This window comes from Haliaeetus leucocephalus, unplaced genomic scaffold (assembly GCF_000737465.1).
Source record: "Haliaeetus leucocephalus isolate CR32 unplaced genomic scaffold, Haliaeetus_leucocephalus-4.0 Scaffold880, whole genome shotgun sequence".
NCBI lineage: Eukaryota > Metazoa > Chordata > Aves > Accipitriformes > Accipitridae > Haliaeetus > Haliaeetus leucocephalus.
The window spans coordinates 4,775,630-4,847,436 of NW_010973316.1; the positions used below are offsets into that span (position 1 = coordinate 4,775,630).

The window sequence follows — 71,807 nt, forward strand, 5'->3', positions numbered from 1 at the left end:
TTCAGATCGAGTCTGATTAGGTAAGTGTAAATTATTCACTTGGGGTGAGGGAAGGCGGATGGAAGCGTTTTACTCGGAGACTTACCTACGATCCTGGCCTCTCTCATGATGAGAAATGATGAGAAAGTTCAGCGGTAAACTAATTCTGAGCTGAGCAGCATTTGTTTACTTGTTGAAATCTGTGCGTGCAAGCCGTCTGCAGTCTGTCTGATTTCCAGGATTGCTGCCGAGCCGAGTGCTTGTGAGTTGCTGTGGGACATTTCAGATGCTGTAGCAAAATATAGTGGTCTTATTTATCATCTTTGGAGAACTTTTTTTTTTTTTATAATTTGGAGAGCTTGCTCATCAAACTTCAACAAATTCTCTCCATTGTTTCACATTTCCTCAGATACTAACCTCTTCATTTGCTTCTGCTTTTTTTTTTTCCCCCTTAAATGCCCACCAATCTGCAATGTTGCAACCTACCTGTAGCATTTAGGTGGGCAAGATTCTTTGCTCTGTAGATACGTAAAGCAGCCGTATCTGCATGAATCACTAGATTTCCAAACAACATGTTACAATAGCTATCGCTGATAGTAGTAACAGGGTGCATAGTCCTTATGATGGAAATGTAGCTAGTAGTTCGATTAAGAAGATAGCTTTTGAATTTGATAAAGCTTGTGTAATATCCGGTGTCTCCCTCTGTTGTGGCTTTGGAAAAACTGCTTTGTCAACAGGATCCCGTAGCTGCTTCTCTAGGATTAAAGCTTTCTCCTCCTCCTGCTGCTTTTTTACTTCGATTAAGGGAGAATTAATTGCCGAACATCTGCAGTCCGCCAAAAATCCCGACACACAAAAAATAGCTCCCAGAGGGGCGGAGGGGGAGTACGTGTTTGCCTCTGTGCGTAGGTTAATGCATGTTTGTATATACTGTGTGTGTACCTGTGTGTGCACGCTATGGGAACGGAGGAAGAGAAGGAATGACACCCACATCCAAACAGTCCATTTTTGGTTTGTGCCAGCAACTGCCTCCATTGTTCCTCAAGCCATATAATGCTAATACTTCATCTCATTTAAAAGTTTCCTGTAATACTTTGCCCAGTTCTCTTAGGAGAGGTCAGAAACCATTTTGCTGCTGGGGTTGCACCGGCTGTTGGCCAGTGTGCAGGCAGGACGGTGCGTTGGTGGCAGTGATGTGGCACTGCGGGCAGCCAAAAGTGCACCCAAAACACACAGAAGGAGCCTTCGCCCGGAGCTGACTCTCCCCAGGGGCAGTGCGAAGCTCCTCTCCCTCTCTGGGTCAGTCCTCGCCTCGACCACTTCAGCAGAGCTCTCCAAAGGTCGGGCCATGCTGCGTCGCTCCCAGAGTTTTAGAAATGCTCCAGCTTAATCAGGCAAACACATTTCAGCGGCTCCATGCATTACACAGACATTTAACATCCTGCTCTCTGCGTTCCTCTCTGGGAATTACTGAAATGCTGAATAATGGAGAAGGTGAATTACATCTTTGCTTCTGTCGGGATTATATGTCCCTGCCGCAGGCTGGACTGTGTTGGTAGCCCAGGCAGTCCTTCTTCCTCTTCAGAAATGGTGTATATAAAATTCTGTGCTATTCCACCTCTCGCAGACCAGATATAACCCAGCACTATCTTTCATATTGGACACAGATCTACCTACAGATTATGCTTATCTCATTTTCCAACTTGGGTTTCCCACCACAGTTTAATGAAGTGGGCTGTGCACCACACATAGCACGGAGGGACAGTGGCCACAGCAGGAGGTTAAGACCATGCTTAAACTTGGGTTCAAATCCCTCTGAGCTGCCCATCACCATGCAATTTCAGGCAGCTAATTTAATTTCTGGTGCATCAGAAAACTCAGCTGCACAAATGAGGAAAGTAAAAATGAGATCGATTCTGTGAGCCACCATTTCTATAAAGGTATTTTGTCGGTATATGCTTACAGGCATGTGTTTCTAATTTCTGTATTTCATATGCTTTATTCTCTTCAACAGTAATTGAGAAGAGGCTTGATTCAAATGAAATGGTAATAGTTATCTGTGCAGTTTGAAAGCACTGATTTTTTTCTTGGGTGCTGGTTGAAACTATGGCCTTTATAAGTCAATATTAGTTAGAATTCTGAGTTTGTTCTCACTTTAAAATATTTGTTTTCAGACCACAACACTGGTCTCCCTATGGAAGCAGCTGTTTCTATCTGGCACTGAGATCCCATGGAGAAGCAGAGGAGGGGGATGGCTCTTCATATCCATGAAGCCTGGATACTTCTGTTTGTAATCCCTGCTTTGGTCACTCCAGCTGCCATCAATCATGAAGACTACCCTGCCGATGAAGGGGACCAGACCTCCAGCAATGACAATCTGATCTTTGATGACTACCGAGGAAAGGGCTGCGTGGATGACAGTGGCTTTGTGTACAAACTGGGAGAACGTTTTTTCCCGGGACATTCCAACTGTCCCTGTGTCTGTACTGAGGATGGACCTGTTTGCGATCAACCGGAATGCCCTAAAATCCACCCAAAGTGTACAAAAGTGGAACACAATGGATGCTGTCCAGAATGCAAGGAAGTGAAAAACTTTTGTGAATATCACGGGAAAAATTACAAAATCCTGGAGGAATTTAAGGTATGAAGCCCCTTCTTCAGTATTTAATATTAGTATGCTATAGGAATTGTATTTCTGTCGGGGACTCACAAAGGCACTCAGTAGTTGCTTACGGCTATTAATTGATGCTAAAGCTCAAGTCATTTTTAGTTGTGATGCAGGTCTGGCTAAGGTAAAAGCTGCCACCTCCCCTCTTATGTACAATCACTGAGAGCCAATGGTCAGTCAAAAGCCCCCGTGTGAAATGCCAGCCCTCTGAATCTGCTACGCCAGACAACCTCCTTCTTTGTTCATAGCATGAATCAGGTTGGACTACCAATGGTGTCTGCAAAAATGGTGGTAAACCACTACTGAGTGCTTTTTAAGAACTCTTTTTCCAATTTGGATAGCAAAAATTGATGGCATGTTACTGAGAGTTGTTACTCCTAACTGTATGAAAATGCAAGCAAGTAGATTGCAAGCTATATTTAATATTTTCATTTCAGCTGTGATAAGGCTGTCTAGAATGGCAGAAGGTGAATTCCTAGGCAGGTGACCATCTCAAGTAATGAGAAGTATGGGGTTTAATTATAGTGGTTGAGTTCCTATTAGGAATGTTGTAAAGAAATCCTTCTGGAATATATCCTAAAAATAAACCAGATTTTCAAAAACCATTACCCTTTACACAACCTGCATCTCTCATTCTAATGAGTTTGACTGCATGTTTTCAATTCTGCTAAGGAAAATAACATTTCACAATGAAGAACCAGGTCTGTAAAGGCACTAGGTACATACACGAGTTTGTTCTCCCAGGTCGCATGGCTTTAAGATTCGTACCTCCATAATTAATGACAGCCTATAACTCTTCATGGCTGTATGGCCAATCTCATTATACACTTGCCAATTTATTTTCTTTTCTGACAATGAAAATGCTTCCATATAGGTCTGTGTACTTCACGAGTTCTCAGTAACAAAGATCACAATTCCCTTTTTCCCAGATATTTTCATTTTCAGTGGAGGTAGTGTTTAGTTCCTTTCTTCTATCATGTATGGTTTATGTTCATCTTTTTCTGTCCATCTGTAACTGCAATCACTCGGTATGGGCAAGACAGTTTAATGGCATAGACACAAGGCAAAACAAATACATGAGGAACATCTCCTTGAGGGCCATCCTCATCCACTGTTCGCTGCTTTGCTGAGGAATGTGAAGATGCTGATCTTGTAAACTGCTTAAATAACAGTTTCTTCTTGCCCTAGGAAGGCCCAGCCCAACTTCATCCCACAGTCATGCTTCAGTGGTCCCATTTTGACTGCTGTGTTGTCAGGTGGTGAAGTGTCCCACCTAGCTCTAAGTCTGACATATGGTCAGGTTCTTGTGTGAGAGTTATAAGGACTCTTTTTGGAGAGATTTCAGTGGGAGAATAATGAGATGGATCTTCTCATTAAAGTGTCTTTTGCATATGAATGAAGTACAAAAGTACTAATCACTTTTCCTGAAAGAAATAATTGCACCCTGATAACGGATTAAAAGATAGAGAAAGAGAATTTAGGGGAGAAAGGCTATTAGAGAGAGTTAGAGCAATCTGGCTCATTGTTTGCTGTGTCCAAAAGCTGTTGGGTGTTGCATGGAAAGCAAAGTTCCAGTACCCTCTGAGAAACACAAAGTAGATGGTGGCACGCCACGCTCGCACATGGTAACGTTCAGTCCAGGACTCATTTGAGATCCTTCAGACTTAATTTAGTTGACAGCTGAGCTTTTGACCTGGGCCTGTGTTTTGCTGAGAGCTCGATACCCTGTGGAGTAGGGCAGAAACTGATTTTTTTGAAACCTATGTGTTTACCTAGAATAAATAGTGAAATTCTTTTTTTCCTCTAAGTAGTGGAAGAGATTCAGGCAATGGAAGATTACTGTGCACTTCCAGGGGTGTTTGGGGGGGAAAAAAGGAGCACCTGTTAACTATGACCTTATAAATGCTATAGGAAACACAGAACTTCAAGATTCAGGACAGAACTTCAAGATTCAGGAAACTGCTGCTATGAAGTGAAATCTTGACTTCATTGAAGCATCCAAGCATTTTGCTGTTTACTTCAACGGAACAAAGATTTTACCTGCTATCTCCACAGATGAAATTCTGAGCAGTTCGTAGGTTTTACAGGCTCTGAACTCTGCTCTTCCCTTGTCCTGTTGAATTTATAAGGTCTGCAAGCTTTCTGAAGTCCATTCCACACACACTCAAGTCAAAGAGGAGAGGCTTTTTCCAGTCGTTCTGACCCAATAACAGACTGCTTTCAGTGGAAATAGAGGTACTGTTTTAGGTGGGCTTGTAACCCTTTCACCCACTTGATTTACTTTCGCTAATATGTAGGTTCCAAATCATCATCCACAGAAGTGCTTGTCACTGCTTAGTTACAGCTGAAACTAGCCTCCATTTAAAAATTTTTTATAAGTGTGTGTCTGTGTGTGTGCACCGGGACTGACTTATCTTGTAGAAATTTCAACTGCCTGATCTTTCACAAATTAGGATTTTTTTTTTCTCTAGGAAATTTTTTTCTCTAGGATATCAAAATCTGAGAGAGGTTTCCATTTGGGAGAATCTTCCTGCCTTGTTTCTAGATTTCTGTTTAGGTTTGGGGTGAGAAATCCAAATGCGATTTAACCTTTTTTTTTTCTTACCACTGACAGTAACTGTGACTATCTCAGGGTAAAGGAGTGGTTATAAAGGCCCATTTCTTGCATATTTAGCTTTCTTCTAGTGAACTGATCTTCTTCCTCTGATTTTTTTTTGACTTACAACAGTCATAAGAGCAAAATATAAACATGACAACAAGCCATCTAGCTTAGACAGCTGTCCAAATGTTTATGCCTGTGCCCCTAAATTGTTAACATGTACAGACAAAATGCCAAACTGAAGTTCAATTGTAAATCTAAACTTATTAGTAGCTTTTCTTGTATCCTTTTGTAAAACCTTGTCTCCCTGACAGATGGTTTAGTAACCCCACATAACATCTTCATAGCTCTGTTATGGGTCCTGGGAGACCTTTTTGGGTTTTGAGTTCCAGCTGCCCATACGGAGCCTGCCTCATCCCTTTGGTTTGCCTAGGACTTATCCCCAACTTCGGCTGAGGCTGCGGTTCCACCTGGAAACCCTTGTAGAAAAGGTCAGCACAGTCTCCCTAATGTGAATCAAGATCTGACTCAAACATGTATAATATGTAGATTGCTGCCTGGTGTTCAGGATTTTGACTCCTGTGGAGCAGTGCACAGGACAAAGGGGAGGTCTGGTGGCTCTTACTGGGATCCCTATATATCTTGCCCAACATCATTGTCCAGTTCTGTCCTTGTCAGCCTCGAATATGGTCTCTCGGGGCTCCTCCAGTCCCTCTCAGAGGCAAACACAGAGTGGCAGGCAGCTGCGGTGGCTGCAGGGAAGGTGTGAAGGATGCTGCAAGTCTCGGGCAGTTTCTCCATTTTCTCCAGAGAGATCTGGCAGGGACTCTCGGGGTCACTTAGCAGCTTGCTTTTTCTCCCACACATCAGCCGTGTTTTGATTTCAGTCCTGGAGGTTAAGGTCCAAGTCCCAAGTGCTCTGAGCTTGCCTCTACTAGCAGAGATCTTTCAGGGAGGTTGTTAGCCTTCCCCTTTCTTCCCAGAGAGAGAAAACAAGCAAGTAACAGCTCAGCGGTCTCAGTTATTGTAAGTACACATCGTTGTCTTTTAAATTAATGTTCCCAGATAGCAGCTTATATAAACTTAAGGAGACAGTGTACTGCCAGCGTGATGGATGTTCATTGGCAGCTTATGGAGGAATTGTGCAAATGTCAGTGAGACAACAGTTTTCCTAAGTGCTGATTAGTTTTTACTCTCCTGCATAACATACTGACAGGAGACCACATGCCTACCCAGATTTGAGAAATGCAATTTATGGCATGGTTTAAGGTACATTTGTAGCCACAGTTAGGAGCCATTTGAAAAGGATGAGGTTGTCAGATTGAAAAGTCCATAATCACTTCTGAACTTCCTAGATCTCTCATCACTTGATACAGACATATCCATAAACTTCTTTCTATGGACCTATATGAATTTGTAGCAAAATACCGTCGCTGGAAAATGAATGATCGGATCACAAGAGACTGTCAAGCTGACATCTTGAAACATTCTCTTCATTTTAGACCCTACAGGTGGGAACTGCTCCCTGTCCCTACAGGAGAGTGAGTCCCGGTAACATGGGTTTTGGTAGCACGGTGCCATCCTTCTCAAAGTCAATGGCAGAAATTTTCTAGCCACGGACATTAAAATATCTCCATTTGCCTGGCAGGACATTGGGTGAGTTAGTTACTCTTTGGGTGGGAACACGAGAGGTTTTGGCATCACAAGCTGGCCTTCCTGGTAATATTCAGGTCAGAAGAGCAGCTTCAACCTGCAGTTGTGAACTTGAACATCAGGGATATTTTTTGGGTGCTCTTCAGTGGCTGCCGTGCTTTCTGCCAAGCACAGAGCTGCAATTTCTTCTAGCCATTGGCTCTGCCAATCCTTAACTGCTGCCTTCATCTGCTTGCCTTTTCCAGTGACTCCTCCACCTTCTTGTCCTCTCCCCTTCCACCTTCACTGCTCCCAAACCCACCCTCGCTCAGAAAGCCCCTAGATGATGCCCAAATATTTGTCCCTTGCATCAAGCATAAGTGTGGAGGGATGCCAGGAAAACCCTTGCCCCTTCGCAGGCCTCTGCACTGTGAAACAAAAAATCCAGGAAAGGGGAAATTGTAGCTTCATTCTAGGGCAAAACCTCTACTGACTTGAAAAGAGCCAGGATTTCACTGCTGGAGTTCTTCTTTATTTTTCTTTCCCATGTTTCCTGCCACTATATCTTAAGTTCATTGCTTTGTTTTGTCCACAAATCATCTGTAGTCCTTCAGCTAGGGCTTCTGTATCTCACTGACTTTATGTCTTCTTGAGCAGCACTTTGCACAGTAGAGATCACAGTTCTAACAGGGATCTTCGGGGTATAATCAGAATCCAAAATAAATGAGGGACTATATAAGCATAGCATTATCATATACTAATTCTCAGCTCATTATGGAAACCTTTACTTCAGAACAGTGACACCTCCTTCTCCTTTGTTAATGCTCTTTAAAAATGTTTTATTAATGCAATTATCTCAATATAACTTAACAAAATAAGACTTCTCATCAAAAGGCATTAGCACATGTAAGAGTGTATTCAGCTGCTATTCCAGCATCTCTCAGTCCCTGAAATGTAGTGTGTCCATTCTGCCACTGGAGAAAAGGCGGCAATGAAACCAAAAAGTGATTCTCCACCCCCAGAACCATGCCAGAAATAGAAATTAAGTGGTGCAAACTACAGCCTTGCTCTGACCACTAGTTACCCAGCCTGGGAGTGCAACCTTATCAAATATGAATGAAACCCTTGGGACGTTCCCGGAGCAGTACTGATGGGATGATGCTCTTAGGTGAAAACCAAGAGTTTGTTGCAGCCCTGGGTTGAAAGGGGAAGGTGAGGGGGAGAAGTGTACAACCACCTGGTGCCTGGGGTGGTGCAGGGGGCTGCTCTGAGAGTCCCTCAGCCCTGCCCAGGGGTATTGAACTGTCCAGCTGCAGGTTTGGACTGTGGATGCTGTGGTTTATATCAGCGTGAGAGAATAGAGATACGACACCTTAAATCTGAGGAGCTTCGTTAGGCCACTAGAAAAACAAAGTAGGGAGAAAAGGAAGGTTCTTTGCTGAGTTTTCTCCACTATTACATGAGTGTTCAGTTTCCTGGTGAATCTTGGAAAGTGCTCAAATCATGGCAGGCTAATCATTGCAAGAACTAGCGTTATTAAAACCTTTTGGTAGTATACTAAACCAGTCATCCAAATCAGTAGTAGTTTTTAGATCTTCACTCGTGAATTCCACGAAACTGATTACTAATCCAAGCCAGCATGGGGCCCCGATTTTAATATTGGCATTTTTCTCTCCAAGATGCGTGCAGCAGGGTTTTTTTCTGCTATGACTCAAACAAATGGGGCTTGTTTTTTCTTCTTGTGTGTTCTGCAATTTCATGTACGGCTAGAAAATCATAATACAAAAGAAATTTCAATAACGCGCCTCTGCTTTAATAAAAGGAGCCATGAACAATGCCAGTTCTGAAGATAGCATACAGCCATTGAAATCAGACAGGGGAAACAGAACATCAGTCAGATGGAAAAGTACGATTTATTATCTCCCTCCTGGCAAAATTACAGTGACAATGTCTATGCAAAGGAATCTGAAATTACTGACTTACTGTATTTCTGTCATAATTTGTACCAAGAAAACATACTAAAATAGATAGGCATGTCACACTGATCTATAGTGATACCTATGTTTTAAATTATGTTATGTACTTAGCTACTGATTTTATAACGTATGTATTACATTATGCACAAGTATATTATTACAATAGGTGAAAGAAGAGGGGCCTGTATTCAGAATTTGGCTACAAAAAAATCCATGCTGTTGTTTTACCCAGATCACAGTAATACATGGAGGCCCCAAAAGCTCAAAGCTCAGTGGTGCCAACTGCGCTACATACATACTCTCTCAAAGCTCCTCATTGAAATAGATGAGACCCAAAACTTGAGCATCAGCACAATTCAAAATCAGCAGGAATTAAGCACAAGCCCCTGAGTTTTAGTCACAGTGCACTGGTGCAGGAGCGCAGTGCAGAGTTTGGCCTCTACATGCAAGCCCAAGGGATTGGTATTTTTCCAGTAAATATGACACAGGAATTAACATGTGCCCAACAGTTGTACCGCCAAAGCTGTGACTGGGCTTTCAGATGTTCGCTCCAGGAAATAGCCCATCGGCTCTGCTTGCTTCCAGAATTGGGGGCTGTCCAGAGAGCTACTGAAAGAGAGGAGATATCTCTGCACAGCTGGAGAAGAAGCTCTGGCACTTCCTCTCCCCTCCATTGCTGCTGGAGCCATGCTGTTAAGAAAATGGGATGTGTAGTACATGCAACTGTTACCATCTCCTTCCAAGAGTGGTGGAATCAAGTCTGAGGCTTTATTATTGTGCCAGGCAATGCTCAGTGGGGTCAAAGAGAGAAGCGCTCATCCCTTGGCTCTCCCAAGCTGTGTCCATCTCTGTCACCCAAGACGTTTCTGTAGGGCTGGTGAGTGTGAGGTTCTTAGGTCATCAACTTGTGAAGAAGCATGTCATCCATAGAAATGTTAACAGATCGTTGGCAAGAACTCCTTTAGACAACCGAGGGGAAGTGCAGGTGTGTGTTTGTTGCTTCTGGAATGTGCTTTATGCAGAATTGCGTTCATTAAAAATAATGCTCAATTAGCTACTTATCCTAGTTATTGTTTTTAAGACTATAATTAGATAAGTCATGTAGTGACAACGCTTGGTCTAGTTGCAAAATAAAAATACTTGTAGCGTTAGGCTTCCTTACTCTTTGTTCTGTGGTACAGTTCAGAGGTAATTCTTTGGGAATTATAATAAAATCAGTATGATTGGAGGAGCATTAGGGTTTCAAGCGGCTCCTCAAAGCAGGGAATCTCTCAGTTTGTTAACTGTGGTCATCCCAGGCAGGAAAACCTTTCTGACTAAGGGTTAACCGAGTATCCTCCCTGTGTTAGCAGACCCCAGCATATTCTCTCATTGCAGATAACCTGTTCACCCCCATTTTCATTTCACATCCTTCCCAGCTTGTGCTCATAACCAAATGTGATAATGTCCTCTGAGTGACAGAAACCTCCCGGACCCTGCTGGCTTCTCTCCTGAGGGTTTAAGCAATGGCAGCTGGATACAAAGGGCAGATGGGAGAATTTGGAAAATGCCTTCTCCATAGTGCCAGCTAGTAAAAAGCTGCTTTGTTCTTTGGGGCAGGTGGGGCAGGTTCTACGCTGCTGTCAACCACTGCAGCTCCATGGATCACAAGTGGCCCTTTGGGATGTTACACTGGTATAAAGTTGGGTACCAGTTAGATACTCCTCTGTGGAGTATGCGTGATGCTGACCCAAGATAAGGATTTGCCCAAGGGAGCTCCCATGAAGCCTAATCCTCCTTGCCAGCTGCCAGAAAGTAAAAAGTTAGGCTAGGCTATCAAAAAAGTACAGATAATGGAGAACAAGAGAGAAAAGCAACCAGGAACAAGTCAGTATTTGATATGATGTGTTTGCCCCTCTCCCACCTCTCAACATGCAAAGAAAATAGGACTGGTGTCAAAGCCCAGGAGCAAAGGAAACCAAAACCACAGCAAACCCAGGCAGACTCGTGATGTTAACCCACTGGTGCAACCACAGCTCACTTCTTGGCAGGACACGGCTGGAGACAGTGAACGAGAAGGGGAAGTGTGAGTAGATGTAATCGTGGGTGCTCGGCACCCTTGAACTCCTGTACCCTCAGCACTGTTAAGAAGAAAGGCAAGGCAGCTCCTAAACGCTCCTCAGCCATAGACTTCGGTTCAGCCAACACGTCTTTCCTTGGGAGGAGAAAAGGGCAGTACAGCAACGGAGCGTGTTAATGGAGATCAGTAATGAGGTCTTGTCTCCAGCTCTGATGCTGGAGGGAATCCTGAGCTCGGCAGAGGTGAACAAGAGCAAAGTATTCAGGAAGGAGCTGCTCTTTCAGGGGGAAGGAGGGAGCATAGTTGTGTGCTGGTGGGATGCAGGAGCTCCTGCTGCAGTACCGAGGGGGTGGGACCGTCTTCCCTTACGGCACAAGAGGTGCAAAACTGTGCGAAATGCTGAGGCTGAGGGTGATACAGCACTGAAATCTGCAGCGTGGAGCCTACAGGAAGAGGAGCTCACACTTTCCCTTGACTGCCACGACCCAGCCAGGAGTCACCTGCCAGGGTGATTATTTCCAGCTGCCTGAGCTGCACAGAGACACGGAGCTTGTCTTCAGACAAAGAAGACCGACTCCAAAGATTGCATTCAGTACAAACAGCCATCATATGGGTATCTTGTGAGTAAAAGAGTCATGGGGCCAAATCCATCACTGGTGTAAATCTGCCTGGCCTGTACTGTGGCTGTGGAAAGCGCATCTGATGATCCAGACAGAAAACTGCAGGAGTAGGGATGGGACCAACATCCAATCTCTTCCTCAGTGATGGCTGGTTATGTTATGCCTACCTCCTTAATACAAATTCAGTATTTTATCAGTATGTAGAGCTGATCTCGCTACCACCTCCCATCTTTCGGCGTGGATGAAGAGGGAAACAGCAGATTCAGGTATAGGGAAAACACATGTGAAAGGTATCACCTTTCTGACCAGGTTCTCGGTTCCTTTCTCCCTGCCCCAGGAGGCTTTCTCCTAGACAAAGCTCCTTCATTGCAAGGGCTGACAGGGAGGGAATGGAGAGCGGGAAGCTGCCAGCTGGGCTTGCTTTCTCTGTTGGTATTAAAAGGAGCTTAACAAATGTGAATGTCCTGGTTTCAGCTGGGAAAGAGTTAACTGTCTTCCTAGTAGCTGGTACAGTGCTATGTTTTGAGTTCAGTATGTGAAGAATGTTGATAACACTGATGTTTTCAGTTGTTGCTCAGTAGTGTTTAGACTATAGTCAAGGATTTTTCAGCTTCTCATGCCCAGCCAGGGCACCTGACCCAAACTGGCCAACAGTGTATTCCATACCATGGGACGTCCCATCTAGTTTAGGAACTGGGAAGTGGGGGGGGCAGGGATTTGCCGCTCGGGGACTGGCTGGGTGTTGGTCGGCGGGTGGTGAGCAATTGCCCTGGGCATCATTTGTCCATTCCAATCCTTTTATTACTACTGTTGTCATTTTATTAGTGTTATCATTATCATTATTAGTTTCTTCTTTTTGTGTTCTATTAAATCATTCTTATCTCAGCCCAGGAGTTTTACTTCTTTTCCTGATTTTCTCCCCCATCCCACTGGATGGGGGGGAGTGAGTGAGCGGCTGTGTGGTGCTTAGTTGCTGGCTGGGGTTAAACCACGACAGTGAAGCACACACAAACATTTTGTCTGTGTCCCAACAGGGCTGTGCATCACACGTTTGAGTCACAGTCCCACCTGTCGTATCTGTAACCTTTCAAAAGGAGTCCTGTTCCCTGTGCACTGGGCATGTCTGAACTAAAAAAGTATTGTAATAGAGTCATAAAAATTATCACCAAAGTAATAGAGAACGCCAGTCCCCTCAGCCCCAGGGTAGGTGAGGTGCAACTATTGTAAGGAATAAAATGAGACATATATCAAAACACAGCGTTCTTATGAAAGAAGTGCAAAGTCATGTTGTTACGGAAAGCTCCACTGCTGCTCTCCGGAGAGAAAAGCAACCACAAGACTGCAGATACACAGCTCCCATGGAAAAAGGGCCAGGGCTCAGCTCAAGGTTGTCTCTCTCTCATCAGCTAATGGAAGAGTCACTTTCCAGATCCAGACGTGGTTCCAGGAGCCTTTTAAACCCATCAAATTGTGCAGCACATAGCAAATATATGAGTACAAAGCTCCTGACACCATCACAATCCTGAATCATCAGATGTGGGCCCAGGATACCCATGGTGAGGCACATCTTCTGTGCTTCTGTCTCTCATCTGGCTCACTGATCTGTAGTAGCTCCCCAGGAATTTTTACAAAAGGATGACAAGAATAATTTTGTTTCCAGGTATGGACAGGCATGGTCTGGGGCTGAGGGGAGGAGAGGTATACATGACCTGGGGGGATGACAGCATCTTTATGCATTTCCATCTCCAGAATCCAAGCCTGGTCACCAGCCTGCTGGAAAGACTCTTATAGCTGTGAATAGAATAGACAAGCAGCAGTTACGGGTAACTAAAATTGAGCTTTGGTTGGAGAGCTGCAGCATCTGTAGGCTAAGAAAATAGGCAAGTCATCTTCAACCTCCTTGTGATGAGGTTGCTTTGAGTATAGGATGGAGTCACCATTTATAGAAAATATTTTCAGTAATGTATTTGTGTCTCTCTTGTCCTTTCCATTGAGTGAGACATTTGTCATTTCATTTCAGTTTTAACATTAGTAATGCTTGTGTGCATGTTGGGGGCTCCCATAGAAATACAGGATCTCAGCATCCACTTCTGCTGCTTCTTGGAAGCCAGCTCCTTGTTTTAGCTGATCTGCAGTATGGTGCAAACATTTTTCAGTTTTTGGATGGCACAGTTCATTTGTATTGCTAGTACTCCATGCAAGTAGGATACAGCTCCAGTTTTTCACTGCAAATAAATTATCTAATGACTTAGTAGTTTTTTCCTGTTGCAAAATCATTTGCAACCTGATGGTGTTTTCAGTGATTGTACTCATCTATAATCACTCACCAGATTGTTTATTTGAGCAACTTTCCACCTATGGAAAATCCAAGTCATTACCGTTTCTGTAGCATAACTGATACTGTGTCCACTAGCTGGATGGATGATTTTTATTTTTTTAAGTGAGTGACAAAAATGAGTGAAATTTTTGCCCAATGCACATTCTTGTAGTGGTGTGTGCGCATGTACACACACACACACACACACACAGAAGAGCCATTTACCAAATCTTTAACACAATTTAGACAGTTATTTATGTGTTGCTGATTAGTAAAGGCAAAGTGAGCATCGCAGAAGAGGAACGGGCTGATTTCAGTCTGGCCTTCAGGTGGGACTCCCTAGCTAGCCCATTCTCTGCAGTTTGGCACCTGCAAAATTTCTCAGTTGAAAGCTTTCTCTGGACTTCCCTGCAATCTCCTGCTAATCTGCCTGAGATCACAGGCAATTTCAATAACAATGAAAATGATTCTAATTTTGACTCCAGGAGTATCTTCAATGAATGCTATCCCAGTTTCTTTTTTATTCATCTCGCCTGGTTTATGACTTCCCACCTCAGCTGTAATGCGGAAACCATTTTTGCCTCCGATTTTATTCATCAGGTCCTTTTTAACTTTCTCCCCTTCCTTGCTTCCTGCCAATAAATTCACCACCTGAAACTGTAGCTACAAAAATCATTTCCATCAGAATTGCCATTGTCCTTAGTGTCATTAAAAGTTATAGCTACTCTTAAGAGGTAAGTGCCCAATTTGACAGACTTCACTTTACATCGCTCTGCTTTTCCTGCTGTTTTATCTGCATAGAGGAGGATGCTATCAGTTGAGCCTGTCTGAGGGGAGAGGCTGAATGTGATTATCCGTATGAGCGCTGGCACACATTCCCTTGAAAACTAAAAGATGGAGAGATTGCCAGCAGCGATGGTTTTCAGCTTTACTTCTCTTGGAGTCCAGCACTCGCAGGGGATGGGACACATCCAGTCCTTCCCGGGGACACGTAGGCAGGAGGTGCATGTGGATACAGCTAGCAGATCCGAATCTAAGGCAAGGTACTGACAAATGTGTGCAGAAGTACCAGGTTAGATCCATTGCATTCAAAACTGCCTTGACATCAGTAGAAATGGAGATGATGGCATCTCGTTTTTTTTTAAGGGGTTTGCATTTCTTTTTCTAACATGTTCTCAAAGGGGGAGAAATCATTGCAACTCTGTATTCAGTAAAACTACCATGAAAAGCGTTTTTTCCCTTTGCAGTATAATCTAGAAAAGGCATATACTTACACACCATTTCCCTTTTGCTGTTTGAAGGAGGTGGGAGCTAACATGCCTGATTAAGGTTTGCAAGTCTATTCAATTCAGTTGAAATCTTAGATTGTCTTCTACCAACTTGAACAGCCTCTGCATGATGATCAGTATGTGTCTATTGTAACATGATTAGATGGTTGTAAACACTTACATGAAGCTTTCCTATTTCCTTCCTCAAAAGAAATGTCAAGTATTTGTGATATAATAGTTGTAAAGTTTGTATTGCTCTGTAGTTGTTTGCTAGTAGCTGTGTATAATTGATGAAGGGCTGTTGTGCAATAGTCAGACAGCACAAGGACATAGTCCTTACGTGACCACTTCATGGCACCTTGTCAATGAGATGAAGTCTTCGAGTATGGGATTATGGGACATTCTTGTACAAATACCCTCTTCAAGCTTAGCTGGAGAGTGTAGAAAGGAGGGGGAAGAGAGCAGTCCAATAAATCCTGATAACTCGATCTCAGAACAGATGACTAGAGGGCAATGGCAAGAATTTGAAGTAGCTGCGAGCGGGCTGTACACTAGCCTCAGCAAAGATGTAAACTTTCTTCCACGAGGCTGAAAACTCAGATACGAAGAAAGTACCACGCAATTCAAAGTCTTTTCTGGAAAAGGTGAGGAGAGGTCCAAAGTGTCAGGAAGTGGCTGTACTAGATATGCCTGGAGGAAATCAGGAGCTGGCATCTAAATTCATAGAGTGGGAAGTCTCAAGGAGTAACAGGTCTGTGTATAGTCTGTTTTAATGATGCAAGATCCACTGGCTCTTGAAATACTTAGGCACCAAATAACACTTTGGTCTCAGGCACCGTTTTCCCAGCTGCTGGAGGGGTATGAGCCTCAGACTCCGAGTCTGAGTGAAGCCAACTGGATTAATCACAGCTGATCACAGGAGTCTGCAGCCTTAAAACTCAGTCCAAGATCTCTTCTGAGCTGGGTAACACCCCACATATAGGACTGAAATGAGTGCACTTGGAAACCAGAGTTAGCGTGGTGAATGTGTCAGCAGAGCAAAAACCTGAGGAAAATTGCTTCTGATTGACAGAACAAACAGGTAAAGAAAAAGTATCAATCAGATGTCATCTTCAGAGTTTTTCGTTTGTCTTGGGTAAATCACTCCCTTTCCACCTCCCTAGAGATGTTTGTGTAGAAGCAGCTAAGAGTGATTGACAAACAGATGCGTAGACAGAGAAATCCTTATTGGAGGCAGGGAAGAGGAGGGCTGCAATATATGTTTCATATATATATGCTTCCTCCATTCACTCAAGGAGAATACTTACTACTCAGTAATAAGCTTTTGCAGGGCAATCTCCATGTTATAGAAAAGTCTTTCACTTGTTTGGCGAAGCAGAGAGGTGGCTTAGGATGCTGTAGTTGTGGACAAGGCATGAGCTAAGGGTGAAATACAGGTGAGGTTCAGTAAGTATTTGAGACAAGAGATTTTCTATGACTAGATGAGATGGCTCAGATACAGTAAAGCTTAGGTATTGCAGAAGCTTCTTGTGAGATCATGCCTAAAACTTGAAGTTTTGTGTATTGTTTATTTGTGTGATTGTACCAGCTGCCTTGGTCTAAAAAAATGTTTTATTCAGATCTCTTCAGCTGTAGGAAGGCATAAAAGAGTAAATTTAGACATGTGAGTTTTGAATTCAATTTTCCATTTTCTTTTCCCCACCTCTCCCTTAAGTTTGGGAAGAACTAGTATTTTAGGCTATTTTCCTGAAGAATTGTTTGATCATGCGATCTCTTTGTCTGTCCACCAGTTCTTCTGGATGACTTGAGGGCCTGCTGGGGCCCTCAAGTGTAGACCTGTCAGAGTTATGGAATTTCTGTGATTTTATGAAACCTAGTAGCTGACTAAAGAAGGACTGGCGTGGTGCCCAACCCCGTAAGAGAGGGAGCCCCTTATCACTGTAAGGAGTAGCTGGATGATGTTAGCCATCATAATTCCTACATGTGCTGGCATTTGCTTCCAAGAAGAAGATGAAAATGGTGGGGAGTCGGTGTGTATGGGAACGAGAGTGAAGATTAGGAGATACAGTATCCACACCTTGTTTGACTTCCTCATTTCCCCTACTCAGGGTGTATCTTGTTTTTCATTCTGTTTCCTTTGCTGCCTTCTTTGTTTGTTTATATCATCTATCAAGTTTATCATTATATGCTCATGCACATAAAATCTTTATTAGCCATGTGTATTCTCTATTCTCTGTTTTAATTCTCCTTCCTTCTTTCTTTGTTAACAAACTCTGCTGATTGCAGATGTTTCCCATTTGACAGCACCTGAGGCTAAGGTTTTCCAGCCACACAGCTGAATGAGTGCTAGCTCCTTCTTCTGGCTGCCCCGCTGTGTGGGATGGAGCCATCCCCTGGTAGAAGTAGGGGATTAGCCTGCTCTCCTAGCCAAATCTGGGGTGATAGTCCTCCTTGAGATCAATAGAACAGAAGAGAAATAGAAGGTGGACCGTGATCTTAGGTGTGATTATAAATAGGGGGGTTCAGGGTCCACATCCTTGTGCTTCCTTGGTCTCTTTGAAGTGACTGGCTGAAGGAGAGGTGTACCAGGGTCAGTGCTGAGACTGAGAAAGTCCTTTGTGCTCTGTGTCCCACTTCATCTGCTCTCAAAAGCTCTTGAAGGGTGGTTAGGTGTTGGCCACGTCTGCTTCCCACCAACTTGGCTTGACTTGGCCCCTACACTGACAACAACATCAAAGAATGTATTTCCTCACTAGTTCTGAGGGTTAGTGCTCTCAGCCCCACTGTAAGTGAAAATCAGGTAAAAAGAATTTCAGATGCTTTGCACCAGTTTTCCCAACTCAAAATGCTGTACTGATACCTTCTACAAAAGGACCCAGTTTGCTCTGCTGGTTTTAATGATAGGTCTGTTTCTTAAAACATACCTTGAACAGTAAGGGACCATGCAATTGTGTGGACTTGTATCCATGTTATGGCTGGGCACTGTGAACATCCTTTCCTTTTGGACAGTGGTGAGAAGAATGTTTCTGCACCAACATCTCTTGAAATCCTTTCTAACAAATCCTTCCCTATAGAGTCTTCTAAGAGATTATTCTGCCTTGGACAAGTGGAGTGAATAAATCATCTTCTGGCCCAAGCCTTTTATGATCCTTTAGTCTTAACACTTTTTCTAGAATATCAGTTTAAGGGACACCAATAAAGTGTTGGCACTGTCCATGTGGGAATGGCATAGCCTCTGATTTGTGTCCCCGCTCCTTCATACTTCAGAAACCCTCTGTATTTTTTCAACCTTGTTTTTCAGTAGGGATAAGAGTTTCTTTTGAGGCACTGGTGTTTGCTGGTGTTTGAACTTCAGTGACTACAAAAGTGTAAACCACCCCTCTTGTAGGGGGGATAAATCTTTAAATCCAGATTCTGGGACTTGCAAAGATTGACAGAGCTGCCTAGTGGATCCTGTGAAATGCTCCTAATCATAAGCAGTACTTGCACTGGGACAGACAGCAAGTGAAGCAGCAGCATGTGGGTGGGAACGTCACTGACCACAAAAGAGTAACTACTGTGATCTGGAGAAAAATAAGAGCAGATGAGGTAGATGGAAGAATAAGGGAAGAAAACTTTGGGACATCTTTCACTGGTTCCCTGTTCTTCACTGGTTCCCAGTTTGTCATTTTGCTGCCTGGTCTACATAATGCCTATGTAAATAAATAGAGGACTTTTTTGGCCGGTGTCCCATAGTTATTTCACAAAAAGGGTAGCTCCAGGGAAATTAATAGCAGGGATGCAGAGCATATAGACAACAGCAAAAAGACGCTCAATCAGAGTCCTTGGGCAAAGTCCTTTCTGAAAGGGCAGGGGTTTGCATATCAGATCCAAAAGCATATCCCATGGGAGAAAGTACCTAAACATTCATAAAATAAGTGGACAGGAATGCTGGAGTCACTGATGGAGGTGAGCATCTGGGTAAGAGCCACAGTAAGGGGCACTGGCAATTGACCAAAAGAGTCAGATAGAAGCAGATCCTAGAGGCAAGACCAAGTACCTTGAACTTAATAAGATGGGGAAGAGGAGGTAGCCAAGAAAAGTCTTGTCACTCATGTCAAAGCAGCCTTTTTATTTGCTGGCTGCTTGTTCCTTGTACCACCGAGGTGTGCTTTCCTTCTTTGTGTGCAGTTCTTCCCTCCTGAAAAGCTGCTTTCAGTGTCAAGCAACATCATGGTTTATTACAGTGTCATTTTCAGGCTGCACAAGCAAAAGATGTGTGTGTCGTGTCTCATTTACTCAGTTGCAAAGTTGTTCAGGGGCATCTTCTACTTGTGCTGATCATCTTTAAGCTGTTGATTGGGCTGCAGTCCTGGAAATGCATCACATGTTTCTTGGCATTGCAGCCACTGTAGTAGTGAAGATGGGGACAAGTCCTGAAGGATACATCAGTGAAAGCCTCCACAAATCACAAGATCTAGTTCTACTGCTCCATATAATTAGTGATTAAAATGAGTAAAAACAAAGCAGCAATTTTCTTATTGATCCCTCAGCAAATAGGTCTGTCTATTTTCTTCTGTATTGTTTCTTCTTATTAAATAGCCTTGAATAAGAAATGTCAGCCAAATGAATTTAGATTCCTGGTGCTTCAGACAGAAATCAAAGCAGGATTGAATGAGGAAAGATAATTAGAGAGAGGAATTCCACCTCCACAGACTTCTTCCCTTACTCAAGGAGTGCTGATTTTATCTAAATTGCCAAAGCCGTGAGCAAATGAGAGGTGATGGGAATTATAGACTGCAGATGCTGAGACAAAGCAAGGGAAGCTTTAATTAGTGCATTTTAAGGTAGAAATGAATTTCCTGGGAATAAATTATTTGACTCAAGACATATGGAGCTTCTTAGAGGTGAACTGAAAAGCTTTTTACCTGCCAGAACCAGGGCTCACAGGTTGTATGTGTCTTGTAGAAATGAGTGACGCATCACTGGAGTCTGAAACACATGGGGGTGAATCCTCCTTTCCTTTGCATCTCACTTTCTTTTTTAATATGGAGGAATTCCCATTGCTGCAGATTCCCACCAGTGCAACAGAAAGCAGATTTTTTTTCCGATACCCACATTTACTCATTGAAGTGTTAGTGATGGATCTACCATTGCTGAGGAATTGGCACTTAAGTATTGAACCTAGAGGTACTGAAAGGAAGTTATTTTTCCTTTTAAATTCTCCTCTTATTCTTTCTTAGCTCTGTTGTCATCCTTTCATCACACTTGCGCACACATAAGGACACTGGGAACCTTAAAACACTGACCTTTCTATTTTTCAACAGATTTCCACAGCTTTTCAAAGGGTGAGAGAGTGACAACTCTCTATTTGGAGGTAGATAGAGATTGCTGTTTGAATTGATGGAGCCAAAACGAAACCATTTAGCTGGGTGCTTTAATCCAGAACTCCCTGACTTCAGCAAAATTGTTCAAGCTCTGAATTATTTACATATTCTGTGTGAGGCAGTTGCTCACAAACCTTGTTGAAACAGGCAGGAGTGGGGCCAGGACCAGATCTAATGGTTATGTTATGGGAGTGCTTACAGACCCCTGATGCAGGTGCTGCACAAACAGGATAAAATGGTTTTGCCTCTCCAAGAACAACACTATTCTCCTCTGGTCTGAAAAGCAGGAATGAAAGCACATCGAGAGGCTGGTGGATGGACAGGCAACCCCAGCAGCACCTGTCTGACAGCTTGGGGTTTGCTGGAAGTGGTGCTCTACATGAGATATGAGTATGACCTGGAAAATCACCCTGTCCTTTCTTCCTGGGATGAACCACCACTCGTGATCTTCCAAAAACCCTGCTCTGCTTCCAGCCAAATGTGTAAGATAACAACAGATGGGTAGAGCAGAGGTATGACCTAGTGGCTTCAGGTTGGTCTTTTTGATGAAGGGACCTAAAGTCTCATGAAAGCTAAAAAACCCCACACCCTTTCTGAGAAAACAAGTATCATGCTTGTTGGTTTTTCTAATGTTCTGGTTGCCTGTTTCAGATGTTGCTATTTTGTCCTACAGGTTAATTTGTATTACCCATGATGAATGAATGCAGTCAAGAGGTATTGAACGCTGATGTGTTTATCTTATGGCAAGATAGAAATGTTGCAAACTTGTGAGCTGCGGGATGAAATGGGCTAATTTTAGATTTGTTCCTAGCCCTCGCCATGCGAATGGTGTCGCTGCGAGCCCAGCAATGAAGTTCACTGTGTTGTAGCAGACTGCGCAGTTCCTGAGTGTGTCAACCCAGTCTATGAACCAGAACAGTGTTGTCCTGTCTGCAAAAATGGTAAGAAAGTACTGTTTTGGCTTTAACAAAGAGATATAAAGGAAACATTTTATTAAAATATTGTTACTGATGCATCGTCAGGAGATTTGCTTCCATTGGCACAGTCCGGCACAGTTACTTCTCCTTGTGCATGGGCTTCAGTTATGAGGTGGCAACTGTGAAAATTAAGGCTGCCAATCCTGGCCTGTGTCTTCTCATCGAAGCTGATGGAATTGCTGACTTGAGTAAGGCTTTATAGGGTTGAGTCCTGGTATCAGTGATAATCGTTTCATGTCTTTGCTTTTTTCTCATAATTAGTTTAACATGAAATCAAGTATGTACAACAAGAGACAGTCTTTGTCCCTAAATTAAGAAACCAATGGTTATTACCTAAGACCTGGGGAAAACTCACCGAAATCAATGGCAAAACTTCCATTGGGGCCAGTAAGACACCTACCAAGCCTGTAATGTCATTAGTTGTATGCTGGAGTCTGTGTAGCGTTGGCCCTCATTGTCCTGCTGAAACGATTTAATGAATTACAGTCTGATTCAGCAATATTTCAAGAAGGGTTTGGGGATGACTGAAACTCTCTCTCTGGAAAATAAATCTGTTTCCAAGGTCTTCCTGGTCTTGTACGGCAGCCCATATGCACATATGTCTCTGGAAAAGCACCTTTCTCCTAACATAGATATGAAAACAGATTAAAAGGTGATCTAGCTTCACATAAACCTCTTCATGACTTTCTTAACATATAAGAAATGGCTACTTAGACTCATCGTCTTGTGTTTAGAATTCACAATCCATATATATTTCCTCTTTCATACATCACCACTGCTGGATAAGAGTAATGGATTGCTTTTGGATCTAAATGAAAATGTTTACAAAGAAATAACATTTTCAATACATTTTCTGCTCTTTAAGACAGAGAAAAAGCAAAAAGTTGGAAATGCAAAATATTTTTACTAAAGGAATTGGCAAAATTTAAATCCTGAGGTGTATATTAAACCATGATTTTTACTCAAAAATGTTTTGAAAGGTTTTTGTTTAGAGTTTTATGTTTCTGTTGAAAAGCAGAAAATGTTCATGGGAAATTCCATTGTTTTGTTGTTGTTGTTGATGATGAACTTCAGAGAAAAGGTATGTTAACCACCCCTAGCCACCACCTTTGCATATGGTCCACTGCGCTTGGGTGTGAGGTTTCCCATCACACTCAACAAAATTGATGTCTTGGGTTGATGACTGGGAGGGGTAACACTGGCCATCGCCGTGACAGGCACTGTAGCTCAGACTCATTTACACCTGAACAAACGCCGCTCATGTGTGTTTGGTCTCTATGTTCCCATAGCGTATAGGATAGCATGCGGAATCCCCCCATTTACAGTGGCAGCACTTGCTGATTCCTTCCCATCTGGTTCGCGTCACGTGAATCCAAACTGTGAGCATCGCTCAGTCTTCCCAGGACTGCAGACTCAAAGGTGGCTTCACACAGGTCCAGGAGCTGCTGGATTTCCCTACCAGCCCTTCACCACGATGACCATTTCCCCCAATAACCACACTCCGCCACTTTGGGGGTGGGTGGCTTTCTGTGTTGCAGTCCCCAACATCCCTAGTGACTGGGACTGGGCAGCATCTTTCTTCCAAAAACAGTCGGAGTGCCCAGACAGCCAGGAGGAAAGGGAAGGAAGCAGCTCTGACTGATGGGAGTGAGGACAGGAGGACAGAAGGAAAATCAACCACTCACTGAAGGGGCTCCAGGGCACAGTGTAGAACCCTCAGCTAGAAGCCAGGAGGCTTCCTCCATGGTTTTGCCAAATTTCTCCACTCCTCTCTTCACTCATCTGTTGGAGATACAGATATAAAGTTCTCTGAAACCTGTTTTAGGCAGGGAACTGTTTCTCACCATCCTCTTAAGAGCAGCCTGCATGCCTTGGGGATCCTGGTCTCTGGGGCCAGGGAGACTGGGGCATGCAGCACAGCTCTGAGCCAGTGGTGGATGAAGGGGAGAGACGGTGTAGTGGTGTGGCTGTTCCTTGGGATTGAGGAGCATATCTACATGGAGGGTACTGTGGAGGGGAGCTGAACCCCTCCTTCCATCCCAGCCTGGCTGTAGGGATGAGATACGAGACCCCCCCAGCTATCAGAGCTTTCTGCTCCTCCTGCTGCAGCTGGAGATGACTGGCTAATAGTTGGCCAATGCTTGTAGTTTTGGCTTTATCCTTGACAAATGAAATTATATAATTCACACAGCGATAGAAATTAGTAGGTGCCAAGATTATCACAGGGAATCTGATGAGCAAATTTTGTTACTGCTCTTGGACGTGGCTCCGAGTGTGGAAGGCACCCTTTGCCTCCCTCTTACATTTTGGGAGCTTCATGTGAAAGGGTAACAGACATTGCTGTGTCTCTTCCCCCTCTGAATCCCTCAGACACATCCTGATGAATGAGGATTGCAACACTTTAAGCTGTCTGTTCATCCTGAGACCATGATTTTATCTTTTGGCTCTCCACTGCAGCCAGTCAATTAAAGCTCAGTTTTACAAATGCATGAAGATAACACAAGCTGACAGACCCACTTAAATGACTGAACGCCCCCCCCTTTTTTTTTAATTTATTTGGTTTTTTTCCTTCCATCCAGAAGCTTTTGCTTTCTACCAAAGTGGTGAAGACAGTTACAGTGCCATGTTTCAGTGTGATGAAAAGATTTTAGCTTAGTCTCAGTCCCTGTGGTCATCATTTTAGACTGGCAAACAGAAGAGCTCAAGGGGTGCCGGTGTTGGGGGGGGGGGGGGGTGCGGGGAGTTAATCCCCAGAACAACACGTAGTGTAAATCCTCATTTCAAAAGCTACTCCTTAAAATTTTGGTAAGGAAAATCCTCATTTGAGGTTAAAACCCAGCCCTGCATCATTTGCTGCACTCTGCTAGCAGCATGGCTTGCCTGGTTGTTTAGCTGTTGCTGCCATTAACAGGAGAATAATTTCCTCTAGATACATTCAGATGGATTTTCATGCCTTTCTTAATTATGTCTTGCCAAGGGCAAAAGTGCTGTGAAGCAGTGAAGTTAATGCAAAAATCTGTTGATTCTAACATACCTGACCTGAAGATTCATAAAAAGCCAATATCAATTTCCCTCCCTCTACCATCATTTAAGAGCAGTCTGAACAAGTGGTGTTAGAGATTTATTTCTTATTGTCCAAAGAAATAGAATTGTTATCTCGTGTTCCGCTAAATGCTGTAGCTTGTGCAAAGCTGGCTCTGCTCGGCAAGGGATACCACATTATATGTGGAGCAGGCAGAGTTCACTGGGAGGCTAAAATTTGGGGGTGAGGGAGGGTGAGGATGTTTTCTCCTTCGTGTCCCATCGTCCAATTTGTCAGAGTGGATTTTAAGGGTGATGGCTCCAGGTGCTTTGCAGCATTTCTGTCGTGGAGATGAAAGGTCGCTGGATTTCACGTTTCCTGGTAGCGACAGACTGCAGAATTATGGCCCTGAGTTGTTATTTCTAGTCATTGTGACTTCTCCAGACAAAAGTGTGTCAGCTGTTGTTAACTCTCTCCTCCGCGGGATCTAAAACTTGCCTATCACTGTTAAAATCAAGCTCATGGCTGCTACCATCTGTGCTATCCTTCCTACTTCCCAGGTTCTCCTGCAGTTCAACGAGAACATCCATCCACTCTGCTTACACCGAAGCCTTTCCGAGCAAAAATCCCCCACGAGGTCCCATCCTCCTGTGCCTAGGACTGTAGACATGCCTGTCTGGTGTTACTCTTGCCTCCTCTGGCTCTTCTCACCTGACCATCAACTTTTCATTTCCAAACCTCTGCTTGTCCCTCCCCATAAGTCCATCCACTGCTGCAGGTTGAGCCTCGTTACTGGTGGGACGTGTGGTTTTTAAAGCCCTTCCTTATGCATTGCTGCAAGGTCGCTCTTTACATTTCCTTCAACCCTTTGGATGTAGTCTGGCGAGGATGCAGGGACCAGGGGGGATATCCACTGCATCGTCACCTACGTCTCTTAATCTGGTTTAATCTGTGATCCAGATTAAATGGATTCCTCTTCTTTGCCAACTCCAAACAACTCTCACCTACTGCTGTGCACAAAGGAAATTCATTGCATTTTTGCCTTGCCCAGTGCTGTTTGTTCTAGGCCAAAATCACCCACTCCCAGCATGCCCTTTCTGGGGAGGGTGAGCAGATGTGCTCCGGCGGGGAGCCCCCAGGTGGCCTCGGAGGTCCTTCCTCCAGTGCCATGCTGCATTAGTGACACACCGATCTTTGCCCACTGCTCTAAGGGGGCTCAGCTTCACACCATTTGTGCATCCGTCCCCTGTTTGCTGCCCTGTGGAAGAAAAACCAGATGCAATTTCAAATTACCAGCCTTGCAGCTACTCGGGGAAAAGCTGGAGGTGAGTGGAGGCAAGGAAAGGGCAGCGCAGCGTTCCCGGCGACCCGTGTTTTCCTGATTTTACAAAGTGCTCCTTCAGCATTGTATCCAAAAATAATCTCAACATTAGCAAAAAATCATCATCATGGGGGATTTTATGGCACAGCTGTGTCAGGGAAATTAATTTAAAAATTCCAATAAATGCCACAATAGAATTGTTAACTTCTTCTCCTCTCTAAAGTGTGAAATTCTTTTCAGAGCATTTCAAAGGCGCCTTCACCCATTTTCACATACATTAATGCAATTGCTAAAATAGACTTTGCCTTGGCACTTTCATTTTCTTGAGGGATGAACAGAATAAACATTATAAATTTCTGTTTTGGGGTCTGGTTTTGCTTTTAATTTAATTTTTGTTGCCACCAATCCTCAACAAAAGAATTTGTTACCCAACAAGACAGATAAAAGCTAACATGTCCACAATGAAATACTTCCTGGCAAGTGTGCTTACTCACGTTAGCGTGGGCTTCTGGAGACATTCGTGATGAAATACTGGGCAGCAGGAAGACGTTTTGTAGATAATCTGTCACTGAGTCTTTAATTAAAGTTTTAAATTATCACAGTTGATACAGATTCCAAAGTAAAAAGTCTGATCCTGCCCTCCACACACAAGTAAAAGATCCCTTTGACCTTCAACAGATTTTGCCTCGGTAAAATAGCTTGTATTCAGGCAAAGCTCTTATGGGTATTTATTGTAATATGCTATAAATATTAATAATTCCATACAAATGTCTTCATCTTTGAGGGCATGAGCACAAAAGCGAGTAAATAATAATTTATTTCCATGCATATAAAGCTGCATTTCTCTCTTAATTTACTGAGAATATAAACTTGCTGCTCATTATTTCTCTGTTTGAGTTAACTTGAAATAAGCATTCTGCAGCCCAGCCTGTTCCTTCCGTAACATGGTGTGTTTTGCCTGGAAACCCCCCAGTGATTTTCCCAGCTCATCAAAGCCGAGGGCAACCTTTCCTTTAGCAAACAAATATGCGTTACATGTGTTCCTAAGTGAATTTTGCACACCACTGTGTAGAACAGCACCCAGGGGCTGACCTGCAAGGCTGCCTTTTCCTAGCAAGCAGTATGTAGAAATGCCTTTTTTCTAAGCGGGAGATTTTTGGAAGTCCCCAAGGGCCGAAGGGGTATCCCTTTGGAAAAGCTCCGCTGTGGACAGCTGGGGGAGTTGGTGCTGGGACATGGGCAGGCAGCCCCCAGGCCAGGCTGTTCCCGTCCTGCCCAGCCACGTGCTGGGTGAAAATTGGTTCAGGAACTTCATTTACATTCATAAATTAGGCAGGATTAATCCTGATTACCACTTGGGTGGGTAGACCTCCCAGGAAAATCTAGATGCCACAGGACGAGGTGTTGGTGATGCAGTCAGTGAACAGGACTCTTTCTGAATCAGAGAGGCAACCAAATCAATGCCCAGGTATTGTCTTAGGGGTGCAATGTGATGTGTTTATTTTGCAAAACCCTTTGGGATTTGGGGGACAAAAGGCTCCATATAAATGTAAATTATTTATTGTATTTTAGGTGAAGGTAATGGATTAACAATGCAAGTTGTTAACCAATATTGGAAAAAAGAACTTTCCCATGTGGTCTCTATTGTTCCAAATTATCAGCTATCTTGAAAAGTGCCGAGATTTTAATATCAAATAATCCAGTGCCTGGATATTAAGTTACCTGTGCTTTATTGCATAAATATAGCTTGTTATTTATCTGCAAGATGTGGATCACTGAATCTCCAGGTCATTGTTTTGGAAAGCATCTGCTTCTAACATGATCAGTGACAAAAAAAAGCAATGAAGTGTGGAAAAAAATTACTAAAAGTTTGAGGAAAAAAGGAAGGTTTTGGGGAGAGGATATTTTGTCTGCCATTTGATTATATACAACTGTTGCAGGATAAAGATGACACAGAAAATGTGGCAAGAGGATGAGAGAAGACTTCATATTCATTTACTTTATGGAAAACAGTGGTTTGGAGCCATGGGGAGATTCCTTTAGAAAAAAAACAACTAAATAAAATTCCTCTTCTAATTTATTTCAGGAATTCCTGAAATGGCCAGATTTTAAGATTGCAGTTAAAACCCCTTCAGTCAAAGTCTATGCAATGTGCTGATTGATTGTGCAGATGCAAGTTGAATGTGACCAGCCAAGAAGAAGATGTATTCCCCCACACCGGACTTTGCTGGACTCCACGATCCTCTTCATTGGTCCCGGAGACCGAAGCCAGTGGCGTAGCGTAGCCGCATCACCCTTCTTCGTTCTTGGTGGATGAAGTATTCATGGCAACCAGCCAGCTTTTTGGGTACTCAGTTGACCCCACCACCACCCCCCCATCCAGATGTCAGGCTGAGGGGTCACGGGAAGGACCTGCTCCTCTTCGGGCAGTACGTGCCCAGTGCGTGGGCGCTGGCGGTTGTTTCACAGCTGACGCCTTAGTGCTCCTGTGCTGATGCAGCGATGCCACCCCAAATCATGAATTGGCTTCCATTTTTGCAGAGCCTGTAGAAGCCACCTTAACATTGTGATGACAGAGCCCAGTGCACCGAGGCTTCTCGGCCAGCTATGAAAATCAATAGTTTTGGAAGGTTGAGACTGCAAAGGATGCAGTTTTGATTGTTTGTCAGCTAATGTTCTTTGTGTTTACCAACAGGAATGTAAACTGTGGTGCCCTATTAGCTCGACTAAAGGAGTGATTTGGTTACCAACAGAGGCAAAAAAAGGATTGATTTAAAAGCTGGTAGAAGATCAAGACTGAAAACAAGGCAGTATATTTGGGCCAGGCAGTCACCGACCTGACAAAATAGTTCAGTACTTGCTTTACTGTTCCTTGAGAAAAGAAGTCATTTCACTGAAATTTATTTTCAGTGGAGCTCGTTCACCTCCATCACTTCGGGCCAAGTGGTTAAAGGCATGTAGATGCTGAACTTGCTGATGAGAGTTAGGTACGTAAGCATCTGTCAAGAGCTAACCCCTCCATTGCTTTTGGAAATCTCACACAGTTGGATTACCCAGATGCTTAAAAGCCCTGCTGACTCCAGACTATGACCTGCTCATTGTGGACACAGCTGTTGGAAGAGTCATCTAATAACAGTGAAAAGCTTTGGAAAGGTATATAGAGGTTAAACCTTCAAAAATTAGCCATCCTGGTGCTGGATAGCATCAAGGAGGGCTGAGCTGAATCTGCCACCTCCTGAAGTTTGGAAGGAGAGACTAAAAGAGGCAAGGGAGAGGAAAAGCCTTTAGAGAACAAAAAAGACACAAAGTGAACAGTGCTTAATGTGATTAACTCTATCACACAGCTCAGTGCTCACACAAAGTGGTAGCTGCTGGACTGTGTAGCGTCAGAGTGACAGGGACGCTGCCAGGAAAAGCTCAATTCAAAGAGTGCTGCGGTAGGGAGCCAGCGGGACAGCAGCTCCTTTTGACCTGACTACATGCTCACAGGTCAGCTAATGCTTCCTGAGCATTTGCAGTCTCTTCCTCTGTCCAGGAAGCAAGAAAAGGATAATTCACATATTAAACAAGGCAGGAGAAGACTCCGCCAGACAGCCGAAAGCCAGGCAGGAGCTGAAAGCCGTTATCCTGAATTTGTACCCCAGGTCCTAACCATGTTTCCATGCTTCCACCCCAGCAGAGTTCAAAATTAATGTCTACAGGCACCCTAAAGAGAAGAGTCGGGGAGGATTATGAGAAACCATTTGTTGGATGGGACTTGCTCCAAAGCTCTCATTAAGCGGACACAGCTCGCAGAGATGTAGGAAACATGTTACATGGTCTGCATTGCTCTTTAAACTCAGAAATATTTATGAAGAAGCATCTGCTCATCGCTGATTGTTTCCCCTTGGGAGAATGTTGCTGAAATTTGTGTGCACAAGCCTATGGCAGTGGTAGTTCAAGATCCACTATCATCATGATAGTATATTGTAGAGGAGGGAGTGGGATTGGGTTTTTTGGGGGGAAAAAGTTCCTAGATTCAGGTTGGGAAACCAGGTTTCTTTTGCAGAACACAAGCAGCCCGGGCAGTACTGAAATTAAAGCAGGTGTGGTGTTGCTATTCCCCACCTGATCAGATTCTTGGTGTAACTTAGAAGACCAAAAGTGACATTATTATCCAATTACATTGCTGTAAACCATTTTGCAGTGAGAAGCCTAAAGCCAAATCCTGAGTCTGTGTCACTTGGTGTAATGCCGGCAGCGTTGTTTTATTCTGATCTACTCCAGCTGAGGATCTGACCTGCAAGAGCTAATAGTCTCTGTGTGACTCATAGGCAAATTGCAGGAGACTGGGGTGTTTTGCATGGTCAGGCTTTCTAAAAGGATTAGATATGGGTTTGCTTTTGCTGCTCTAGAAGGTTGGGATTATTGAGCATATCTGTATGAGAAGAGTGGCAGACACTGTCTTCATGTATTTCTAATTTAATGAATGTTTAATGCTTCTTTTATTGGAGCCTACATATATGTAGAGTAGAGGACTTTAACAAGGGGTTGACTTATGTCAAATAATTGATGTTTGAGCTGCTCCTTTTACATGAAATGCAGACTTTACAGAGCAAAGAAACTGTAATGAAAATATGAATTAAAGATTAGAGCTAAGCAAGTCTGAGAAAACACAGAATTAAAAAAGGCACTTAGAAGTTTTCTCCTCCTGCTTCCTTTCCTTCCCTCCACCTTTTCTATGTCTCCATCCTCTCTGCTCCTTTGGTAGAGTCCTGCATTTCAGCCACAGCCTTCTGTCTCTTCTACATCTATGCACCTCTGTGAAAGAAATCAGTGCAGTAATCTCATTCTGGGTACTACTGTATGTTTGCACATCAGCCTAACCTGTGACGCTTGCCAACTCACCAGTGATTTCAACTGGAGAGGCTAAAAAAGTATTTTTATGGTGCATTTTTCTTCATCTCTATCCCTGATTTGCTAATGGAGTGCATCTCCTGGGCAGAATGAAAATAAGTGCAAGTTTGGCAGAACCGTTTGCCAGAGAGACCCACAGTTTGTTACAGCATGTGAGGGTGAGGGTGAAAGAACGTTATTTATATGTGGCAGCGATACTGCTGTGTGACGGTGGTCGAGCTGTGCTGCCTGGAGGAGGTTCCTGTAGGACAGGCTTGAGGCTGGTACAGTGCCAAGAATGCCGTCAGATATTGCCGGTCCCTGTTGCCCAGAGATGCTCTTCTGCCCATGAACATCAGCATCCATTTCCTTCCACCCCCTTGGCCCACCCCTCTCCCTCTTGGTTAGCTGTCTTCATGCTCTGGCTTTCCAAGGATGCTTTCAGCTCTCAGTGCAGGTCTATGAGCTCAAACACCAGGGCATCAATCCTGCTGCCTGAGGCTTTTCTCGCCTCAATTCCTGCAGCACGTGCTGCAAAGGGCTTGGCTGGTTGGGGATAATTTCTTGCTTTCTGTGTTTGTGTTTAGAAGAACCTTCTGCAGTGTTGATCTGAATTCATACCTAAGACTGAAGAGCTTAGGCTTGGTCATCAGCAAATAAAAGCCCAGTGGAAAAGAGGCGAGGATGTGGTTTTCTTTGCTTTGACTGGTTGTGTTGGTGTGGTTCAGTTCCTCACACCTCTGGCCATATTGGTACAGCTGAATAAAGGAGGGCTGGGCAGACCACAATGGGACCCTGATTGTCAGCACTTTGTAAGGGGTGGCACATGCAAGTCGCAGCAGTCAGCCAGTGCTGTTTTAGCAGGCTTTGTATGCTCCACCATCCAGCCGTGTCTTCACCCCAACCCCAAGGCATGTATGGCACCCTTGGTGCTAAGGGACCATCACCCAGCTGGGCTGCAGGGCCGCCCTCCTGCTTGCTCAAGTAGTCCAAAGAAATGCACACACAATAATTACGTCTTAGGGTGAAGAGGGCACCTCCTGGGGTCTGGAGGAGGTCCAAGGAGAAGTGCCAGGTAGTGAGGATGTGGCCAGTCTTTGCCACATGGCATTAGAGCCAGAGGAGAGTCTCGTGCCCTGTTTTGTTTAGCAGTATAGATAAGTATAAACTCTGAGTCTCTCCACAAGAAAAGCTGCCACTGCACTCTTATCCCTTATCATTTTTGTCTCCAGAAGCACTAAGCCACCTGGAGACTTCATGTGTAGAGACTTGAGGTGCAGATCTTACACCTGAAATAGGGACTGGGGAGGAGAGGAGGCAGGGAGGAGGGCAGTGATGCACCCCAGGTGATACAGTAGGTCATTAGCAAAGACAGTGACAGCCCCACGGTCCTCCTAACTTCTGTCTGTGTCCTGAGGACATACTGCTTTTCTGCTGGACTGAAGGAACCCATCCTTTGGGGTGTAGGTATTAGGTGGGTCTCATTGCTAAAGATGGTCACTCTTAGCAACCCTATGTAGGTGTGCCTGTATTCCTTATCATTTCTTTTTGTACACAAGTTCTTGAAACTTAAAGCCATAAAAATCAGAATTTGCTTATGGTAGAAACTCAAAAAATCAAGGTAAAACTCCTTCAAAACAGTATGGAAAAAAACCACAGACTGGCAGTCCTACCTAACAGAGTTTGAAATCTGCCCTGTCTGTGATGCAGTCAGGATGTGTGTGATCTAATTGTATGTATGATTCAACCTTATTACTGCACAAAAGATGTCAACTGCAGGTTAGATGTCATCTCCTAGGAAGGTGGAAGGGCAGTCAAAACTCCCCTTAGGTATCCCCGAGCTGCTACAGCCTCATCACACGTATTCTGCACCATGTGAGCAATGTATTTCTTGCGCATGGAGGCTCCCCAGGTTCATTCTTTTCAGGTAAGCTCTAGGACGTGCGTATTCCACTCGTATCTGTTTCTGAAATCATAATTGCCACAAGGAATTCAGTAAGTAGTTTTAAGAAAAAAAAACTTAGATATGGAACAGTCCCACAACTGATGGAAACTGGTATAACTCATTTTATGTCAACTAAGCCCCATTTTTGTCCCAGTTAAAAATTTTTTGTGCCAGGTAGTGCTGGTAGGGGAGCTCATGTTTGTTAGAATAAATGGAGCAGGAGCCAATGTGCCAAAAAGAAAAGTACTGAAGCCCTGTACAGGGATCTGTTGAGAGAAATGGGTCTGTGTGAAGATGAGCACATGAAGTTCTCTACAACCTTTCAAAGCTTGGACTTTTTTCACTGCAGCCGGTTGAGAGGAGTATTTGAAGAAAATGGGAATATGTTGGTCAGAAAATGCTGACTCACTGAAACGTCCCTGGGAAAAAGGCCAATTATAGCAAACTCGCTGTTTGTACATATAAAACCTTGAAATAATCAGATGCCCCATTTTAGTGCTTCCAAAATGAACTGACACAAATCTGGGAGGGTGGAGGGGGTGACATGGTTTTGGATGTAGATCTTTATTTTATAATTTGGAACATTTCAAATAGGGAAGACAGAAATGAAGGGGCTTTTTGCCCGATTAATTGTTTCAGACAACCTGCTCTGATTTTTATTAAAACCGAAAGTGTTTGCGCCTTTGACTTTTCCTCCCCATTTGAGTGGGAGAGGAATAGCAGAAATAGCTCCGACTGCGATGGGAAATGTCCTTCCTGCTCAGCTCTCAGCCTCGCCTGGGTAAGTAGTCAGGTCCACGATGGGATTAAAATACTCCTCTGGGGTTAGATGCCTTTGGGGGTCCCACCATCCACGCTTGGCTGGAGAGGGCTGCTGGCCCAGCGCTTCTCGGGAAACCCTCCACACCTTGCAGGATCAGTCCCGCAGGCTTTGCTGTTTGCAAAATAGCACCTTGAATTGCACATAGTCATCTGATTGAAATGCACAGGAAATGTCAGGAGGTGCGGGTGGAAGAGTCCTCGTTCGATACTGCTTCAGTACTCCTGAGTCTCATTAGCTCAGGTCAGTGCATTTGCCTGGTTTCTGGCTCGTGAACCAAAATACCAGCGTGCTTTCGTGCTGTCCCCTCTCAGCTCTCACCGCATATAGAAGGGACTACAGAAACCAGGGAGTAAATAATCCCCCCATCAGCTCCTCGGGCTGTGTCTGAGGAGAGGCTGGGGAACGCACTGCAGCCAACATGCAGCGTTTCGGTGCTGAGCCAGCTCAGTTTGCAAGTCAAAGGCTCTGATTTCATGAGGGCCAAGGCAACGCTGGGTGTTCCATCCAGAAAAGCCTTATTCTCTGATCTCTGACTCATCGCAGCCACCGCTGACGTCCAAGGGACTCCTTCTGCATGAGGATTATTCATCTGAACCAGGTCCACAGCAGCATCCGATGTGTCATCCCTTATCTCCCAGCAAGCAGAGGCCCGCAGTCGCGTGGGCAGTGTGGGTGCCGGCCCCTTCCCAATGGCACAGCAGTCACAGACATGCCTGCTGTGTTACAGATCAGGGCAGTGGCTGCCAGCTATTGATGAATGAATTTAGCTTGCTTTTGTTTGACACGCTTCAGTTGATGTGTGTGAGGCTCTGGTACCCTTGCTGTGCTACAAGGAAAGCGGTGAGACAGAATTTTTGGTTACTTTTCAAGCTGTGTCAAACAAAAAAAAAATGTATTATTACAGGAAATGTCAGACAATAATTATTAAGGACTTGGAAAACTGCGATTAAAAATGGAAACATGTCCACAGTAGTAACAATCAGATATATTTGCTATGTTTTGCACAGAAACCACGTTTTTTCTTGGCTACATTTGTGCCCCCCCTAGAGAGCAAGTACACTGATCCAGTTCCTGAGGCTGGTGTAAATTGGCCTGGCTGCCTTGCTCCCAGAGAAACACCCATGCTTTTTCAGTAGCTGAGGATTTGCCCCCCCATCTCTCATTTGTCCTAACAGCTCGACAACAAAGTTGCTAGAAGCAAAAATAGCCAGGGCCAGTTCCTGCGCCAATATAAGCCGGCCTCACGCCTCCAAATTGAGGGGTGCTGCTGCCATTGCCCCTGTGAGACAGCGATGCCCCTTGGGATGAACAGTGAGTCCGAATGGTGAAGTTACAGCTGGCCGTCCTCCCAGGGTGCATTTATCTGTGAATGGAGCTTGCTCATGTGGGCTAGGATGGTCTGTACAGCACCCCCTCCCCGCTACATTGCTGCTCTGCGTTCTTTGGTTTGCTGCCATTTTTTGCCAAAAAGATCTTGCCAAAATCTGAGTTAGGGACTGAGAAACGCAGAGGGGCTGTGCTTGGTTCAGCTTTCCCACTGCTTGGTGTGAACTTCCCAGAGCTCCTTCTTGAACAGTTTCATCCATACTTGAGGGACTTCCCTGCCCAAATGGCCCCTTGGGTTTCCCAAGTGGGTCAACCTGTGAAATAAAGGTGATTACTTTTCTTGACAGATTTAGCCTAAGTTGTATCTGTGGATCTAAAGGCTCAAGGAGTGGTGATGGAAGGGGAATGGCCTTGAAGGAAGGAATTGTAAGGCCCCAGCAACAAAACCAGGACTTCCCTTACTCCTCTGTTGCATGCAGTAGTGTTTTTTGCGGTTTGCATTGCCCCTTCTTCCCTGCTTGTTTTCTCCATCTCAGGGAAGCGCTGCTTGCGCTTTCCCTCCTTGGGTTCACATGTGAGCAAGCAAGAAGCTCCTCTCCTAATCACGGGTTAAACAAAGCGCCTTGGCCATCCCATAGCCAGAGACGAGATTAGAGGAGACCACCAGCTAATTGGGAGCAGTGGCAGTGATGCCGTTTGGCAGGTTCACATGGGATGCTGACAGGGACCAGCAGATATTGGCCAGGACAGTCTGTGCCCACCAAACAGGCTGGGCTCTCCCTGCCTTGTGGATGCACTGGGGTTTCAAAGCAGCGTGTGAAAGCTTTTCCTTCTTGGAATAGGATTTGCCAGATGTGAAGGTGATGCTCAAGGTGCATCAAGGAAATTGGTGCATTTTGTCCTCCTGACTGAGGATTGGGCTTTCTAGGCATAGCCTGCTCTGGTACACAAAATGTTAGCATAGGAAAATCTGCAGTAAACCAAGTATTGGATGTGCTGGTTGAATATAGACTCCTAAGTGGGGCCAACCCAACGGTTCTCCATCGCTGTATGTATTAATAGGCAGATCACTGCCATGGGGGTCACCAAAGGGGCTACATAGCATTGGCTTTTTGTTTTCTACTAATCTGTTGGGGGAGGGCACATAAGCTCATTATGGTGTCCAAAACTTTCCCAACTGGTAAGGTCAAAGCAGCAGTGAGTCTGGCGGTGCTTGCAGGCATGGCACCTTTTAATGTCCTTTTAGTAATGGCACCTTTTATAAGGCGTTATTGCTGTCTTTGTGAGGTCTGGTACACCCCTGTCTTTCAGTGTGACCCCCACTGCTATCACGTTGGGAGGAAGTAACCTCCTGGCGAGGGGCTGGCAGTGAGTCTCTGACCTCTTGCCTGTAGATGAGCCTTTCTGGCAGCATCGGATAGGTAATCCTGACAAATGATGTAGGCACCATGTCGCTGGGTGGCATCGATAACATGTCTGATATGCTGTAGTGTCTAGTTGTGCATTTCACCTCATGGTGGCTGAGTTTTTACATTTCTCAGCTGAAATCAGCTGCTGCGTCAAGGATTTTGGCTGTGCACCCCAGGAGAGGATCTCTGGGGCAGAGCAACACCCCACACTTGGACATCAGCAGCCACAAAGTCACGGTTGCTACTTTGACTTAGTGCAAACAGGCAGCCCACATGTTAGGAGTGACATTTTCCTTCTTTTTGTGTCTCCAGATCAATCAGTGCCAGCGTGAAGCTCATTTATTTGTCCCCCCTTGTGTCATCCTGCTCCTAAGCTTTCACAGAACCTGTCCTGGTTTTTCTCCCAAAATTTTCCTGCTGAGAAGCATCTTCCATAAAGACAGCAGAGTTTATTCACTGAGTTTGGCAATCACTTCATGGCCCAGGGAAGAAGGATGCAAAATAAGAGTCAGGGGCAATAAATAGATGCTCTCAAAAGAATCTGCTGGAGGTTTACCCAGCCCTGGCTTGTGCTCTCTATAAGTAGTCTCGCTGGCTGATGGTTCACTTGCAATACGGTGCTTAACAGCCCCGTTCTGCAGCATATGTGCTCGGTGCATCCATAACCCACCGTTCATTAGGGAGCTGGGCCGGGCTACCAGTGGCAAAAGTCAGCTCCCAGCCAGCCAAGTAGGACTAGCCGCTAGCAACGAAAAGCCTCCGGCCTCGTTTTATCTCTCGGCACCGTAATTGGTGGCTTTTAATTAAGGCAGAAGGCAATTGGTTGCGGAGGGCACAGGAGGGGCAGGGATGCTGGGAGGAGTTGTCTGTGGTATAAATAAGAGGCTGGGGAGGGGAGGAAGGGAAGGCGTACACAGCAAGGGTGCCTGGCATGACAGCACAAATTGGCTTTATTTAGACATCAGTGCCCCCTCCTTTCCCTCCGCTTTTTTCCAGTGAGTACAAAAAGAGCCAAAAATAAACCTCCTTGGGCCCTACTGCAGGATCTCAGCTGCGGTAGGGAAGGGATCTGTCTTGAAAGTGCTGGGGCGATGCAGTCTTCAAAACATTTCTGTGGCTTGCTTCTGAGATTAAAACCCTTTCTGAGACAGCGATGCTGGTTATTATAGCCCTGTGGATGCTGACTTTCTCACTGCGATCGCTGCAGAGGAATGAAGAGGAGCAAATTTTTTAAAAAGCAAAGGGGAAGGAATGCAAAGCCAAACTAATAGAGTAACTTCTGGTGTTGGCAAGTTTTCATCTTCCAAAGTCAGCCCTGATTTCATTTGGAGACTGCTTTGCTCTTTTTAGCAGTTTTGGCTATTGCAGCCATACGTACAAAGGACCATCTGGAAATCTGTTCCCAGCTTTAGCAAGCGTTAACATCGAGTTGCCCTGAGCCCGTGTTTGCTCGCTGGCTGCAGCGTCTCCGTGTTGAGCTCACTTGGGCTTCTGCTCGTATCCCTGACAAGGCAGGGACTGGGTACACCCCTGTGCAGAGAACTCAAGCAGGCAGGGTGTGCACAAAGCCGTCGAGCTTCCCCAGGAATTTCTGCCCTCCTTTAGTTGTGGGGTTTGGGGCTGGTCTGGATTTTGGGGTGCTTTTTTTTCCATCTTTTTTTAGTGCATGTAGTTGTTGAGCTCAGCCTTTGTTACATGCATTCAAGAGTGTAAGAGTGTGTTTCATTTCCCAGATTAGAAAATGCTCAGAGGTATAATCAGGTCCCTCCGTATTTAATTATCCATAATTAAAGGCATATACACAAAGCACCAGATTTTCAAAGACTATTCTTGTGTTACATTGCTAATGAATTAAGTAATTAATTGGCACTGAAAAAATACAATAGGAAACATCAATCTTTTAAAAAGTAAAGCATTTTTTTAGGTGTTTTATAAAATCGTTAACTTGTATCAGGTCAGTAGCTGTTCTAATGTCTAAATCCCCTTTCTGGCTTTAAAAAAATTTCTAAAGGACAGAATGAACACAGGAAAAACAAGGCAGGGAGTACATGCTAAAGAGTGTGGAAACCCTCAGAAATGGGGAATTTCATTTGGAAGTCATTGTCCGTCCCTTTGCTGCTCTGTCCCGCAGTTCCTTCCCCCTGCCAGTAAGGTCTGAACCAATTTCCATCACATTTGAGAATGCAGCTTGCAGCGTTGAACCCGTCATGTTCCTGCAAGTTTTGTTAAAGATAGTTGTCTGCTGGGTTTAGTTTTAATAACGCGCATCCCCTCAAGCAGGGCACTGCTTCTGTGCCTCAGTTTGCCCTGTGCACTTTTCTGCCCCACAGGGATGCTGTGATGATAACAGGCTCTTGGTTGCGAGCCATTCGGATACTGTGGTGCCACCGAGACCAGAGAGTGAGTAATAGTTTTACCCAGTAATTAAGTAATAAAAGCAGACCAGCAGAATGAAGGGTAACGAAGCACTCTGAAAATTTGGGGGGGGAGGGATGCAGAACCACATATGTCCACCATACATTTTCCCTGGCCTTTAGTCATTCCTAGCTGCTACCTTACACTGCAAAATAACTATGCCATCCTGGCACATCAGCATAATATCACATGGCATCTGCTGGAGTATAAAAGCCCACATAGATTGTGGTAATGCATTTTGTAGTGGCACCCAGAATTATTAGCAAAGGAAAGGATGATCCTTTTCCATTTGATGATTTCATTAAATGCAACTATTCACATGCAAAACCAGCACCACTCATTTTATTTTTATTAGCAACCTGACTCTTTGCACGGCACCATCAGAAAGCATTGTGGAAATGCCATGGATACCATTAAATTCAGGTAGCATAATGGGCCCTCGGAAGAGCGAAATATGGGGGACAAAACATGGATTGAAGCTGCTTCTGCAGCTGTTGGAGAAATTAGGGCAGGTTCCAGCAGAAGGGTTTAGGAGCCTGTTCATTCCAGAAGCACCAACCTCTGTGCATCTCATCTGTCCATCAGACCAAAGTGTGCCCATCCTTGCAGTGGTTTGCTCTCCCCATGTGTGCCCTCGAGGTCCATCCATGCTGCCCCTTCCTCCTCCTGTTCCCTCAGGAGCTGCAAATTTCGGCACAGCAGCACTATGTCTTGTCTCTCTAACACCAAGGTTATCAGTTGCTTGGGGTGGGGTTGGAGGTTGGTTTTTTTTTTTTCTCGAGTTTCCTTTTCCATGTCCGAGGCAGGTAATTAAATTCCCCACACAAATGAAGAAATTATATTTCTGCCATTGTGGTTATTCCCTTTCTCCAGATAATCAGTCATTTGTACAGATTTGCATAGAAGTGGGAGCTCTGCCACTGCAGCCCAACCTGAGTTTATACAGGTGAAAAAAAGGCAAATCCAAAGGTCGATGCCACTTGGCTCTGTTAAACACCCTCCAGAAGAGTCCATCCTTTGACTAGAAGGGGAAGCTTTGGTGACTGACTTAGACTTTTACCTTTTATACATGTACGCGTTCATTAAATTCACCTTTCACTTGGGTCTTGCCTGCCTGCAGCTAGTCATTTCTGTGTCCGTCCTTGTGGAGGCCAGGAGGATGGGAATGGTGATGAAGACAGCAGGAGATGGGCTTGCTGTGTCACACAAAGTGTGAAAATGGGGTTCTGTTCAAAATCGGCAGCAGAAAACCCAACAACTCAAACACGAGCCGAGAGTATAAAGCAATGATTTCAGCAGCTTTCTCTTCGAACATGAAAAGTTTTTGCTTTGCTTTGAAGTGCCATTTCTAACACGATCCCATGTTCAAAACCTTCATCAGAAAAATCTGTTGCTAGGTAGAAAAAAAAAAAGGGGGGGACCATGCTGATGCTCTCAAAGTGCCACATTTCATCTCACAGCAGTGGAAAGGCATAAAGGCATTTTTCTACCGACACGTTCCCACAGTCATCTGGATTGCGATGAAGCTCTGTTTTTCAGACAGGAGCTGAAGGTTCATCCTGAGCATGTGGTTTCTTCCCCTTCTTCTCCCTGGTAAGGGGTTTGCACAGAGGTTTACCCATACCAACAGGCAACCATTGCTGTGACTAATGTGTATGGTGGTGCAACTGTCATCATGCATTAATCACCGTAGTTTCATTATCCAACAGTGGGTTGGGTTTTCAGTAGACTGCACATCTAAATGCACAACTCAGATAAATGCATAGTATTCCTGGTTCTTCCCCCTTAACCCCCCCATTTTGCATTTTCTTCCTCCTGTTTTATACAAAATTAGCACTGTCACAGTTTCCACTTCATTTATGACTGATATGAAAAAAAACCACCCCATAAAACATCACGCACAGCTGTAGTGACCAAGTTAGATTCAATTCTGGCTTTATATTGAGTTGACATGCAGCCAGCTCTCTTCCATACATCATCTGTGATTGCAGTTAAGGATGAAATACTGTTTTAATTCTTACACCAAATGTGGGGGTTTTTTCTGAAGAAAAAAGACATAAAAATGTTAAAATGGGCCATAAAAATCATTAAATTTTCACACTGAGCACAACCAAGAGGTGAATAAGTTGGCTAAAAGCTCAGAAGACCCAGAGAAAAAGTCCCTGTTGTTATTCTTTTGTTGTTAACCTTCACCTTTGAATGGAGATACCCAGGCAGAGAGTGAAGACCTGGTACTTTGGCAATTGAGGGCTATTTTGCCACTAGCTTCCCTAGGTAAGGGTTTCCCCTCACATCTGCATGGGCAAAGAGCTACTGCTCCCTGCCGGTGTCCAAGGACAGTGCCTTGCACCATTGCAGTGGGCAGGATGAACATCCAGCCAAGTGCCTGGCCACGTTTGCCACTCTGCATCCCAGTTCCTTTCTTGGGTGATGGGGGAAATACCGGCTATAAGGGCACAATCACCAGGACCAAGCCTGTCCCACGGCGTGCGTTGTCCCATGGCTGCTCTTGGGATGCAAGCTGGCAAGGTGAAGGCAGCAGAAACACAATGGCACATTTTTTATATATCTATATATCTATATATCTATATATCTATATATATATACACACCCTCTGGGTATATATTTCTTCACTTACAGGTTTATTCTCTTGGACGATCCAACTTTTCCTGCCTTTGGCTGCTGATTTTACCAGTAATATGGTCAGCTGATGTGATATTTTAATGGTAGTTTTATGAATTGATTTCTTTTAAATTAACCTGTTTGATACCAGCTCCAAAAAAAGCCACCTCACCTTATTTGCCATGTTTGAACCATTAAAAGAATTAATGTACCTTCTGTGCTGTTGGAGTTCATTTGGGGAAATATCTATTTAGACAACTTTTTTAAAGCCTATTACTTACCTGAAAGGTTGTAATGGCCTAGGAGTAGGTTTCATTGCCTGCAATTAAAATCTACCTACATTTTTGAAAAAAATCTATGGTATTCTCCCAAAGCTTTATGCTGTCTGCAAAGAGATTTTTTAAGAGCTAATCCTTTTCGTTTGGTCAGATAAATGTTGAAACATGCATTTCTCACTTAATAGATGGTTATTGCTGTCTTTGAGGTGTTACTATTTTCCTTCTTCAACCTTGAATGTACACAGTAAAAATCTGATTCAAAAAAGCTGTTTTATATGCACAGTATCTGCCTGTGCAATGCTGAGCACCTTGTCTGTGTGGGTTTTTTACCATAAGCTAAACTTCTCAGTGCTGATTTTTGCACATGTAGATCCTTTTAAAATGAAGAGGAATTTGGTGTGCAAGTCCCATAGGTAACTTCTTTGAACATGCCAACCTGCATTTCATATTTAAGGGAGGGGGAAACCCTATATTTAAGGCTAGGTCTGTAGCCGTGCGATTTGCTCTTCCGCTGTCTGAGAGCTGATCCTGACATACGCCATGCATTGGCTCCTCCGTGACTTTGGTGGCAGTGATTCAACTTCAATGCTGCTCTCAATTTGGGTGTATTATTCAATCAGCAGAGTGGGTAAATTATTATGAATTTGATATTAGCTATTAATTGGTACTGCAGCAACGCCTCACCCTGCTGGTCAACAGTCCATAGCTCACTACTAGATTAGAAACCCAATAAAATGGGGAAACTGGGGTGGAGGTTTTGCAGGGAGTTTGAAGCACACTCAGATGTGCTCCCAGCTTTGATTTTGGTGCACTTGGGATCAGAAATAGAGAGGCTGGATGCATGGGCTTGGAGGAAATGCCCATACAATGAGGCAAATAATAGTCTAAAGCAGCACGAAACATACTGCTTGCCCTATTTTCTTCAGTGTGTCCAGATCAGTTTTATTAGAGTATCTGCACTAGTCTTGGATTGTTAAAAACTGATTTAAAAGGTTCGTTCTCACGGCTGAGACTTCCCACAGTTTGTTATCATATCTCAATCCACAATATTCTTGCTGGAGGAAAAGTTCCGCTCCTTCTGGGCTTTAACCTTGGGAACTGCCCAGTTTGGCATTCCCTTGTACCCACCAGTGGCAACGTCGGCTGTCAGTCATTGGCACCGCTGATGTGATTTCTGCAGAAATTATTATGATTTCTGCAGATGCCTGTACTGAACATGTGTTTTTCTCCATCATCTCCATGCTGTCTTCCCTGCAGCAAGCCATGCCAAATGTCTAATCAAGGGCTTTGCTGCCGTCCCAGCGCGGGCAGTGCTGTGTGTCAGAAAGCAAAACAATGTTGCTGCCCTGGGATGGACAGGTTGGAGGTGACCATCAACCTTGGGCTTGGTCCCCCATCGTCATGCTCATCCCACAAGCACAGCAGATGAAGAGAGAAGTGGGGCTGCAATTTTCAGCTGGTGTTTTTTAACTGTCGAAGAGTTGCTGTCTTTATTTAACTTGCTGAGTGATAATCTGAAGCCTGTCTGGACAGCTCAGATCTGTATCGGTTCTGGTGGAGGTCACCGCTTTTAAACAGACTGCTTTTAAATTGCACCCATAGATCCTCCTTGCGCCAAAACATTCCTGCTCCAGTATTTAGTGATGCCTGAAGTTATGTCTCCACATCAAATTAAGTAACTGCACTATCAATAAGGAGGAGTAATGTGGTGTATTCCCTTCTGGATGTCTCCCTGGCCCTCATTTGTTTGCTGCTCCTGATTAAGATGGATAACGAGCTATCAGTAATTTTCTAACCACGGTGCAAAGCAGTGAGGATTAAATCACTCTGTGTCACTGGGAGCCAGGTCATAATTTAGGGAACTCGAGTGGGTCCCCTGCATTCATTAGACTCCAAGGCAGTGGATTCTTGGGGTTGTCTGAGCAAAGTCCGGATGATGTGAACATCACTGCACAGGGAGAGCCAGAAGGTGACATGGGGCCACCAGGAGATCCCTGTCCCACTGGGCTGCCTGAGAGCTGCACTTGTGTTTTATCTTATTTATTGTGCTGGCTTCATCGCTGGCAAAAGTCAGTGGAAAGGCTCCTGTTACCCTGAATTTAGCTTTTCAGCTCCGTCTCTCCTTTTAATACACTCCTTTTAATGATGTAGGGCTTGCTTAGAGTGAGCAACTTGGATTTAGATTGGAGAAGGATACTGCAGATATATATATATTTTTTTAGTGCAGAGATTAAATAACTTTTAGGCATCTTCAGGCACCCAGCAATGTGAATTATGGCTGGAAAAATCTCTCATGTAAATTGGCAGTGTTTGAGAAGGGCTGTTAGCATCGTCCTATGAGGAGTGAAGTATGCAGGAATGATGGAAAACAGCTGCAGATCAGCTTCGGAGGAGATTAATTCTTTGGGGCAACAGTGTGCAAGATTGAAATCTCATGGATGGCTAGGACATACCACCAGTTGACTCCAGGGAGCTTTTAGCCAGAGCCAGTGGGGTTTGTCCACAAATAAAAAAAGAAAAAGCTCTCATTTTGCAACATTTTAGACAACAGAGTGAAAGTGGAGACATTTACTGGAGGTGCCATCTCTCCGTGGGTGGCTGGAGAAGGTTTCAAAGGAAGAGTGAACCTTCCACCTTGGGGTCACCTCGAGGAGGTGACACTTGTTACCATGACTAAGAGCCATCATCCTGCAATACTCTGCCTAAAAGTGGAAACATCCCAGGCAGAAGGTGGCCTTGTCACAGAAACATCACTTGGTCCATCGTTGCATGTATCCATATTTTGGTTCCTTGTAGCAAAGAGGGCAGGAGTGACATACCTACATCACCAGGAGCTCTTTGCACTGACCGCGCTGGTGAATGAGGACCAGAGCAGGCTGAGATTTGGTGGAAAAGCTTGCACAAACCTCCTGTCCTTCCAGGAAAACACTGGCTGAAAGCAAATGAACAACAAAAAAAGGCTGTGGGAAATGTATCTTTCAGACTTCCTTGGCTTTGCTTATACGTATATATACACATACCTATGTACTTCAGGTCCATGAAACACTTTGGGGATTTTAAAATATCAACAGCAACCAAAAAAAGGGGCCCAGAGCAATTCCTGAGCTTTTGAATGGCAGAGGGGCCGGGAGGTTGCTGGGGCCATTGCTAGCCCTGTGCTCACTCACATCTCCTCCTCAAAGCTTTCCATGCCTGCCTTGGTTTTTGTCCCTCAACTCGTGGAGGAGGATGGGACAAAACCCACAGCAATTTCATCCCAGCATCCGCTCACTTGTGGGCCTGTTGCCAAAACACCAGCGCCTCTTTTGCCTTCTTCCCCACTGTTCACCGCCCGCCCCACCGCGAGACGGAGCTCCCTCGCCTGCCAGATGGAGACGCCGCGTTTCTGGCAGCTGCCGCACTGGGTAGGCTTCCTTATACCCACAGCGTGTTATTGCCATCCAACAGGTCTGCGGTGGTGCGGGGTGGGATGAGCAGACGATGGCTTGTTTGTGCTGGTGACCAACTTTCACCTACCCATGCTGAAAACATTGACGTGCTCCAGCACGCAGCGCTTCCAAGTTGAGATGTGCAGCCGATTAGCATTTGGGGTGGCAGATGGCTCTGCAGTGTTTCGCTTACGGCAGTGAGGACTAACACCTCCAGCATCCCCCTGCCTGCGCACTGTACGGATTTTTAATTTGCAGCGCTGAGGCTGGCGGGGTTTGGTAGGCTCAACTCCTAGTCCCTCCTGAAGATGGAGCAGCATCCAGATTTCATTGGGGTGGTGTCTGAGGTGTTGATGCAGCTTCCATGTTAGTGTGCAGGCAGTTTAGGAGAGTGCGTCTGCTGCCGGAGAGGGTGAGCGGGCTGGGAAGGGGCTTTCAAAGTCTTGCTGGTGATTTGGATGGGGGCACTGGCCTGAAACCGTCCTGTTTGTAGCCCTGCAGGAGCCTTTGTGCAGGTTGGGTGGGGTTGGACTTGGGTTGTAGGGGAGTCCAGGGGAGGATATTTTCACCTGGCGTATGTATTGGGAACGTGTGGGATAAACAGATGTCCTCTAATCTGCAAAGAGCTGTGTCCTCCATAGCCTGAGGGACATGGACATCACCTCTGGGTCCAGGGAGGAGGCAGAGCCACAGTGTACTCCCCTCCCTCCTGCCACCACCAAGAAGCAACTAGCCACAGACCAGGGATCAGACCTGGGTGTTATCGGGGTGTAAACTCACACCCCCCTAAGCCATAGTCATGGCAGCCCTGTTTCCCACGCACCCTCAGGCTTCAGCCATGTCCTGGTTTCAGCTGGGATAGAGTCAACTGTCTTCCTGGTAGCTGGTACAGTGCTATGTTTTGAGTTCAGTATGCAAAGAATGTTGATAACACTGATGTTTTCAGTTGTTGCTAAGTAGTGCTTAGACTAAAGTCAAGGATTTTTCAGCTTCTCAAGCCCAGCCAGCAAGAAAGCTGGAGGGGCACAAGAAGTTGGCACAGGACACAGCCAGGGCACCTGACCCAAACTGGCCAATGGTGTATTCCATACCATGTGACGTCCCATCTAGTATAGGAACTGGGAAGTGGGGGCGGGGGATTGCCGCTTGGGGACTGGCTGGGTGTCGGTCGGTCGGCGGGTGGTGAGCAATTGCCCTGGGCATCATTTGTCCATTCCAATCCTTTTATTACTACTGTTGTCATTTTATTAGTGTTATCATTATCATTATTAGTTTCTTCTTTTCTGTTCTATTAAACCGTTCTTATCTCAACCCACGAGTTTTACTTCTTTTCCCGATTTTCTCCCCCATCCCACTGGATGGGGGGGGAGTGAGTGAGCGGCTGCATGGTGCTTAGTTGCTGGCTGGGGGTAAACCCCGCAAAGCCATGCTCAGCTTTGGCCTCTTTCTAACACAAAAAAAGCTCCAGGATTGGTGGGGTTTTCAGCCTCCGCTGCAGAGCATCACCAAATTTAATTTTCAACAAGGCAAAGTTCAGCATCAGCAGCTGACTTCTTTATGTCTCACCTCCAGCTTCACCCGCTGCCTTCTCCCCCCCCCCCCCCTCCCCGGGTGAGGGGGCAGGCAGTCTCAATACCAGGCAGCTAAAACAAGACTTCTTCCCTTCTCGACTCGTTAATTAAAGCCACAAATTGAGCTCTTTTCTTGCAATCCGAAGTGAACGCATAAATAGCATTGACAGAGCTAAATGAACATTTGAAAATATCCTGCAGGATCAGCAGAGAGGAGCTGTGTTAACCTCCAGAAACAGAGGCCGTCATTAAAAACAAGATGCTGTTTTTTCTTCCCCCCACTGAGCGCATTGTTCAGCCTGGACTTGGAAAAAGTCCCAAGGTGCAGGCAGCTGGTGATTTCTGCTCTCTGTGCCAGAGCCTGGGGATCACTTGTATTTCTGCTGTGTTTTGCGTCTTTCTCTGTTGGGGAGTTGTCCACGAGCATCCTTGTATGGTTTTCAGGGTGTAATCCTCATGTGGTAGTTGCTTTGCAAGTGGTTGTTTCAGCTGAGCGGTGCTGGGAGTGCTGGACACCGGCACTGGAGACCTCATGGCTTATGGTGTGGGATGGTCATGGTGAAGACTATGAGATACTTGTTTTGTGGAGACATGCAAAGAAAAATCCACCTTCCCACTGAGAAGACACTTGGCCATGTTCACTAGAAATGGCTCCCCCAGTTCAACACAGATTGCTAGCAGTAAATGCCCATGCCCTGTTGCATTCGTGGTCAAGCTCCAAAAGCAAAGCCATCAAGACTCATTCAGCTGAATGAGCGTTCATGGGGATGTTTTCAGGCTGTATCCATTCCTAAATACTGTTGGGAAACACCACCACCTTCTGCTTATCTCTTGCAACTTTAATTGTGGGGCACATCACACAGGAGCCTGAGGGATGGCTGGCTAAATTGAGTTGCTATTTAGCGTCTGTCTATCTAAACTACCGGTGCAAGGTGCGTAAATGTAGTCATCAGTGCGTCTCTCCTTGACGTTATCCATTGACTGAATAAGCTAAATTCTCTTGGAGTCAGCATTAATATTTCCTAAAGTGATTGGGAGGCTCTTAAAGGAGTGGCGGGAGACATAGGATTATCATCAGAAAATATTTAACTAAGAGGAAAATACTGCTCCTTGCTCAAATAGGACGTTGTACCATGAGAAGTTCCGGTGAAGGTGATGAGCTTCGCTTGGTGCAAGATGCTATTCAGGGCAAATCTGAATATCGCGGTTGGCCTGAAGTGATTCGTGCTTGCTGTGGTGCTTAACATTTGATTTCCTTTTATTGCTTCTTTGCACAGACAAAGCTAAATTCAGAGCTGCTGTAAGCCACAGGCAAAGCCATTGAGTTCAGTAAAACTCACCTGTGAAGCAACTGGGAACAGCCTGCAGCCCGCAGCCCCCAGTAGCTGGGCTGGTGTTCAGCACCAAATGACTCCAAAGCATCAGTGTGACGCTGTATGCTTGTGATGTTGGAGAGCATCATGCCCCACGCTCCTGCTATTTCCAGCTTTAACTCAGCACCCATGCAGGGTGCTCTTGGATTCACATGTTTTCTTCTGCAACCCCATAGTGCTGTGGTGGGGACAGTGCAGAAGATGCAGTGTGCTCATGAGCTAGAATGGCTACTCCTCTTGCATTTGGGCTGTGAGGTTTTTTTCCAGCGTGATAGGGAGCATCAGATCAGGGGGCTTCTGAGTTTCTTTAAAGCATCACCATGCCACTGAGTCCCAAGAGGACTTAATCTCACACCCTTGGGTAGCACTGTATGATGTAGCAGGTGTGCATTAATGCCTGCACATGGGATTAGATGTATTCCCTCCATACCAGGGATGCAGTTCAGCAGCACAACGTGGGTCATCACCCAGGTGTCTGGTCTTACACGTACGGTTGCAAAATTTTCTGTCATTCTTCCCAAACAACAAACCGTGTATGATTTTTCTACATCTGTCCCATCAAAACAGCATCCGAATGTCCCTAATATATCTCCATAAAAAAATCTTCACAGTTGTTCTAGCAAACAGCCTGGAGTGCTGTGATCTTTTATGACTATTAACTATGTTAAGCAAAGCAAATCTCACAATTACGTTGTCTGTGGGAGCAGCAAACTTCTCCCATCAGTCTTCCTGAGCAAAGAAAAGAGGGCGATTACTGTCCTGTTTTCATTACGGTCGTGGTTTAAGATGCTTTTACAAAGACCAGGACGATAGCCCTTGCCTAAAGCAGCTTCTTGTTCCTACTGCTATTATCATAAGTAACTTTCTTGATGTGTTTGACATATCATCAAATGTTTCTGAGCAGCATCTTCCTTTGAATAATAATAACCCCCCACACACACACATTGCTGTGCTGTTCTGTCTCATTCTTTGTGATTTTTTTACATCAATTGGGCAGATCCTGGTCTCAGGCTGCTCCTTTGAGCACAAAGCCACAGTGGGAAGAGCTCAGGACAGTCCCCAGAAGCATGGGATTGGGGCACTGAGCTTTTGAAATGTTGGGAGGCTGATCTAAGTAAGGGAGGGGAAATAAATATTAGAGACCTTAAAGAAGTCCAGTTAGCTCTGCTGCAAATCAAGAAAAGGACTTCGTTACTTGCTGTGAATCCAGTTGTGGCTTTACGGGCTGCAGCTCCTCTAAGGCACATTGCAAAGCCACGTAGCATCCCCAGGTGCTGGATGTTATCTCTGGCAATGCATTAGCTGTCGGCTCTATAAAACCCAAGGTTGCAGGAAAACTCCCTGGTGACTTGTGCCGTTGCATAGAAAATGCCACTTGTCTGAAGCGTATTTTCCACTAAATTTCAGCAGTGCAGTGTCCCTCTCCAAGTGCATCTTTCTCATGCCTCTGCCGCAGGTGTGATGCTCACTGCATCCCATTTTGGACAAACAGGATCCCCTTTTCCAATATGAAGGTGGGAGAAGTTTAGATAGGAAAAGAAAGGGGCTGCCTGATAGTGATTGTGCTGGAAAATTAGTTTTCAGGCAGTGGGAACTGAAGTTGAATTCTCACAAATGGAGTGTGGAAATTCTGCCTTCCATTAGAAATCCATGTTTCTATAGTGGTGGGGAGAGCAGGGAGGGGAGAGAGGATGCAAAAATGCTCCATCCAGCTTGCTGTGGTGTGCAAAAGGAGAAATTTCACTCTGACAATCCAGAGGTGGCTATTTTGAGAGAGTGCTGGGGAAAAGAAAGGTCCAGAGCAGTGGTAGTGTTGGCCTAAATTAAAAGTACTGAGATCTGACAGAAGAGATGGATGTTCTGAAATGGCACCAAAACATCGCACAGGAGGGCAGATGTCAGTAGAGCCCAAAGCCAGGTTTTCATCCATTTTGCTAAAAGCCAAGAAGAAGGAAAACAAACCCGCTTGCTGTAATTTTTCCCATGGTTCAGCCTCTGAATACGGCTCCTTCCTTAGGTGTGCTCAGGTGATGTTTAGCTGGCCAGCCCAGGGATGCTCAGTGCTGCTTCAGAGAGGGCTTGTTTGGCTGTCCCCCAATGTTCCGCGCAGCCTTTAGTCCCTATGATTCATCCAAAATAGCTGTAATTTTTCCTCTTCTCCTTGCCCAGCCTCTTTGAGGGGGGTGGTAGCATCCCAAGGATTTTCTGTTAGATGCGGGGCCGCTTGCCAGGTCCTTCCTGGCTCAATAGATGCCAGAGATCAGAGGGGCAGATTATTAGTGTTTAATTACTATTTTGCAGAGTTGCCCTACGTCCTTGGCTGGGGCAGGGACGTTGCTGCTGTGGTACTGTCCCCAAATTGAGCGATCCCCTCTTGGCTGGGGACCTCAAAGACATGGATGATGTTTTTAGTACATCCCCCTCATCCATCTCCTCTTTTCATCATGGTGTCTGCTTTCTGCTTCTCGGCTCTGGGATAGGGACGTTAATGAGGGGTGTTTAATGATTATTTTTTTTCCAGATGACCCCCCTGGGGAAGCTCAAGAGGGAGAAGGGACCTGGGGCTGCTGGGAGGAGAAGGAAGGGCTGATGGAGCAGCCGTGGGATGACAGATGAGTAGGACGCAAGGAAAAATAAGCTTTTCCCCAGTTGGCAGTACCCCATCAGCCAGTCCCAACTCACTCACCCTAGGCTGACCGTGACTCCGAGCCATGCTCTGCCCCTGCAGCATTTCAGTGCAGGGATGGAGCCAAAACCCTGTGAGGAGGACGCTGGGTCCCCAAACCCAGGCTGGGCAACGAAGGCTGGCCCACCTGCGAGTGAGCAAACATGATGGCTCCCGTCACTGCCAGCCTCCTGCGTGTTTTCAGGCACATTGGATAGGCTGGTGATGCTATAAATCTGCTGTTGTTCAGCACCCAGAGAAGGCTGTGTCTGGAGATGCTTGTGGGTGTCAAGGCAGTATTGGCTTCTCAAATGAGATGATTAACAGGCAGCCACCGGGCAACAAGAGACAAAACAATCTTTTCCTTTCCTCGCCACCCTAATCTCCAGAGGAAGCTTTTTGTTTAAATTTTAGTGAAAAGGGATTTTTGCTCTGGGAGCATGGAGCAGGCTGTTGTGTGAAGGCTGCCCATCCTGGACATCCCCGCCATCAGCAGGCAATCAGACCATCCTATTAAAGAGGCACAGGCACTTACTTCAGTGTTAAATACTGCTAGCTACAATTATTGGCATTTGCATTGCATTTGAACCCTGAGCATTTAACGGCAGCAAATGAGCCAACCTGATGGCGAAGCCCATGCTGGGTGTCATAACACAACACCCACCAGACTTGACAAAGCAGAGAATTAAAATCTGTGATGAAGAGCAGAGGCAGCGGCACAGCCAGCGCAGGGACCCAAAAGCCGTGGGAGGAAGTGACAACTTCAGAGGGTTGCCAAAGATATACCGCAGTTGGGATCATAGCCTTTCCAACCAAGATTGTGTCTTCCAGAGAGATGCCAACTTTGGAAGTCTTCAGTTCATGACCAAAAAAGGTCATGACTTTTTCAACCACATGCTTGTAAAGAAAAACATATTAGTATATATGTGTGCATACGTAGCGTTTGGCTTTTCTGTAGTGCTGTGTGTCCTTGGCTGGTAACTTTTGGCTTTGAAGTTCTTTGCACTATGGAATGACTGAGGTTGGAGGGGACCTTTGGAGGTTGTCCAGCCCAAAGCCCAGCTCAAAGCAGACTTAAAACATTCCCATGCCCAGTGTACTGCTCCTCAACTGCCAGCAGACCAGTATAGCCTGAACTCTAGCTCAGCAAGTGGTGTTGAATTTCCTTCTTAGGAGCAAAAGCCAGCTTCTTCCTGGCATCCTGACAGACTTGCGTGCTGGCCAGGCAAAGGAGGAGACATCATCCTCCTTTCATGGAGACACACAGACCATCCCAGCACCACAGCCTGCCTTCCCAGGTCCTGCCCATAGAAGGAAGCAGCAGCCCTGGGGTACACCCAGTCACCCCAAATTCTGGTACCGGAGCCATCAGAGGCATCTTTTTCAGGCCCTTCTGTTGTGACTTCAGTAAGATAGATGTGAAAAGTTGCTGTAGAGCTGATCTGTATTTGAAGAGGCCTTTAATAAAGGCGGGAGGTCACTTAAACACAAACAACATTCAGGCACTGTTTGGCTCAGCAGCAACCTGAATTGCCTATGTCTGGTTAAGCCCAGCCCTGTCAAACTCATGGCCTGTTGATCTTAAACATAGGGTCCTGAGGAGCATCTTAATAAAGTCAGGGCACTAATAAATCAGCAAAATGAAATAAATAGTTCTCCAGGACTATAAAACGTGAGACCCTAGTACTGGGTTGGCTACAGCTCACCCTGTTCCCAGCCACGTAGGGACCCTATTTTCCCATTAGTCTTAAGCCTTATTTTAAGCACTAACAACTTGCCTGTAATTTCATGTCTGTACACGCTCTCATCTTTCGAATGCATCTCGTGCACCAGAGGCATAGATTAAAACTGGTGGCCAGCCGAGAGGTGACATTTCGGAGCAGCACTTGAGCCATGAGACACTTTTCAAATGTCTTCACACTTCCCTGATGCCACAAATGCGACTGCCTCGATTTTTTTTCTGTGTGCTGCTGGCTCTGACATTAATTCCTGGCTCTAACAGATGCGGGAGCGAGAGGGGAGGAGGAGAGGGTTTGCAGAGGGACAGCTGGGCAATTGGTGTTTGTGGGGCTTTTATGAGGAGGAAAATAAGATCCGTGCTGACTTGCTGCTCAGCTTTGATATTGTATAACAAAGAAGCCAAAAAAATTACCAATAATGAACAGATTAAAGGAATCGACCTTGACAGATTTGATCAGAAAGCGTATTTGGGAGGAGAATTATTTTTGTTAATTGGATGCTATAAATCATTTATGGTTAATAGCCCTGAGCTGGTGGGGGTCCCTGGGGTGGCTGGGTGTTCGGGCATGGCTGCCGTGGTCCTGGGGGATGAATCGTCTCCGGTCCCTACAGCTCGGCGCAAGCACACCAGGCTGGAGCAGCAAAGGTTGGGCTGTGTCCTGATGCTTGTCCTCATGGTCTTACCTGTCTCACAGCCAAATTTTAGGAAAAAAGAGATGCTAAATTAGTGGGCAAATGGGTAGAAAAAGCCAGGTGCATCAGTGGAGCATCTGATGCCATTTGTACTAGGGGTTTGGTACAGAAACACAAGAAGGAAAGTTTCAAGGCCATTTTTTTTCCTTTAGTGCCTGAAGGCAGGCAAAAAAAATGTGACAAGTGATAGGCGTGGGGCGAAGGCTTGGTGCTGAGCAGGCTGGGAGCATTGCTCCTGATTTCGGCAGTGGCAACATTGCGGCTGGAGCACGGCAAGGGGCTGGGCTGAGCACCTGCCTGCTCCCAGGCCGTTATAGCAGACCTGCTACACCCAATTTAGAAACAAAAAAGTATTTATTATTTCTGTTACTTCTGTGTGTTTTTGCAGGTCCGAACTGCTTTGCAGGAACCACAATAATTCCCGCCGGCATTGAAGTGAAGGTGGACGACTGTAACATCTGCCACTGCCACAACGGGGACTGGTGGAAGCCGGCGCAGTGCTCCAAGCGCGAGTGCCAGGGCAAGCAGGCTCTGTAGCAGAAAACCCCCTGCCAGTGGCACCGCCAGCCAAACAACCCGCCAATGACGATGACGCCAATGACGAAGGAACGGCTGCACACGCATCTGACCTCCCGCCAGCTGCAACAGGGTCACCAGCAAAACCTGCGAGGGTTTCACACAAGCAGAGATTTTACTCACGGGGAAGTGTCTCCCTGTCCTCCCCCTCTCCTGCTCTTCTCTCACTTTACACACTATGTATCCAGTATCTAGGTATCAACTCTGCTTTTGTAATATCAGTGCTTGGTAGGGATGCGGTGGTCAGATTTGGGGAGGAAAGAAGAAAAATGGCCCACGCTAGTTCTTGGACTGGTGATGCCTCTGAGACGCCGATTGATTCACCGCTCTCACTTTCTACAGTGTGGATCACGGGGTTTTTCACATTTATTTATTTAAGGTTTTTTTGCTATTGTGATTTTTTTTTAAATTTTTTTTTTAAGCCTCTTCCTAAGCTGGGATCATTGGGGCAATACAGCTATGAGTGAAGCGATGGATCATTTTTATCGTGTCTGTAAGGGGAGGCTGCTAAGGACAGGAGGGAGGTAGAAATTAAGAGGGGGAAAAAGGGGTTAAAAAAAACCAAACAACCCAGCTAGAATGTAACCTTCAGAATGACTGAGGTAGATGCACAGGTATACGACCGGACACCCAAGACACAAGCTGTATCTGTGTTACACTTTCTCCACTGAGTGGGGACAATAAAGTTGAAGACACCTACACAGTCACTGTGACCATGATGGGAGCATGAGCCAACACCGGCTGCGCGGGCAGAACCAGACAGCGTTGGAAAGGCACCGAGAAAGCAACATCTTCCCTGGGTTGTCTCTGTGTAATGCCTGGTTGGGGAGTCAGTGGTGGAGCAGAGAGAGGAGGGTCTCACCTGTGCCGCGGCCCCGCTGGCCCTTGGGCTGAGCAGGCGCTCGCCTGCCCTTGCCCCAGCCCTGTTTTGCTGGCGCCGGGGCTGCTCTTGCTGGAGCCAAGGGCACCGTTTCATTGACTTCAGCAATAGCGGGACTCGGCTGCCACGAGTCAAAATTAAAATATCTGATACCCCCACTCTGCCCATCAACCTTAGGGAGGTTTCCAGACCTGTCCCATTGCTGTGCCGGCACTAAACCGGCTCAGCTGGTGGGTAAGACCCTTTGCTGCAGCACAAGGGAGCTGCCCTGGCTCTCCCTGAGTCCCAGGAGCATTGGAGCATCGGTACTGCTGGGGATAAAGCAAGCCAGGGTGCATGGGGGGCTGGGGATGGGCTGGCTGCATCTACAGGTATCGGCTTCTGGTGAAGGGTGTCTAGAAAACGGCTGCGTGGCTGCCTGCTGGGAGTCCCTGCCAGCAGCCAAGGGTCCCCTTTGGGGCTTTTTCACACCGGCACTTCTTGCTTTCTCAGGCTGCAGCTTCTAAGCAATACTGTGAGAGAAAAGCCACCAATGTCATTTCCCCACTCTGCCCTGCCCAAGTGAGTGCAGGAGCCTTTCCCATCCCTGTCCATGCTTGGTTTGCTGCTTTTTGGTCATGGCCATTAGGGTGATGGTGTTTATTTTGTTCAGACTTCAGTCCAGCACCTGCTTTTAACAGCAATGGCACCAAATCCTCCTTACAGCATCCTCCACTGAAGCGGATCAGCATGGTCAGTCTCGGTTTATGCGCACTGTTGCCTTTATATTTTTATTTCTTCCCTGTTTTTGCATTTTACCGGAGGGCAGGGGGTAGGACAAGCACTAGCGCAGTGATTGCCATACTTCGGCTGAGCATTGGCTTCCTATGAGTTGAGCTGGTACCATTAAAGAAGTCATCACCACATTTCTTTGTAAGCTGTTGCCTGTCAATGACTATCCAGTTTCAAAATTTTCAAACAATAGTGTGCCTGAAACTAGTGAGAAAAAAAATATTCTGTAAAAAATGGGGGTCTAGAAACAATATTTGATGTGTAAAAGACTATATTATTAAAAAATTATTTTGTTAAATATAAAGAGTGTGAACCAGCAAAAAAAAAAAAAAAACCACCCCAAATTATATATCTGTGGTGTATTTTGCTCTGCTGATCATCATCCCTCAAGTTCTCAATTCCCCATCCCAGTCCTTGCATCAGCCCCTGACTCTCTGCAGCATTGGTGAGTGCAGCAATGCAGCTGGTGTGGGAGGAGTGGGCTTGGAGCTTGGAAATCATAGAATCATAGAATGGTTTGGGTTGGAAGGGACCTTAAAGATCATCTAGTTCCAACCCCCCTGCTACAGGCAGGGACACCTTCCACTAGACCAGGTTGCTCAAAGCCCCATCCAACCTGGCCTTGAACTCTTCCAGGGATGGGCCATCCACAGCCTCTCTGGGCAACCTGTTCCAGTGCCCCACCACCCTCACAGTAAAGGACTTCTTCCTTACATCTAATCTAAATCTACCCTCTTTCAGTTTACAACCATTACCCCTCTTCCTATCACTACACTCCCTGATAAAGAGTCCCTCCACGTCTTTCCTGTAGGCCCCCTTTAGGTACTGGAAGGCTGCTATATGGTCTCCCCAGAGCCTTCTCTTCTCCAGGCTGAACAACCTCAACTCTTTCAGCCTATCCTCATAGGAGGGGTGCTCCAGCCCCCTGATCATCTTCATGGCCCTCCTCTGGACTCACTCCAACAGGTCCATGTCTTTCTTATGTTGGGGAGCCCAGAGCTGAACACAGTACTCCAGGTGGAGTCTCACGAGAGCGGAGTAGAGGGGTAGAGTAGCCTCCCTTGACGCGCTGGTCACACTTCTTTTGATGCAGCCCAGGATGCGGTTGGCTTTCTGGGCTGTGAGGGCACATTGCTGCCTCATATTCAGTTTTTCATCCACTAATACCTCCAAGTCCTTCGCCACAGGGGTGCTCTCAATCCATTCTCCACCCAGCCTGTATTTGTTTTTGGGATTGCCCTGACCCATGTGCAGGACCTCACACTTGGCTCTGTTGAACGTCACGGGGCTTGCACTGGCCCACTTCTCAAGCCTGTCAAGGTCCCTCTGGATGACATCCCTTCCCTCCAGCGTGTTGACTGCACCACGCAGCTTGGTGTCGTCAGCAAACTTGCTGAGGGTGCACTCAATCCCACTGTGCATGTCGCCAACGAAGATGTTGAACAGTGCTGGTCCCAAGACCAACCCCTGAGGAACGCCACTCATCACTGCTCTCCACTCGGACATCAAGCTGTTGATTGCAACTCTTTGAGTGTGACCATCCAGCCAATTCCTTATCCACTGAGTGGTCCATCCATCAAATTCATGTCTCTCCAATTTAGAGACAAGGCTGTCATGTCAAATGCTTTGCACAAGTCCAGGTAGATGACATCAGTTGCCCTTCCCTTATCCACCAACGCTGTAACCCTGTCATAGAAGGCCACCAAATTTGTCAGGCACAGTTTGCCCTTAGTGAAGCCATGTTGGCTGTCACCAATCACCACCTTATTTTCCATGTGCCTTACCATAGTTTCCAGGAGGATCTGCTCCATGATCTTGCAGGGCACAGATGTAAGACTGACTGGCCTGTTGTTCCCCAGGTCTTCCTTTTTTTCCTTTTCAAAAATGGGGGTTATGTTTCCCCTTTTCCAGTCAGTGGGAACTTGCCTGGATACCACGACTTCTCAAATACGATGGCTAGTGTCTTAGCCACCTCATCCACTGGTTCCCTCAGGACCTGCAGATGCAGTTCATCAGGTCCCATGGACTTGTGCACCTTCAGGTTCTTTAGATGGTCTTGAACCTGATCTTCTCCAAGAAAGTCCTACAGATGAGATGGGTTGCCCAGGGAGCTCCTCAGCAGTAAATCAGCTTTGCTTTATGACAAGATACCTGCCAAACCAGGATTCCCTTTTGGGGAACTGTTGTGGACCGACTCAACTCTCAGGCTCTTGCTTTAACCTCCATCTGGTTTTGCCTTTTACTAGTGCCATTTTATATTTGATGCCATTTCCTGAACATGAAAATTTGCTTTCAGTTCACAAACTCCATTTGGTACCTCCAGATGCATCATTATTTACACTGATTAGTAGTTACTCTAATTAATTACAGCTTAATTACTGTAGTTAATGTTTGTACAGTGCTTGGAACAAGTACAGCACTATACATGCCACATATTATTATTTTCTTCATTATTAATTAAGTACCATCTCCATTCCATGCTGTGCTACTTCATTATTTCCCAAGGAGTTGCGGTAGCGCCCTTATTCCCACCCAGGAGTACTTTACTCCTGGCTCCCACTGGGATGCTGCAGGGCTGGCTGCTGCGCAGAATGGGAGTAGGAAGAGCAGTATCTACAGCAAGTGGGATTGATAAGCAACATGAGGATGCTTGGTTTTTTCCCTTCACCCTTTCAGGGCATTAAGTCTAAAAAACAAATGGAAGAAAAAAAAAAGCTGATGACAGCAGGACCCCCCAAGGGCCATGCACAGTGAGCTGGAGCATGTGTTTGGGTAAAATGAGGGGGAAGCCCTGCAGATCCCATCACAGATGTTTCTGCAAGGTTTCCACAAAATGCTGGCTCAGACTGTAGAAGGGATCTGATTCCTCCAAATCCAGCAGTGTTAGGCAGACAGTCCTGCTGAGGAATCCTGTGGCTCTCCTCAAGCACCAAGGCAGTGGTGGGGCAAGGTCTGGGATCACAGGGAGGAGCAATGGGCACAGACCAGCTTTTCTGGGGGTTTACGTGGAAGAGTCGCCAGTCATGGGTGGGCAGTGTTTCCACAGCATCTGGGGTGCTTGGAGCAATAGCCCCAAAAAATCATTGCCACTGGCTCTGCTTCGTAGCAGCCCATCTTGGGCCAGAGAGGGTGGATCCAGAATTGAAAACCCATTGAGCACTTTGCAGATACGCTATTTTTTCTGAACCAAAGAGTTTCAGCCTCATCTCAATCTCCTTTCTTTCTGCCTTTTTTTTTTTTTTTTTAAATGTTTTAGTTCATTTCTCCCTTTAATTAATCACAGCTCTGGGCCAGCCAGACCCATTAACTACTCTTCTCATTTAGACCTTTCAGAGATGCAGTTGCAGATGCAATTTAATTTGTTGACCCATGATCGATAGCAATTAATACCATCTCTTTAATCTTGTTGAAAGGTTCGTCTTGGGCTTCCAGAGGCTGCCATCTCAAGGGAAAGGTGTCTGATACATATGTTATTAGATGGGGGAGCACAACCTCCTCTGTGGGTGCTGTCCTTCCCATCCCCCCAGGGCTGACACTCTTGAAAATACAAGAGGTATTTCTGGGATGGAGAAGAGGAGAAGGTGGACAAAGGTGAAGGAAGAGGCTGAGGGGTAGACAGAAGAGCAGGGGGCTTGGTAAAGCAGAAAGCAGGGGAGGGTGGAGTTGATGGGTTGGAAAGATGAGGGATAAAGAGGACAGCATGGGGGGAGATAGAAATGATACAGCCTAGGAGACGTTGATAGAGAAGGGAGCCAAAAGGTCTCGAACTGGAGCAAAAGAGCAGGTCAGAGAGCAGATAGCTTAGAGGCAACACCTTCAGCATGAGTAACAGTGAATTTTGCAGAAGAAACACACCCAGAGCCAGAAGGACAGTCCTTCCTCCTGGGGTGCTTTACACCCAAGCCTCACTTTGATGTGATGCCATTTTTTGCCCCCCCATTCAAGTGCAGCAGCTGTGTACAGCCTCCCTCCTCCTCCAAGCAGCGGGAAAGCCCACCCCAAGAACATCACCTTTTCCCCATCCTCATTAATATGATGTTACCCAAGATTATTTTATAATTATGGGATTATTTCCTGCACACCCTGGGGGGGAGCTGTCTCAGCTCCGGATCACCTGCGAAGCATCAGCAAGGTGATGTCATTCTCCCCCAGGAGCCTGCAAGGCACACTCAAAACAAGGCTAAGGCTGGGAAAAACCTGGACTTTGGATACTCTCCATCCTACCATCCTACCCAGACAGCTCCACACAGTACTGGGATGCTGAGCACCAGCGCTCCTGAGTCAGCGGCATATAATGGCTTCAGTGGCACATAACAAGTCAAGTCCCATCAGATGTGACTGTCCCCTGGCTCAGCTGTCCCAGTCAGCAGGGATACCGGATCCGCTGCAGCAATCCCTGTTGAGCCTCAGCTCTGCTAAATGTAAAGGCAAAAAGCAAATCCTTGGCTTCCAGCACAGCATGAGCAATAATGTGTTTCTCTTTGGTGGCCGTTAAAGGGAAAAGAGGGCCCATGTGAATGTATAGCAAATGAATGCCTTTTATATAGCAAAATTACATGGGTTTGCAACAGCAAGTCAATACAGAAAATGAAAAATTTATCAAAAATCCACCTTCCTTTGTAGTGTGGAAGTTTAGCTTTTAAAACACAGGGAATAGAGTGCATGGAAAGGAAATAAGTGCCTGTATGTATTTAATATACCATATGTATGTATTTATAGTTGCAGGTGTACTTCCTACACTTTCAGAGTGATTTTTTTTTGAGGGTAAATACCTTTTTACCATGACTAACTTCAGTATCTAAAAGAGCTCTGCTCTCAGAAGATGCCAGTTCATGCCCCCACTCAGCAGCACTCTTCCTCCATGCTCCCAGGCAAACCAGCAACACCCCAGTGCCACAGGCTGCAGTGAGAGTTTTGCATCCAAATACGCCTAACATGGGACACTGTCCAGCACGACATGGTGACACGTACTTCCCTGTCAGCATAGGAGCTCTGGAAAAGTGACTATTTCAGTTCACGTACTAGGGTGATGGAGATCCCCCAAGTTCTCTTTAAGGGGCTTCTCAATGCACAGGATTTTGTAGGATGACCATGAATTTGGTCCACCCTCCAAGCAACCTAGAGAGAAGCTGACCCTGGAAAGCCTTTAGCCACCGTGGCCACAGATTGGCATCCAAATAAATAGCAGAGGAGCACAGAGTAGATGGTTGGTATTTTTTTCCAGCAGCTCCACATGGAAAAAAAAGCACCTGGGATCCATAGGAACCCCTACAACATATCATCTTAACCCAGGTAACTGCCCTTGGCCACTGAATTGCTCCTTTTGGCAATTCCCTTCCCTGTACCCATGGACATGCTTGCTGGAAGTCCGTGAATGGGGAGCAGGCAGGCCAGCACCAATATCCCATCAGTAAACAGCAATCAGAGGCCCTGATGTAGCTGAGGGATACATATTAAGCCATATAAAATATTACTTGGGGCCTTACTGTGCTTTATGTTCATAAACAGCCCAAGGCATGGAAGAAAAAGCCATTGCCAAGCCATGGCATGCTTCTGGACACAGGATGTGCGAGCCCAGACAAAGGGATAATAATGCACTAGGAAACCAGAAGACGACAAAACCCAACAAGAAAGCTAAGTCAGGCTCCTTTGGGATGGCACAGAACATGACAGTGTCCCCCACCAGCGCTGGCTGGTGTCCACCCTGCCAAGGCCGGGGGACAGGTGATGGTTGCACCATCCGCACAGACAGTCTCACCTTTTGGGCAGGTAGCCCATTGGGTGTTAGTGATGGCCATTTAGCAAAAGCTGGACCAAGTCTCTCCTTTCTTGGGGAGTTTGTGTCCTCTGACCATGCTGGTTCCCCTGGGGTCACTAATTAATTAGTTATCTGTGTCCCTGGGAGCTGCCAGTCAATATTTTCTTGGCACTGGGCTTTGCACAGAAGGTGGCAAGAGGGTGGGTAGAGTAGCACCAAGACCCATTATCTGACAGTTTCAGGGCATCCTTCCCAATCCTCAGCTCACGCAGCAGCCCTGGTGCTGGCATTCATGCCTGACCCTGTCTGCACGCTCAGAGCTGTGTCCTCCGTGCAACGCAGAGTGCTTTCTGCTCACCTGGCTGACATGGGGCTCAGCAGAGCCCCACAGTCTCTCCACTTTGGTGGCCCGAGCAGTCAGGCAAAAGGACCCTTTGCCATGTGATTTTCTGATGTTTGCTTCAGATACAGGAGATGGTGATCTGGGGAAAGGAGGGAGAGAGAGAAAGAGCGAGCCTGAGCTATTAGACTTGTTTCAGTGGGACAGAGCAGGATTTCAATAATAATTAATACCGCTATTAAAGATGCTCATTTAGATTGTAAGGCATCTGGCACCAGAAAGGACACAGTCAAGGTATTTTTGGTCATTACACACACACGATGTTTCATGCTGCTGTTCTCTTTATAGTGATAACATATGAAAGTTTGAAGAGAAACCGCCAGGCCACTCTCCCACCTGGTTACCTATATGGATTATCCTGTTACCCACATGGATTATCCCATCAGGTATTTCAGCGGTGGCCTGCTTCTGTGTTTGGAGAAATGGCCAAATCCCAGCCTAGGGAGCATTGAAAAAATAACATGATTCTGGAAAGCAAAACTCCAAGGAAGCAGGTGAAAAATGGGGCTCGCCAGGCTTTACGTTTTCCCTCTACATGATGCATGGTGATGAAAGTGGAGACTGCAGACCATGCCTTGGGGTGGGCTGCAAAGACAGACCATCCTACCACCGGCCATGCAGCCAGTATGCCAGGGGCTGGGGTGGCTGGGGCCAGGGGGCTCCGCCTTTTGCAGGCTTTGGTCCTACCTTGAAGGACTTCAGAAGAGGCTGCAATAAAGCCAGGGTGAGGTGTTCAGCTGGCCTGCTGAAAAGTGTCACTTCAAGTGTTTACATCATCCTCAACACTGCTATGAAGTATTTGGTTAATAAAAATAATTTCAGTTTAATAGATAGGGACTGGTGATCTTTGTTCTTTTCATTAGTTAGTTAGCTGGCTTGATGGATGCAACCTTTGCCTTGCTCAAACAGTTTTCTGGATTTCCTAGGGTCTGGCTGTGTTCCTATAATTTAGCTGTATTTGCCGTTTCTCTATTTTTTTTAAAGGACAAAAGCTTTGGGAAAGGGAAGAGATAAAAATGTGAGGAACTTGCTCTCCCGCAAATAATCCACTCCCATACATGCTGAAACACTCATTTTGCAGTCCATTAAGCTCAAGTTAATACAGGTAGAGCATGTCTGGCATAGAGAGGATGGTAAAGGTTTTGGGTTTTAATTTTACTCAGATGAAAAATCCCACACATTCCTGGCTGGTGTCGGTACTTATACAGCAAAGACAACAGGCCCCGCAGGAAGCATGAGGCCAAGGTTAAAGCACTTCTAAGTCAAGATGCTACGATACCCAAAGAAGCAATTTCCCATTGTATTGCATATCTTCTGGCACTTTATCGGCATGAATAGAAACTGCGAGCAAAAGGGGTGCGCGGGGACCCATTGGAGCTGCAGATGGCTTTAAATTTCCCCTAACTTTCTCTGGATTCAAGGTTATCCTCCTGGCTTGCTGCAGGCCTGCACACTTGGGCTAATTGCATTTCTAAATAAATAGTAGCGTTGCCCCTCCTCGCCCCGCCAGCATGAAAAGAAAGCAAATGGAGATGTGCCTGGAAAATAAAGCATGTTTGTTATCATGCTGTAAATCCCCACGGGATACTTTAGCCCTTATGATTTTACTTAAAACATCCTAAATCCCACTGGTTTTGTCAGCAGCATGAAAAACAACTGGAAGGAGGTGCAGGCACCTCGGGCAAGGAAGCAGGAGGCACATAGGGAAAGACAACTCTTTGCAACCCCTAAAATTTCCCTGATGGTGAGAGTCTCCCTGGGGTAGTGGACAGCACAGGAAAAGTACAGATACCGTAAATCCCATGAGGTGGAGATACCACAAATGAGACGATGGGGTTTCCCTGCCTGCTCCTCTTGGGTGCTTCTGAGAAGATACAAGGCTGGTGTCTATCCAGCTGGAGCTTGGGGACTGATCATCATTTGCAGTCCCACCTCTCACCAAAATTGTTAGTGGCAACCTGGGCTCCATCCTTCTGGATCTAAGAAAGTGGAAGACAAACCAAAACCATCATTTCCCAGGCCAAACTCAGCCCATGTTTGCATGCTGCCACAGATTGTGATATGTTGTAGTGGAAATACAGGAATTTTCTTCTACAAAACCATGTTAAGAGCAGAAATGAGAAGTTGCTGAATGGGAGACAAGATCCTGAGGAGCAGGTCAACATAGAAATAGAAATTTAAGTGGATGCATGTCTGAATTTTTGACCAGTGAAGCAGACACACATCCTTTGAAGGAGTTGCCTCAGCAAGGAAGGTTTCACTGACCAGGCCTGGCCCATTGCACCTCCAACCTTGAGCATTTAGAGAAATCCACATGCACCACAGACTTGTTCTGTCATTTTGTCAGATATGCTTTTCGACTAGTATTGCCCAACAAGTGGCATTTGGCCTTAGTTTCTGAGACAGAATAAAAACACCTGTAGGAACATAACACATAGCAAAGATTTTGCTACCTCCATGTGCAGGGGCAACCAGTGGGCAACAGTGCTGGAGCCTTGTCCTGGGGAAACCTTGAGGTGTCACAGCCTTTCTGTTACCAATAAAGAGAAAAGAGAAACATGAAAAGAAAGAAACATGAAAACAGCTGAGCCACATTCCCTTCAAACAAGCACAAATTTGGACCAGAACCTGCTCCTGGAGAAGATGCAGGGGAAAACTTGGCCTCATGCGAAGATGCTACATACAGTGACACCAGGAGTCTCTCACGATTCCCCAGCCCCAATATTAATAGTTCCATTCACCATGGGAAATTATTCCCATTGGTATGAGCAACAGACCCCTCAATCCAATTTTCTCATATCTATTTGGTGATAAACGTACATTAATCCAATGCCAGCTAATCTGCACCACCTCTCTGGCCCTGGAAACTCGTGCCTTTTGCAGGCGAAAGTGAACTGGTATTTTTCCAGATGCTATTATTCAGTTGTACCATGTAATATCAAAGTGACAACAGCTGGAAATGCAATATCAGTAGGATAGATCACATCAAAAAACAGGCCAATTTAGTTATATTAAACTAGTGCACTGCCTCAAATTCCTAAAGGGAAGCGGCTGGTATAAAAGTGATATAACTATCAAAGCAATGTATTATGAGTTTTATTCTTACTATTTTTTATTAACAAATTTTTCATTCTTCCCCTGCTGTAGAAATGCCATGCGATAAAGGGCGAGGGCTTGCTTACCTGCAAAACAAGAGCTTTATTACTTGTTCCAAAATAGACCATTTACAACACCAACAAGTGGTATTAATAAAGTTTGGGGATAGCCAATTGCAGGGAGCTATGTTTCATATCACTGCAAGCGAGAGCTAACTTTGGAAAGGAAAATGAAATGTTAACCAAAAAGCCATTTCCAAGAGAAATAGTCCCACTGTACATCATCAAACTAATAAAAGCATGCAGTCATGTAACACAAGGAAATTCCTCCTTCTCCTGGCCACAAATCATTTTTACCCCATTTCCCTGTGTTCTCAGTCTCAGAACACAGTTGCAGGCTTCTATCAGTTTTGTTAGTGAATTTATGAGGCTCTTTACTGCTCACCTACTTCTTCTCACCTCCGTCTTTTTCATTAATGAATCATGGAAGAATTAATTAACGTTTAAGGGGCAGATAGCATTTTTTTTTTCTTCTGTGGATCACTTAATCAAAGGTGGGCCTGTGTTGTTCAGTTTTAAGTGGAAATCCAGAGATAGAGAGCAGCTACATTTTCAGGTTGTGCTTTACATATCCAGCAGGAAACATTTTAATATAAAATTTTAAATTAAAAGAAGGGACCTAAAGAAGGATTGGTTTCCACAAGAGGCCCACCCTTCACCAATTTTTTGTGGAAAAATCAAACCTACTGCAGTGACCAAAGTGGTACAGAGCTCTTCTGAAAACTTGACTCAAGACATCAGCTCACCGGCAGTCTTGGCAGGAAATGGAAGGCGAAGTCTGGAGATGGGGACTGCTCTTTGGTCTTGGTGGTTGAGGAGTCGAAGAGCTCGGAGGTGGACTCCTGCATGACTTCAGGCTTTGGAAACAGCACCAACGTCTCAAGAAGTTGGGACACAGGTATCCCTCAGCCCTTGGTACATCCACAGGCTCTTTGTTCCTGGCTTGTGTGGAGGTAGGTTGAATGTTCAGGGTAAATAGCTGTATTTTATGGGTTTGTATAAACAAACCCATTCATTATCATTGAAACAATAAAGACTGAGGGCTTACTGCTTCTGGAAAGTCAAGTTTGTGGTGTTTTCAAGACTGACATCCTGAACTGAGATAGAGAAAACCAAAGGACCCTAAGTAGTTTGATGTGATGTAGTCAAGGGCTCCAGCACAGGCAGGGCTGGACTCGGGGTGCCTCAGGATCCTCTCCTTGACACCAGCCACCAGGATGAAAGAAGATGCACAACAATAATGGCTAAGACTAAAAACAACGAAGGAGAGCTGCTTCAAGGCAGAACAGGTTACTTCTGTCTTCTCATCAGACAAACCCTTCAACAGACCCTCCCAAGGCACAAATCACTGCGTGTGTGCCATCTCTCTAAATGAGATGTTGCTACAATAACAGATCTCAAGTGTTCCCTGAAGGCACGCTGTTCGATATTTATAATCACTTCATAAACACATGAGAAATGGCACAGTACAGCCCTACATAATCTATGTGCAATGATCCTTGGTGACAAAGTGTAAGTGACCAAATCCCTTTCCAGGTCTAATGATACTTTGCTCTAGTAAGCCAGTGATATATCTCATATGGCAAAAATAAAGCACTCATGCATAAAATTAATACAGTAAGCTCTGAAGTCATAAAGCTTTCAGTCTGTGATATATTAGATGGGAAAATGACTAACCTGTAATTCAAGTTCTCCTGGAGCCTATTCCCAATAGGTTGTAGGGTCACCTAGGCATTGCATGATCAAACCAGACCATTTCAGAAGTGTATGAATTATTAACCAACCAGTTAGGAAGCCCATTAGGGTCATGTGCATAAAAAGCCCTGCGAGGACATAGGTAGCAACTTCTTCTCATAGAGGTCAAATGTTTCTGTTCTTTTCAAACCTGCACGAGAAAACTTACAGCAAATTGCTTCCATCCATTCTGCTCCCCTTACTCCTTCTAGAAGGGCTCATGCTGGGACCAAAGGCGTTTGGTCTATATCTTCTTACTAAAGTAGCTGGAGCCTCTTTCTAGGCAAATTTCCCTGCTGTTTAATAGCAGAAATACAATTCCCATGTAGGGCTCCAACATAACTGGGAACAATTTGCTAAGAATCTGCAAAAAGCATGATGGCAATGTGCACAAGCAGTCTATGCCACATGCTGCTTCCAGAAACACCACCTTATTTTTCGTTCCCGTGAGCCTCTGCCACTTCTCACGCACACCAGCCATCCCAGTGCAGTGGCAGACTGGCTGCTGGTTATTTCTGAGGGCCTGGGCCGTCCTTGGACCATGGCTGGGCTTGTGTGCTGTTGCAGACTCACTCATCACATGTTGCATAGCCCTCTGGGAGCTCTTGCTGTGTCCTGGTCTTCAGTATCAGTGTGAACTGGTGTCAGGGAAAAATTTCTCCAGCCACCTTGAAAAAGTGAGGAACCATCCAGAAGGCAAGAGTAGGGGTGGTGAAGCAAGCAGCAGTGTCATGAGTCTGCAGCATGAGTGAGGGCTATGAAAATGCATTGCCATTGTGAAACCCGTTCCACACAGCATCTTGCTGGGGCCCAATGGAAAGCAGGGCATACAGTTGCAAACACAAAACCCCTTCATAAAGATATGCTCAGTAGCGTCATATATTGAAATTACCTCTCTGCACGTTTGTTGCATACCTTTTCATTGCTGATTGTAGTAATTCAGGAATCAGAAATCCAACTCAATGACAATTTTTCAAGGTCCTTCTATAAGAAAATGCAGACACTGCTTGCCCCGACTGTGGGTGCAGCAGGGATCACACACAAGAACATACTGTAGACTCCATCGATCTGCAATCCATCCCTTGTTTCAACCAGAAAAATAATTATCCTTTGCATGTGAAATGATCAAAGTGCTTAAAAAAAGAAATCAAACTCCAGCTCCTCAATCAGCAACACTGCCAGGATATTGAATCAATAGGTTGTTAGATACTTAAGTATGGGAATATGTGGAAGCTATCAAATGATTTCTTTGTTAATAAACCGCTACAGTAATTACCATTAGAATAGAAATGGAAAGATATGGATCAGAAATGGAAAGCTGTAAATGGTTTCTCATTAAGTGAAATTAAAGCGCATGGGATTTTTTTCTTTTCTTTTGGCCTTGATTCCGCAATGTTTTGAAATTGCATATCCAGAGCTGCTCATGCACCCAGCTTTGTGTACCCCCATTTCACCTAAATATCTTCAAGTGAGTGAGCCTCCAGTAGAGGAGAGCTTACCTGGAGAACAGTCAGCTAAAGTCAGGAGCATGGGGATGTTGCCCCTTGCAGAACTGAGCCCCATACATGGTGGTAGACCACCCTGCAGCAGCTCAGCCTGCAATGGTCATCACAGAGGTGTCCACACTGTGGCTCAAATAAGACCAGTGCAGATATTCTCCATGAGCCACAGCTTTTCGTGCCAGACACAAATCCTTGGTCTGAACAGTAGTGTGGTACCAGGAAATAACAGTGACAAGATTCAGAAATGAGGAGCTGCTGGTTCACAGCGTAGTGAGTTGGCCATACCTTATCTTGCATGTACTGTGTCTGCTCTGCTGCCCAGCCCCTCAGCTCTGCCGGGGATGGAAAGTGGGATACCATGGAGCATGGAGAACCAGGTAAAAGATGTGTGGAAGGACCTTGGGGAAACTGAAGACCTGAGGGTTGAGTCCTTGGTTTGGGGCGGGCAAGAGGGTGTGGGAAGACTGAGTGCAATTGTGTGGCTCTCAATTAGGGTCTTGGTAGCTGGCTCCAAGGACGAGAAGGTTCAGCCTGTACTGACTGCCTGCTAAAGACAAGACAGCCAGCATGAGAGTATCATGACCTAAATTACTAACTTTCAAAGGTCTGCAGTCCTAAAACATAAGGTTTCAGTTAAAGAGCATGGCAAGTTCTGCAAATCATAAATACATCAGGAGGCAAAACAAATAGCCAGCCCTTCCTACCCCTCCTACTTGCTGCTTATGGTCATTAGAGTAATAGATTTTTTTCAGTGAAAAAGCTTGACCTTATCTAAAGTGCAGATCAGAGAATGCAACAAGATACACTTAGGGTTCAGCTTCGCTCCAATTAGCAGGACAGAAATTGTCATGCTGCCTTTAGGGGGAGGAGGGAGAAAACCATTTGCTGCAGATCAAGGAATGGTCTAGTTGTTAAAGCTAGCTCAGCTGCCCACACAACAGTCTGAACTACCCCGACATCGTTCCTCCTTAGCTTGCCTGTAGCTGAGAGAGCACATGGGTGAAAGCACAGCATCCTTCCTGATGTAGGAGATGCAGAGCAAGCAATCCACTCGATGAAGAGAGCAGGTCTCAAAAACCCCAACTCTTTCTGAGGAAAAGAAAGGTTGTGGAGGCTGGAAAACACCTGAAAGGTATCAGTCAACATCTGCAAATCCCACTTTACCCGCAGGTACTTAGACAGGACAATATTAATAGCCCCACAGCTTTGCATGTACAGAATTTCAAGTGCTTCCAGACCCTTTCCAGACCTAATGTATTTACTAAATTGGTTGTCTTGTACTAGCACATAAAGAAGAAGGGGGGAAAAAAAGGACTAATGGATGTACATTAACCTTTTGGTACTAGATTTCCCGATACTAGCTACTAATGCAAAATCCATTAGAAGGAAATGTCTGGGAACCATGGTGCGTAAATGTTATAGCGCAGTGAATATGTCTGTAAAAATCTGAAGTGGGCATGGCATGGACAGAGACCCATGCAAAGGTGGTTGCAAATGCAAGATGATTAAAGAAAGCTCTCTGATTTGCTTTGGGCAGAGAAACCCTGCAAAAAGGGCCTGGAAAGGTGAAGATTTGGAAACTGAGCTTTGCAACTGCCCCTTTTGCAGGAGAATTGTGTTGCTCAGCCCGAGGGCAGAGCTTTGAAGCACCTGCATAAATCTCTTCCACTGCCACACACATGCTTTTTCTTCCACCTTCCTCTTCTTTTGCCTACCTGCCTATGCAAGCATTGCCCAGCACGCTGGTGGAGGCTGTGGTAAGGGAGACAAAATGGCTTTGCTTACTCCAACACAGCCTTTCACCATGGGTGCCTGGATGATGGGCAGTGCAACACCACTCTGTATGGACATGAGCTCCTTCCCAAGTTCTCATACTGGCCTGGGCAGCACCAAAACAATGATTTCCAGTCTCTGGGTACCTGAGCTCCTGCTTGTCATGGGAAAAGTAACCCTCATTGCTTGCAGAATCACTAGGAAAAACCCCTTCTGGTGTAACACAGCCATCCTTCTGTGGGGCATCCCCCCAGAAATAGTTGCCCAGAGAAATCAACTGTTCAGTCCTCCAAGCAGGTATAAAATTATTTTTTTTTTTTTTTTTTTTTTTTAAGATTATCTCTTTGAAGATGAAATACCAGGAGCAGCCTGGGTAGAGAAGAGGGATGGGTGACCATGGCATTGAAGACACAAAAGAGCCTCAAATACCTTCATTTGAGGATTTTTTCACTTGCTGGGTGCTCTGCTTCAAAATTGTAACATTTAAGTGCTTTTCTTTCAGGGATGTGAAGAGAAAGGGGAAAGAATGAGACCAGGAGAAGTGAATATTATCATTTAATACGCAAAGACAGTTTCGATAGTTACCTTAATGTGCAGTAATTAGGTGTGGGAATACACAACATATCCCCAAGGGCTGGTTATAGCCTCTCTCCCCGCTGCAGTCAGGCGCGTTTTGCTACCATGATCAAATATAAAATGTACAAAGATTTATCACCAGTAGGGCACAGAAAAAAACTGTGATTTAGCCTCCTTGGCAGTCACAGCTAACAGCAATCTTCCTAAAACACAAGAGGCCGCAGTCCAGTTTCATTTAACATCTGGAGCCAGCCAGAAGCTGTCAGCACCAATCTGGGACTCCCTATGGCTGCCAGGACAGGAGCTTGATCCTGGACAAAACCTCTCTCTCACTGGGTGCTAGAGCTACCAGTACTTTTTTCACCCCACAGCTCCCCATGAAACCTCTTCAGGTCTCTGGTTGTCATCTCTGTCCTCTCCTCCAGCCAACTGTGAAGTCCTTGAAGGACTAAGTGTAGGTACAACCGGGTATACACCACCACCTCAAAGGCAGCTTGCACCTTGAATGAGATTAGAATGAGATTCTTTATACCTTTTGCAATCTTCTGGCCTTGGGGCTTTCTCTACCGTGCCATCAGCACAGCACCTGGGGTGAGTATGAGCTAAGAAGAGTTATCTTCCGTCTACGGCCCTCTTCTGCTAACTTGAGCATTGCCCACTTAAACACGGAGCCAGTTCTCCTCCTGCCTCAACAGGGTGCACATTTTTCATCCTTACAGGATTCCAGCATGCTGTTTGCAGGGAGAAGGTGAGTGACAACTTTACACCCTTGTGTGTTTGTGAAGACTATTCTTTCCTTTTCTGCTCCGGCTCTGTCACTTCTTTGCTCATGCCTGTAGTGCAAGTGCCACCTCCAATTTAACAGCTCACTACAGTGCCGTCCAGAGATTGATCCAGAGCCGGTACTACCTTGCCTGGCCTTCAGTAGGAACTGTGGTTCCTTCTGACTTGTGGATCTTCTAGAACTTGCCCTTTGAATGGGGTGTGCCACAACCATGGCATCTTAATGCAGGAGTTGCTGCATCTGATCACTTACTCCTTTATGTGTGAATTTGGGGGCTTCCATTTCAAAGCCTGGAGCTCCATTTTGCATTCACAATCTGTCTTTGCAGTCTAAATCCAGTTTAAAGTACCTGAGTGCAGGTGCTCAAAACCAAGTGAAAATGTATGGCTATCTCCAAACCCGGTCCCTCCAGCTAGCTGACTACAGCTGAGGTTACTGTGCCTATCCCTTTTCCACCCAGATACTGTTAGTACCTACCTACTTCCCGGCACGCTAATAAAGCTTCAGTGCTGAAACACATGGGCCCCATAAGGAGGAAATAAAAGCAAGGTTATGGGATTTTCCTTGGATTTGACAAATGTAGGTGGAATGCAACAGGAACAAATCAATCCCAGCCCCTTTTCTCCCCTTACTTTCTCTACCTGTTGATGAGAGCATCCTCAGCGTCCGCAGAGATTAGGAAAAGCTTGCCTTGCCAGCGGGACCAGTTGTGTCCTGTGCTGCTAGCCCAGGGTGCAGGGTAGGCTATGTGTCCAAGCACCCATCCAGCTCTGTGGGCAAGGCTGGTGTCCTGCGATGGCTGGGAGAGCAAGTCTGTAGCTCACAAGACCTGAGCTAGCTAGGGACACCCCACTGCTAAGCCACAGATGTATGCTGCTGCAGAGATTACAGAAACTTCAAATTTGGTGTAAGGAGCTTCTCCATCTCTCAT

The 71,807-nt window shown here is 45.5% G+C and overlaps 1 protein-coding gene across 1 annotated transcript; it reads left to right on the forward strand.

Moving 5' to 3' along the window:
- The first annotated feature begins 2,209 nt into the window (after positions 1 to 2,209).
- VWC2L (von Willebrand factor C domain containing protein 2-like) lies at positions 2,210 to 53,504 on the forward strand. The gene is made up of 3 exons (XM_010583256.1): positions 2,210 to 2,620; positions 21,296 to 21,425; positions 53,356 to 53,504. Exons 1-3 carry the CDS (start codon positions 2,210 to 2,212, stop codon positions 53,502 to 53,504), a joined length of 690 nt encoding a protein of 229 aa, XP_010581558.1.
- Positions 53,505 to 71,807: the final 18,303 nt, after the last annotated feature.

Excerpts from the sequence above, each read along its gene's own strand:
- VWC2L (XM_010583256.1), top strand. The coding sequence starts at position 2,210 with ATGGAGAAGCAGAGGAGGGGGATGGCTCTTCATATCCATGAAGCCTGG. Across the intron at positions 2,621-21,295 it reads AAATCCTGGAGGAATTTAAG|CCCTCGCCATGCGAATGGTG; the intron begins GTATGAAGCCCC and ends ATTTGTTCCTAG. Across the intron at positions 21,426-53,355 it reads TTGTCCTGTCTGCAAAAATG|GTCCGAACTGCTTTGCAGGA; the intron begins GTAAGAAAGTAC and ends GTGTTTTTGCAG.